Consider the following 72,089-nt stretch of genomic DNA (forward strand, 5'->3'; position numbering starts at 1 on the left):
GAAGGTGATTGAAAAATGTGTTAAAGAAAATGAGAAACTTGAAAAGATTGAATCTTTGAAGAAAAAGTTTGGAGGTATGTGTGGATATTTACTGGAGAGAGGTATGAAGCCTGAGATTGTTGAGAACCTATCCAGAGAATCAGTAGTGGACCAATACAACAAATTGAAAGGAAAAGAAAAATTGAAGAGAGTCCAAACTGAGAGCTCTACCAAACAGGCTGAAAAGGAAAAATCAGAAGAAGTGCCCACTGTTGAAACATCCATCACAAAGGAACCAAATTCTGAACCTGAAGATGAAAGAATAATTCCTTGGGAAAATGAAGAAATGATAAATATTTTGAGGAACATTATGATAAATCAAAGGGGAATGAGTGAAGCAGACTTCAATGTCTTGGAAAAGGAAGATTTAAAAGAACTTTTCTACATTCAGAAGGCAGAGTGGATGATGGCTCTAAGGAGGGGAAAACCCCAGAAGCTTTATAGATGGAAGATTTATACCTGCAGGATTGTCTGACAATCCTGGTATAGAAAAGCTGATGCTTCTTCTGAGAGACCTGGCAGGATATTGTTGAATTGGCCAACCTCCCACCTGAGATGGTAACTTCAATCTACATAAAAACTTTTAATTTGGGGCCTAGCAAACCAAAGAAGTCCTTTCCATTAAAAGAACTTTTCTACATTCAGAAGGCAGAGTGGATGATGGCTCTAAGGAGGGGAAAACCCCATAAGCTTTATAGATGGAAGATTTATACCTGCAGGATTGTCTGACAATCCTGGTATAGAAAAGCTGATGCTTCTTCTGAGAGACCTGGCAGGATATTGTTGAATTGGCCAACCTCCCACCTGAGATTGTAACTTCAATCTACATAAAAACTTTTAATTTGGGGCCTAGCAAACCAAAGAAGTCCTTTCCATTCAGGCCACCAATTTCAAGAAGGTATCCACAAGGGGGAAGAGGTGAATCTAGTATATATATGCAAGAAAGGACAACAAGACCACAGTCCAATGTGGATCTTCCAAGAGAACTCTACTTTGATTCTGTTACTGAGTCGCTGAAATTAATTATGGAAAGCCGATCGTTGAGAGACATAGTTGTGAGAGTGACTTCTATGAATACACTCAAGAATAACTAGAAAGAAGTGCCAGACTCAACTTGTATGATTACCGAAACAGAAGTAGGATGCCTGGAAGACAAATGAATAATATGTCAAAGTTCTTACTGGATGAAGCTGAGAAGGGATTCTCATTCCTAAGTCAAAAGAGAAGTTGGAAATTGATTCAGCTACACAAGTCAAAGAGGACAGAAAAATTGAAAAGAATGGACATTGCTGAGAGAGATTTTGTGATGAATGTCAGAGATAGGAATCCACTGTCAAATATGAACACATGCATAAGTCTTGAAAGAAGAATGACACGGCCCAACTACACAGTGCAAAGGAATGGTATCATTGCTAAAATAGAATACAAAGAAAATGTTGGTCACTATGTACTAAAAAATTCTGATGGAAAAGTTCTGGCTATAATCAAGAAAGATGCAGATTTGACCTACTTGCACAATGAAGACTTGATGGATATAAGAGATTTGGTGATTCCAGAAGGGCACATTCACTACCAAATTCTCAATATCTTTAGGGAAAGAGCTGCTACTGTAATGGCAATGAGAAGACAAGCTGCCTACAATGAATGGAAAAGACAAAATTCTTAGATTAGGCTTTGTGATGTAATGTCTTCGGACAGCTTTTGAATATGTAATTTGTTTATTTTATTTGAATATGTAAATTTGACTTTGAATTTGATGTGTATTTTTGACTAAGTGTAAGTAACCTTAGAAATGTTTTGGGTCAGCTGAGGTGTTCCAATCTAGGGGGAGATTGTTGAGTCAAACAATTGACCTAAGAGGGAGATTGTTGCGTCAAAGATTTGACCAAGATGAAGTACATGGAAGATTGGAATCTTCTCAACCTCCTCAGAATTCGCTAAGTATGGATCCGGGCACACCTTAGACATCCGAGCAAGCTTTTACTTAGCCGGGTACGATATTTTGTCTATGGGGCAAGGTTATCTTCAAGTAGTCTTCTTTAGTGGATATCCGAGCAAGGCTGGCAAATTAGTGCATTGCCGGGCAAGGTTCACTAATCTATGTAAATCCGAGCAAGGTTCACTTTATCAAGCAAATCTGTTCTTCATAGCTAGGTAAGGTTCTCTCCCGAGTAAGCTTTTGGCTAACCAAGTCCATGAAGCCAAGTAATTGAAAGACCGGGCAAGGTATTCATTAATAATAAGTGGTCCGAATAAGCTTGATAATCTAAAGGAATATCTCTAAGTAACATCGGGCAAGGTTCAACTCAAGCAAGGCACAGTGCTCCCGAGTACACTTTGCTAATAAGTTATTTTTATAGCAAAAAGTTGAAATGGACCATTGAAGAACAAGGTTGCTCGTAAGGGTTTGTCGGGCAAAGTCTGGCAAAGTCAAGAAGACTGAAGTCTACCCGGTGAGTATTTTACTTGGTAAAATACTCTTCAAGTAAAGTCTACCCGGAAACTGATTCCGAGCACACTTCTATGTTACCAAGTCCTGAAGGATGGCAGAGTACACAGCGTACTCGGAATGTGAAGTTTGATGCAAAGCCTACCCGGAAGACTTGTTTTACACTTAGACTATTTTCTGATTATGTAATTTGAATATGTATGTACGTTTGGGGTTTCTAGAAGGAATGACAGCTGTCCTAGGGTGGCAGACCTATAAATAGAATGTTTTAGGGCACGCCGCCAAAGAAGGAACAAGACGGACAAGGCAGACAGACACATTTATTAAGAATAGAATATTGTGTGTGTGACGGCTGTCTTAGTACGGATAAACCTTCAAGAAACCCTAAATCGATTATCCACTTTGTATGATTGATATTATATAAATGGAAATCTTTTGAGTGAATCTTGTTCTTGTTGGTTACCTTTGAATACTGATTTTGCAACCGTATGTTTGTTATTGATTCCGCCTTTAACAAACGGTCGTCTTTCTAAATATAGCAACCCGTCATTAACTCTCTTGTCGACACATTTATTTATGTGAGTTATGACATGATTAAGTAAGATCCAGTTGAAATCAAGGGACCAGACATATGGTATTGTAGGCATCGAGATCTTCACATTTCCCAGTCTAATAGGCTACAAAGTAAATCAATAAGGGAGATGAAGAGATTATCTGGGTGTGTGGTTATTGTCGGGGAGGAGCTACTATTGATAATTCTACACCCTAATTGTAGTGGTTGGGAGGACATAAAGAGTCACAACTTGGTATAGACGGGTTGCAATGCTATCGTCAGATTCCGTGGCAATTATGTGTTTCAAAGTCTTTCCATAAATTTGGGTGGGCTACATATGCGTCAAAAAATTGAAAACTTTTTTATTAGAGAAAATTACAATTTTACTTCTTTTGAAAATCACAAATTATGGACCGGGTCCTTTCTCAAAATGACTTTCTTTTTAAAGGACAAAAAGAGCGAAATTCTTTTTAAAAAAGGTCTCAGTTCATAATTTGTGATATTTAAAAGGACAAAATTGTAATTTCCTCTTTTTGTTATGATTTTTCTAAAACTAAAGGCTAAAAAGTAATTCTATATTAGTTTAACAGGATAATTTAAGCCTATTAGTCATTTTAGATCAACAATGAAAGAGATCCACTTACTTAAGACTTGGCATGCAAATCTAGAGTTTAGGGAACCATATGGACCAACCATGTAAATTACTTTAGATTTTTATATAACTAATTTTTATGGTTTAATTATTAGAAGCGTGTATAGCGGGAGTTACTTAAAAGAAACACAAGGTAATTATTAGAAGCGTGTATAGCGGGAGTTACTTAAAAGAAACACAAGGTATACATATGCTCATACTAATAGATTTCATACAATATCCAAGTATCAAACCGCTTACTTAACATATCTTGCCCATGGTTCACATAACTGCAAAGAGTGTGTGACAAATTTTAATTAAATGAATCAATTACATGAAATGAACAACGATCAGATTATGAGTTTATAAATTAAAAAATGAAATATATACCTGAAATATTATTTGGTTCAAGTTTTAGGAAAGTCTGGTTGGTTTTCAGGCAATGCATCTTGTATAGCTGGTACTTGCATATATGCTTCATGCAGCCTAGCTAGAAGCGGGTACGGTGTCTGGGCCAACCGATAAAATATACGTTCTAAATTTTGTCTAACGAGATAACAAACTATAAAAATAAATAAATTACATTTAATACCATGTCAAAGTTGAACCTTTGTATTGAACCATGGATTTGTGGTGCCAGAAACAAATCAGCCTGTAAAATTTGAGGAATTTTTTAATGCTAAAATTCACATAAACTGAAAGCATTATTTCATTTTTTACATAGATAAGATTGATAATTGATGAATAATTGGTAAAGATCAAACACGTTTAAGAGAAAATGATGAGGAAAGACAATACCAGGAAAACATCATCTCCTGTCGCGTATTTTCCGGCATGATTCTCTAGTAGTTTTTCAAGTGCTGCATTCATGTGTAAATTGAAATTTACATTTATAACTTACATATGTAAATTTTAACATTTACACATCCTTGTGTAAATAATAATAATAATAATAATAATAATAATAATAATAATAATAATAATAATAAAAACAACAATAAAACTTCTTTAACCAAAAACTAGGTTCTTGAAGACGGTAGACATAGAATAAAACTTCAATGAATATTCAGGTTTTTGAAGATAAAGATCAAGATTTTTGGCATTTGGATTTGATTTTTTATTAATATTAAGTTTGTTTTACTGAGTGTTCTTGCTTTGGGACAAGAAATAAAACAGAAATTTAAGAGGAAATTCAAAGGAGAAGAACATGAGGGTCATTTGACTTGGGTGATGGACTGAAAGTGTTTATAATTACAACAGTTTTCTTAGACCATGTGTTAGACCATGTGTTGTGGTTAGGAAATAGAGCACCACCCATACCCACCTCACCATCAAAGTTGTTACACACCGTTACGCCAAAATTAATTTCCCCCCCCCCCAAGCCATTATGCTAACGCCCAACATCACTATCATTGCAAATTTTTGAATTATTTTTATTGGTCCAGCCATCACCAACCATGATTAATAACTTTTTGACTAACTCCCTCCACTACACAAGTTTGATTGGTTAGTTAGTTAGTAGTTAATGCCCTATTGCCTACGTGTAACATCCCAATTTTTCGTTCGGTTAATAATAATAATAATAATAATAATAATAATAATAATAATAAAATATGATAGGATAAGTAGGCTTTTAGATGAAATTAATTATGGACCAAAAGGGAAAGATGGGCCTTAGGTCCATGGGCTTAAGGGAGTATAAATACCCCTTAAACCCTAATCCTTTCCATTTTTATCCTGTAAAGAAGAAGATGGTTGTAGTGAAAGTAATGTTTTTAACTTGAATGTGTAAATAATACAAAGACAACTACATCTATTTATACACAAACAAACCCTAGCTTTCAACCCATAAAAGGCCCATGGGCTTTAACCAACTACGTTGGCTAAAACCCTAATTATAACTAAATACAACTAACACTCCTCCTCAAGTTGGAGCATAGATGTTAATCATGCCCAACTTGTTACAAATAAAATCTATCTGAGCTTTCCGGAGCGGTTTAGTTAGAATGTCTGCTAGCTGAAAATTTGTCTTCACATGAACTAGTTGAATGGATGGAGGATCAGTTTGTGTGTCTACTACTCGATCTCTGATAAGGTGGCAGTCGACCTCAATATGTTTTGTCCTCTCATGAAATACTTGATTCTTGGCTATGTGAATGGCTGATTGACTATCACAGTATAACCGCATCAAGTCATTAGAAACAACCCCGAGTTCTATGAGAAGACGACGTACCCATGTCATATCTGATGTTACATCTGCCATGGCTCTATACTCCGATTCGGCACTCGACCGGGAAACCGTGTGTTGCTTCTTACTCTTCCATGGTACAAGATTTCCTCCAACAAACACACAATATCCGGTGGTAGATCGTCGAGAAATCGGACAACCTGCCCAATCTGCATCTGAGAACCCTGATATCCGACCATCTCCTTCTTCCGTGAAGGCACCCACACGACAATGACCCTGATCAGAGTATAATATACCCAAACCAGGAGAGGTCTTAAGATATCTTAAGACACGAATGGCAGCATCCCAGTGACTGGTGTATGGTGCAGCCATAAATTGGCTCAGAACACTAACAGTAAAGAAGATATCCGGTCGTGTGACGGTTAAATAATTAAGTTTACCAACCAACCGTCTGTATCGCTTAGGATCTTTCATTGGATCTCTTTCCTTTGGGAGGAGTTTCTTTGTAGGAAGCATTGGGGTATCAACAGGTTTACAACCCAGTAAGCCACATTCAGTCAACATATCAAGGACATACTTTCGTTGGGAGAGAAGTATTCCTTGTGGAGAACCGAGCCCCGGTGCGGAAGCGTGAAAATAGTCGGTATTAAACAACGGTGTGGAGCTCGGAACTAGGGTTAGGATCGAATCTCACTCGTATTCACTCTTGAAAGATGTCTGGACAGATGAGGTGTATTGGGAGAGAGCCTGATTTGATTAACAATCAACAATAAAGTATGATGAACAATTGTAATCAAAACACAAAAGATAAAAATGGTAGTATGAAATATTAGCCGAATGATTCTCATTAAGATGAAACACTCATACATACATTCATACATACAATCGATTAAGAAATATCAGCCGCCACTAGGAGAGCTCATCCTGGAGGCGGAGACTCTCTCAAAGGGATAAAACCCTAAATCTCACACATACACAATACAGTCACTCATACTAGACAAATGAATAAAAACATTTATTTATACTAGTCTAGCATGACTTGGTCTTCATGCCATCCACCCTTGGTTGAGACCAAATAATATATCTTTCACCCAAAGATTAATTCGATGCGTCGGTCTAAAATGTAAGTCCCAACAATCTCCCCCTTAGACCGATGCCATCGAATTTCTTCCATGATCACCTCATAACTCGTTGTCTTTCATTGAATTTCTCCCCCTCACGTTAAGCTTCTCCCATTGTTCATTTCGAATTATCACTCTTTATACCACTTTTGGATATAGTTGTATGGGCATATGAACGAGGCTTTGAACTTCAAAGATCAACTTCAAGTAACAAGGTCATCACAAAAAGAAATAAACTCAATGTGATCATCAAATAATCTTCCATTCTTCAAATCTTTTTCTTCTCTTGTAACTCATCTTCAAACCATTCCCTGAATCAAGATAGCATTCAAGTCAACAATAACCCGTTCTTGACTGTTCAAGTGACTATTTCATAAGAGGTTAAACTCTACTGATCACCCTTTCAACATTGTTGCTTAAGATGACTCTATCTTCTCATCCGTACTAGGAAATCTGAAAACTTACAAATGATGAAACATCTTTGACAAACTTTGGATTATTGATCTTGATAAGCTTTTCCTTATCTTAAGTCTTTTACTTGATTTGAAGCTAACCATTTGCAATGAAATTCAAAGATTTTACTCCCCCAATTTTGTTGCAATTGTCTTTAATAAACGTGTCTTCAAATCAAGTGTGGGTGAAACAATCTTGATCATCCTCATCAAGATTGTAAAAATCTAAGATAAACATATTCAAAAGTTGGTTGACACTTAATGTGATTAAATCCTTAAGCTTGGTCAACACTTGTTCTTGTAAAGCTTTTGATGAAGTCGTGAAATTGGATGAGGTTTGAATTCCATAAGCTTGTTTATGTTTGGAGAAAAATTACCAAAATACCCCTGGTATATATCTTCCGTAGAGAACAGCTTGGTCAAACGGTCAACGGTACCAAAAATCTCAAAAGTTTCTTCAAAACTTTGAAATGTTTCACAAACTCTGTTTCCTAGCACACAATGTGCTTGGGAGCACTTTCCTAGCACACAATAAAGTAGGATGAACAATTGTAATCAAAACACAAAAGATAAAAATGGTAGTATGAAATATTAGTCGAATGATTCACATTAAGATGAAACACTCATACATACATTCATACATACAATCGATTAAGAAATATCAGCCGCCACCAGGAGAGCTCATCCTGGAGGCGGAGACTCTCTCAAAGGGATAAAACCCTAAATCTCACACATACACAATACAGTCACTCATACTAGACAAATGAATAAAAACATCTATTTATACTAGTCTAGCATGACTTGGTCTTCATGCCATCCACCCTTGGTTGAGACCAAATAATATATCTTTCACCCAAAGATTAATTCGATGCGTCAGTCTAAAATATAAGTCCCAACAACTTCTATGCCCAGGAAATACCTCAATCGACCTAAGTCGCTGACCTGAGACTGAAGAAACTGCTTGAGTTCGGTGATCTTGACCTCGTCATCACCTGTGATTATAATGTCATCCACATAAACAACTACGATAATCCTCTTTCCTTTCTGGTGTCTAAAGAAGACAGAGTGATCGTAGGCACTCCGAGTCATCCCAAACTGTCCCATAACACTAGAGAATCGACCAAACCATGCCTTGGGAGACTGTTTAAGACCATATAGAGAACGACGTAGTCTGCAAATTTTCGAGGCCTCCTCCTCAACAACGAACCCTGGTGGCTGCTCCATATATACCTCCTCCTCAAGAACACCATTAAGAAAGGCGTTCTTGACATCAAGCTGGTGGAGCGGCCAATGATTAATGGCAGTAAGAGCAATACAAATACAGACAGATGGCATTTTAGCAACTGGCGAGAAGGTTTCATCATAATCAATGCCATATGCCTGAGAATACCCTTTTGCGACCAACCGAGCCTTCAAGCGGTGTAAGGAGCCGTCCGGGTGTAGTTTAACCGTAAACACCCAACGACAACCAACAATACGCTTCCCTTTAGGAAGTGTTTCAAGATCCCATGTATGATTGGACTTTAGAGCCCCAATTTCATCTTCCATAGCCTTTCGCCATCCTGGGTGAGCGAGAGCGCTCGTCATATTTTTCGCATGAGATTCAGGAGATAGGTGGGTGTAGGCAACATAGTCCTGAATTGGGTAACGAGTGCATTTCCGGGGTTCTTTGCGAAAAGAAATAGATATATCGAGTAGTGGTGCACCAGGAGGATCATAAACGGGTGTATCAGGGGTAGTTTCTGGTAAAGGTGTCGGATCGGGTAAGGATGTATCAGTGAGAGGTGTAGATTGTTCGGATGCAAACGGAGGATTTGAGGGTATTTCGGGGTTGTGGCCTGAATGTGAATAAAGTGTCTCTGATATTTGACCCTTACCTCGCCTAGCATATGTGAAAAGCGGTGGCGGAGGTTCTGTCGGTGGGTCAGAATCAGCAGCGATTGGATCGGTAGAGGGAATCGACACAGGAATGGTGGGGAGGAAGGGAGATGTGGGTATATCGAGGTCGGGAAACAGGTCAGAAACAGGAGTGGAACACTCGGGAAAGTAAGGAGACTCATGAAAAGTGACATCGGCACTAGTAAAGTATCGGTGAAGTGATGGGCTATAGCATCGATACCCTTTTTGAACCCGTGAGTAACCAAGAAAGACACAACGAATGGCTCGGGGATCAAGTTTGATGGTTTTCGGACGATGGTCATGAACATAGGCGACGCAACCAAATACTTTAGGTGCGAGAGGAAATGGATCATCGTTGGGAAATAGTACAGAAAACGGTGTTTTACCATGAAGAACGGCTGAGGGCATGCGGTTAATCAAATATGTGTCAGTGAGAACGGCATCTCCCCAAAAATGATGAGGAACACGTGATTGGATCATGATTGTGTGAGCAACATCCAATATGTGACGATTTTTGCGTTCGGACACACCATTTTGTTGAGATGTATACGCACACGATGATTCATGAATAATGTCGTTGGTTTTTAAGTATGAAGAAAAGTCGGTGGAAAAATATTCTTTAGCATTATCAGATCGTAAAGTTTTAATGGTGGTGTTAAATTGGTTTTGAACATAAGCATTAAATTCTTGAAATATGGAAAATACCTCACTACGAGATTTCAACAAATAACCCCAAGTAGTGCGAGAATAATCATCAATAAAGGTAATAAAATATTCAAAACCCAACGTAGATTTGATAGGGAAAGGACCCCATACATCAGGATGAAACCGTTCAAAACAAGAACTGACTCGATTGGGCACCCTAGGGGGATAGGGACGCCAGGTATGTTTACCAAGTTGACACGACTCACAATGAAAATTAAAAGACGAAAGTGGTAAATCTGGTCGCATTTTCCTCAGAACCGCTGTAGAGGGATGACCTAACCGACAGTGAGCCTCCCTGACAGCGGAATCACATAAGTTTGCTACAGGATGGGAAAAGGGGGATATACGATAGAGACCTCCTGATTAAAAACCAGTACCAATTACCCGGTTTGTTCCTAGTTCATGAAAAACGCAGTGAGTTGGGTAAAAGGTCATAGAACAGTTGTTTTGTTTGGTAATCTGACTCAGTGAACAAAGACTGGTAGGAAATTTAGGAACAAATAGGATAGAAGACTGTTTTAGGTTTTCCGAGTTGCTGATGGATCCTATGCCGAGAACGGGACATGAAAATCCATCGGCAAGACATACCGGTGCATGGGAAACATTTTGAAGACTAGAAAAAATACCCCGATTTTTAGTCCTGTGATGTGTGGCTCCAGAATCAATCACCCATGATAAGTCAAGGCTAGAAGGTTTACCTGAATGTGCCGAGCTGGTTTGAGGATGAGGCAACTGGGAGGTAAGAAACCGTTGAATAAGATCATGCTACTCTTTAGTAAATGTATACATGTATTTATTTTCGCACATAGTGATACACGAAACTGAAAATTGACTATGAACAGTAACAAGTGCGGGTGGAGGGCGGAAACAGATTCTGGCGTAAACAGTTACTCGTCGTGAACAGTAAATCCCGGCAGTGAACAGTGACTTCCGGCGTGAACAGTAATTTCCGTTCTGAACAGTAACTTCTGGCGTGAATAGTGATTTCCGGCGTGAACAGTAATTCCGGCGATGAACAGTACTCCGGTGAACAGTGATTCCGGCGTGAACAGTATTCCAGTGAGCAGTGATTCCGACGTGAACAGTGATTCCGACGTGAATAGTGTTCGTAGGTGAACAGTACTTTCACGGTCGAAAAAAAAAAATTTCGTGACAGGACAGAACAAGGCAGGAGCTTGTTTCATATCTGAAGGCTGCTGGTGGCGGCTGGTCAGACTCGGGCTCGGGTCAGATCGCGGCTAGGGTTTGGATCGAGAGCTGTAGCTCTGATACCATGTAAAGAAGAAGATGGTTGTAGTGAAAGTAATGTTTTTTACTTGAATGTGTAAATAATACAAAGACAACTACATCTATTTATACACAAACAAACCCTAGCTTTCAACCCATAAAAGGCCTATGGGCTTTAACCAACTACATGGGCTAAAACCCTAATTATAACTAAATACAACTAACATATCCAAATCTACATCATAGCCTACACCTTGATAAACACACACAACCACCACCCTATAAACCGAGCAAGATTCGAAGGTGGAAACCCGAACCCGTTGGTGCTAGATCGTCATGACAAACCAAAATAACACCAAGACCAACTCGTGTTCGTAGTTCGACTCGTTTAAGGTATGTTTATGACGGAAATCATTTATTTAGGTTCGGATTCATCTATAAGTCATAGATCTGTGTTAGTATGGTAAAAACGAATCCAACGAAGCTAAACTTGCTGAAATTGATTACAGGTTAATAGGTTAATTGTTAGTATGAAAAACCCGTAGGTATATGCACAAATCGCACCAAGTAAACACGAATGTTTGGATGATTAATGGGTTGGGATTTGTAGGCGCTGGTTAGACGAATCCAATGATACCAAAATCATGTTGTTTCGTTGAGAAACGAAGGTTTATTGCAGATCTGGTGCGAGTTGACTGTTTGTTGTTCTTATTGATTTTGACTTTGACTCTTGAGGTCAAAGATTCGGATAAGATTGATGTGGATTCGTTAGGATTGAACGAATCATTGGTAATTTGTTATAGTCATAACGAATGGGAGATATTCGCGTGTCTTCATAACGAATTAGCACCTCTCATTCGTTATATGCTCGTTCGCCATTATAAGATAACGAACTAGGTCATAATAACGAACAGAGTCATGATAACGAATCAGATCGCGATAACGAATTAGGCAATTCGTTACTCACCAATTCGCTAAGTTCAGATAACGAATCAGAGGACGAATCAGAGTATGATATGGTAACGAATCAGAATAACGAATTAGGATAAAAGGATAACGAATTAGGCTTAATTCGTTATAGCAAACAAGTGGTCGAATTAAATAATAATTTAAAATCGTAGTGGAAAATGTGTTACGACAGTTAATGTAAATAAATTTTTTCCAAACTAACCTGGCGGCTCGACCCCAGCCAGGGGCTCTGCCCCTTGGACCCTTCTAGGGGCTACCGCCCCTAGACCCCTCTGCCAAGGGCGCTGCCCCCGGACCCCCGTTCGTTGTGGGTTATGAATAAACTAGAAACACGATATAGATAGTGATAGTTAATTGATACGTGTAATTGTTATACAGTTAGTCGTGCACAGCTCAAGAAAGGAATAACTACTATCGGTGAACGTTACGGAATTCAGGTGAGTTTCTAGTCCCATTTCCTTGTTATGTTTTCGGGGCTGTGTGCATACTCGATGTGACAGTTAATACACTTAACTTAAATGGTAAGTGTATGCCGTGTATGATATATGTGTTAGATACGATTGATTGCTTTTCGATACGTGAACGATCTTCGGATATTGCATGTATCGTTAGGTTATAAATAAAGATACGGATATTGTGTGTAATGCAGGGATGATTGCTTGACTATACGTGAACGATCTTCGGATATTGCATGTATTGCCAAGAATACGGTGATTGTCTCCTTATATGGATATTAAATGACAACTTATATATAGAGTTCCTTCTATGGATAATATATAGAGTGTTCCTTAAATGGAAAGCATAGTGTTCCTTTAATAGAAAGCCCCGTGTTCCTTTAATGGAAAACCCAGTGTTCCTTTGATGGAAAGCATAGTGTTCCTTTAATGGAAAGCATAGTGTTCATAAGTATATAGGATGTTCCTTCTATGGAGAATATATATATATATATATAGAGTGTCATTCTATGGAGAATATAAATAGTAGGGGAATAGTAATAGTTCTTTTAATAGATATTATGTGACGTCCTCTTATGGATATTCATACAAGGTTAAGATATGTATGTATGTAAGATATGTGTATGTATTGTATGTCGCCTGATTAACTAAAACTCACTCAGCGTAGCTGACTTTTAGTATGCACGCATGTATATATGTTTATCGAGAAGGCATGAGGATGACACATGGCATGGATTGAACGGCTGACATCTGAAGGTGGAAGAAACGATGTTTCAAATATGATATTTTATGTTATGGTTTTAAAGAAGAGATTAATTGTTTTGTAATAAACGGTTAAAGTTTTATATTCCGCGAAAGTTTTAATAAATTCTGATATGTAGAACTGTGTTTATGAGTAAATCCGACGTTAAAGTGAGGCACCGGGAACGGGGCCTTACACTACGTGACAGTGGCATGACATCACTTTTGAGTAACTAACCATCATCCACAACACATAGCCTTAGGAATTCGAGCCATAATTTAGGATAAACGACAAGAACTCAAAATGTACTTACTCTTTTTTAAACATGACATTGAATATCTAAATTCTAGATTCATTAGTCCTTCATTTTATATCACATTCATTTCATTAATTAAATTGATTAATGCTGAAACATACGGCATACCTGCAAATCCTTTACCAATATGCTTTTCTACCCATGGAATCTTTGCATCAGGACCAACCTTTTCCTCAATGTACTTCTGATATGATTAAAGAAGTGATTTCTATGAGTGTTTTTTTGTAAATGAACAACAACAAAAATAAAGGAAGAAAAAATCTTACTGTAATATCTACAATTAGAAAAGGTTGTATGCTTGCAGATAAAATATTTGCCGCCTACATTACATATTTAAAAGAAGATTGCTGTTAGTTACAGAGACACGCGATACAGATCGTATGTCTTACATGTAAAACATATAACTTCACAAATGCACTCTTCTCTATGCGGGTGCGTTAAGAAGTATCAGTGTCTCGCCCTTTGACTTCTGTTTACATGAGTTAGTTTTTTGTTATTCTAACTAAAACACCTGTGTTGAGTTCTTTCATATATATATGTATCTAGTTCTAGTGTCTCGTAGCACAACAAACATAAGTATTCGAAACGTAGTACTCTCAATACAACTAACGTTCAAGTAATGTAAGAAGGCCTAAAGACATAAATTGAGGAGTTATGTCACATGTAATACATCAAGAATATATATTTACCAGATTTGATCATCAAACATAATGATGTCATCAGATATTGCATGAATGTAGAATAGGTAATTATATAAGTGATTTTACCTGGTAATTAATCGCCCTTTTCTCAAGGTCCCGAGGCAACAAAGGATGCTGAGGATACTTCTCTTCAAGGTACTGTAAACAACAACAAGATTTGACCTGGCCATCTTGACCCCAATTCCGTATATGGGTTATTTTTCAAAAACTTTGGGTTGATATGAGTGAATGTTTCTAACAAAACGGGTCAAAATGGGTAACGTGGCATCGGACGCATCACACGGTTCGTGTAACGTGTACCCGGTGTCGGCACGCGCATAACGCGTAACCAGACACGTGTAACATGGCATCGAAGGCGTCACATGGCCCGCAATATGCACGTAACATGTAACCCAGCACTGGTACGCACGTAACGCGTTATCCCACGCCTAAACGTGCATAACTAGTGCTAAAAACCAGAAACAAAGTCCAAATGCACAGTAATTTATAAAAATAATAAAAAGAATTTTTAAACCACCCCGTTTTGACCTGAAACATGTTCTGACCGAACTCGTGCTAACCCAAACCTGTCCCGACCGAACCGAAATAAGCCTTTTTTAAATCGACCCGTTGTGACCCGAACCTGTTTTGACCCGTGACCCGACCCACTTGATCTGACGCGTTAGTTGGTCCTAAACATAATAATATCATTTATGAAGAAGAAATTAATAAATCAAACTCTGAAAACTCACCATGATGATTGCAAAAGAGTCAGCAATGACTATGTCACCATCCACCAATGCAGGCACATAACCAATAGGATTGAGCTTTAAAAACTCTAAATCACAAATAAATAATATCTCATCAAATTTAAAAGATATTTCCTGAGCATACAATCCAAAAGAATTGCAATTAATATCTCATCAAATGGAAATGAATTACCAGGGCTTTTTTGTTCTCCTTTAAGCAGATGAACCGGTTTGTACTCATAATCAAGTCCTGAGGAAGTAGAGACAATTAGTCAGTCTAGTGGTTTATGAAACAAATACATTATTATAGAATAATAATGAAAACCTTTCAAGTTTAACGCGATGCGAACACGAAAAGAGCATGAGCTCATGTGAAAAGAATAGAGCTGCAACTTATTCGTCATCGTCTACACATCAAAGTATGAATTAGCTTTGTTTAAGTGTGTATGTTAGAGAGATAGAACTACCCACAATTTTGGGTTGATTCAAAGTCACTAAGCTTTTTGTCAAACGCCAAACAAAAGTCTAAACTAGCTGCTTTACTTTTTGTTTTTTCCTACCAAAAAAATAATGGTATATGATTAGGTAAGTCAAAATAGGCGACCATCAACTGTTGGTATTATTTAACTTATCTTTTCGGTTTATTATATTTATATTATGAAGACTGCTCCTTTTTCATATAAAAACGTTACCACGAAAATGTTGGGTAGTAATTGTTTTAAATCATAATATAAAACCGTTTCTTATAATTTTTAGGTCTTTTGAGAGCAAAACATAAATTAGCAAACAATTAAGTAAAAAAAATTAATAGAAAAAGCAAAATATTAAAAAATTAATAATAAAGAAAGACAAGAGAAGTATAGAACAAAAGAAGAAATTATCGATGAAGTAATATGCTTGGTCTTACAAAATACCATAACAGAACACTTAAGAAGGGATATAAAGAAATTATTTACTGAAGAATATATAGTCGAAGGCAGCGTTGGAGGGGATGGCCATCGATATGTAAATACCCGATGCCACAATCTTTTACTGATAACATGTCTTTTTCAACGAATTAAATTCTTATGGTGTAGACACATGACTAACCGAATCCATGGTTCATCTATTCGTGGGATCGGTGAAGTCAATTTGCACACAAATGGGAACAAAAACACCAACAATCCCGATCTAGACAAAAATGTACCTAGCCTTGAACAAACTTGTCTACAAGGTTTGGTAGTAAAAATGCTCCATAAGATCAATGTTCGAGAAAGAACATTCAATCTGATATTTGATATGCACAATACTCTTTTAATTTAGATAAAGAAACACAAATGGTGTAGATAATACATCATCATAATGTGGATACAACAGTTGAGCAATTATTAATAGGGTTCATACAACCTAAGTATCGATCCCCTTTAACTAACTTATCTTGCTCACCATGCCCACACCTGCAGATAGAAAGTCAATATATAAATGCATTGTCGAGTAGAACACATAAATCATACATATTTTTTAGTTTGGTTTTTGTACAGCCTGAACACGGCTTGTTTACTAAACAGTAGCTGATTAATTTTGTTTCGTGTCATGGAGTCACCCCAATGCTAAGGGGTGTTGTATGTGATTTTGAAATTAGTTCTTATAACTAAATAAATTCAGAGAAATAGATGTATAAACGGATTAGCCGAAACTGGTCATTTGACCAATAAATAATCAGATTATAAAAGTTCCAATAATTAAAAAACTAAATAATGTAGCCTGAAATCACAATAATCAGACTGCCAGTACAGAACTTAAAATTTGAAATACCTGAAATACTTGGTTCAAGTTTTAGGATAGTCTGGTTGGTTTTCAGGCAATGCATCTTGAATAGCAGGTAGCTGCATATATGCCTCATGCAACCGAGCCAGAAGTGGGTATGGCGTCTGAGCCAACCGACAAATTATAAGTTTACGAATTTTTCTTAACAAGATTACAAAAAATATAAATAAATAAATTATGCAAACAAATATATATACCATGTCAAGGTTGAACCTCTTTATTGCACCATGAATTTGTGGTGCCAGAAACAAATCAGCCTGCAAAAGTTGAACAGATCTGGTTGGAGCATTTCTTAATTACTAAGGTTTAAATTGATAATCATCGAAACTAGAAACAAACTTAAGAGAATTAAGTTTTAAAAAAAAATCAATACCAGGAAAACATCATCCCCTGTGGCGTATTTTCCAGCATGATTCTTTAGTAATTTCTCGAGTGCTGCATATTAGTAATCATGTAGAAATGAAATCAACACTAATAGCATATTAATGTAACTTTTACCATCTACACGTTCTTATAAAATAATAATAATAAAATAAAAAATTAAGAGGCAGCCAAGATACCGTCAGGCCCCATATTGTAGATAAAAACAGGTTATGCTGACAGGTCAATACTTTTTTCATTCATGCTATTTTGATGATTTATTGAACTAATTACAAAAACCATTTATAGAATAATGATAAAAATGTTATTTTTGAAGTTCTATCTATGTCTTAAACCAAATCAAGAACACCAAGAGTCACAAACAGAAGCTTAAATTTCATAATCTTCAAATTTAACTTGTAATAATTATTATTGAAATCAAAACTTTTCATTACTCCAAAATCATGCAAAAGCCAAACTTATCGATCGAGTAAACTGCGGTTTTCGTCCCTGTGGTTTGTCCAAATTTGCAGTTTTAGTTCAATAATTTCAAATTTGTGATTTTCATCCCTGTAGTTTCATTTCACTTGCAATTAAACCCGATTCCACTAACCCCGTTAAGTCTGGTCCTTAAACCCATCAACGTGCCCCACACGCGAGGGGCAGTTTTTTCCTATTTCTGCCCAACTAAAACCCCAATTCTAATTCGCAAGCCCCCTTCACGGAAGGGTTGGGGTGTATTTGAGGAAAAAAATGACAAAACTGCCCCACAAGTGAGGGGCACACTGATGGGTTTAACGAACTAACTTATAGCATTAGTGTGGTTGGGTTTGATTGCAAGTGAAATAAAACCACAGGAACGAAAATCGCAAATTTGAAACTATTGGACTAAACCTGCAGATTTGGACAAACCACAATGACGAAAACCGCAGTTTACTCTTATCGGTCTTAATGTCCAAGAAACCCAATTATTACACAAAAAATCCATAAGAAACTTCTTTAACCATAAACTGGGTTATGAAGACAACTGAGAGAGATTAAGGGCGCGTTTAGTTCGTCGAATTCGTAGGAATTGGTATTTAAAGCCCCATTATATGGCTTGTTAATTTGGATAGGTTATTGAATATCAAGAATCCCTTCACTTTCAAAAGGAAAGTTAAAAACAAAAGCGTTGAAATGCTCAATTTGGTTCAGGTTTCAGGTTCAGGTCGGAATAGGTCGATTCCGAAAAAGATTACATAGGTTCAGGTCGGGCAGGTTCCGGGTTGGAACAGGTTTGGACCGGAACGGGTTTCGGGAGGGATCCTTGAGTTCCAATAAACATGAGATTTCATTGGACTACTTCCAAATTCTAATTCCTTCCCTATCCAAACGAACACGCCATGCAATGGGATCCAAATTCCAATTCCTTCAAATTCCGCGAACCGAACACGCCCCAAGACATTAATGAACTTTTACGTTCTAAATATAAAGATTCTAGCATTTTGGGCTTTGGATTTGACTTCGTAAAGAGGTTTTGCTACTTAAAAAATTATGAAATTTAATTTTGCTTTACCAAGTGTTCTCGCTTTGGGTTAAGAAATAATTAAAAATTAAACTGGAAAATCAAAAGGGAAGAACATGAGGGTAATTTGGTCATTTGCTCCAGTGATGGACTGAATGTGTGCTTAACTACATAAATTGAACTCTGACTGTCACTGTAACACTTTAAACTTAGTGGCTCAAGCCGTAAACATGAACAAATCATGCAGACTCAACATGTAACTTACTCCTATTTTAATCATAATTACAGAAACTAAATTCTAGTTACTTTAGTAGTACATTTTCATTTCATTTATTATATTGATACCTGCAAATCCTTTACCAATATGCTTTTCTACCCATGGAATCTTTGCATCAGGACCAACCTTTTCCTCAATGTACTTCTGCAAGTTGGATTCATAAAACAATAAGTATAATTATGGAACTAATTTCTATGAGCGTCTCAAATAAACAAAGAGCAATTAAAATTCTTACTCACCAAAATATCCAGGTTTTGAAGCGGTTGTATGCTTGCAGAAACAATATTTGCAGCCTACATATGTAAAAGAAGATTACTGTTAGTTAAAAAAAAAATCACGATTCAAGTTATACGTCCTACATGTAAAGGTTATATCATGAGCACAGATGTAGAATGAATCCAAATGCTTTTACCTGGTAATTAATCGCCCTTTTCTCAAGGTCCCGAGGCAACAAAGGACGCTGAGGATACTTCTCTTCAAGGTACTGCAAACAGCAACATAAAGATATCATTTCCGAAGAAGAAGAAAATAATAATAATAATAATAATAATAATAATAAAATCAAAGACTAAAAAGTCACCATGATGATTGCAAAAGAGTCGGCAATGACTATGTCACCATCCACTAATGCAGGCACATATCCAATAGGATTGACCTTTAAAAACTCTAAATCAAAAAAGAAAGACATTTCCTCAGCATAATCCAATAAAATTTGGGGAAAATAAAATAATAAAACTGACCAGGGCTTTTTTGTTCTCCTTTAAGCAGATTAACAGGTTTGTATTCATAATCAAATCCTAAGAAACAATACAATTAAATGTTTTGCATGTATGTATGTATGTATGTTGTAAAAGAAAAGATAGAAGAGAAATAAAGCAGCACCTTTGAGGTTTAAAGCGATGCGAACACGAAACGAACAGGAGCTCCGGTGATAAGAATAGAGCTGCAACTGACCACTGCTCGTCATCGTCTACACAGTTTAGATTAAAGTACGAAATAAACAAGTTTAGCTTTGTTTAAGGATTAGTATGTGTTGTTTTTTATCCAAAGAGGGACAAACGCACCGCCTCCTCTCAGGACTCGGGTACCATTTGTCAAACAAACGTTTACTAACAAAAAAAACAAATACCATAAAATCTTTACTATTCAGACCCGATCCGGACCCACACTCGGACCCCTTTAGTATTATTCTCAAGGTTTGTCGGGATGGCAGTGAAACCCCGAAACCCAGCATAATTGGAACGGATAATACCCGACCCATTAGGGTTGAGACGGGTGTGGGATTTGTAATAGACCCGATTACCCAATAACATTGATCTATTTACCCGACGTATCCGACATAACTCCTCTTAACACATCTGATTTTAAATGATCAAAGGCAAAAAAAGCAAGGGAAAAAGAAAAATAAAAGTGGGGGATATTAATGAATAAGGGTAAAATTGTCACTAACTTTCCCATGCTTCATCTCAACTCTCGTTCCCTTCAATCCCGTTGTTTGTCTTTTTCTATCAGTCTTGAGTTTCACTTGCAAATCATCGTTTTGGCTACATAATCAAGTGAATCGACTGTAGTATCAAGCACATGTGCTAAGAGCTCCATCAGGTAAACAAGCGTAATAGCTGATTCACACATTTTATGATTCGATTAGGCGTATTAGATGAAATCACGCCTATTGTCCTTGTTTTTGTTTTTTTCCCTAAAATCGAAGAACAAAATAACGTAATGATTACATATAAAAGTCATGAACAACGCGTATGTGACATCAGTTCATCTATTTTAATTATTAGTCGAATATTACATATACGTAGTACATAAATGGTATGTTTTACAGTTTTATTAGTTATACTACATATGTGTAGTGTTCAATGTAGTAATGTTAATGTAATTTTATACGCTTAGGTATAATACGCATGTGTAAATGAACTCGTTTTAGTTGTTCAATTTTGGCGTGTATCTAATTATTATATGCTTAATTTATTGATTCATTTGGGATGCCCACCAACTGTTCGATGAAATGTCTAGATGAAAACGTTTTTGGTAATCACATGTTTGATCAATTACTTTGTACATAATTCTACGTCAAGCTACTTATTCTTTAGGGTAAAACATATTACATAACCTGATTATGGCTAGAGTTGTACATTTTAGTTGCTATTAATTGAATAATATCTCGTTGTAAAACTTATTCGTCACTAATTTTCTGAGAATATGCAGCAGCATGGCAATGGAGACGCTAGCAGCTCATCACCAGAATCTCAGCTCAATTAAATCATCAAAAACTGCATGTTTTCTTCTAATTCAGTTCTTTGTTTTCGTTAATTTTAAATGCTCGATAAATATGTTGTTCTCTAAGTTTGATCAACCTTATTAGTTTGATTGTATGAATACTGTCTAAATTGTGATACGTGCATTGAAATCATGTTATTTTTAGTTCGATCGTATAGTATAATGTGTTACATATATGTTACTATTGTGTCATATATAAATTCTAATTGTTTGCTTTAACTTATATTTAGGCTATGAAAAATATAAAGCAAAGATAAAAATAAACATTGATGCTACAATAAAAATATACACATTAATATTATATAACATTGTGTAGTACTAGAGTAGGCATATTACACTGAAATCGCCTTCAATAGTCCGTGTTTTTTAATGTTTAATCGAATATTACATATATGCAATACATATAATAAGCATGTTATAATGCGTATGCGCACTACATGTTTTATATTCTTATTTACGTATATGCATAGGTTAGCTATTACATGCATATGAGTCATGCTATTTACATATATGCATTGATGTTGTAAGTTGTATTACATATATGTAGTTATAAGATATAACACGCATATGAATGTTATATGTTGTATTACATACATATAAACTATCGTGTATTACATGTATGCAGTGCTAAAATATCAAATGCATATAAAATATGCCGTATTAAATTTATGCATTGCCTATTATGGGCTTTTTATGGTCATATGTTGTAGGCTTGATTCGGAATGAGCTTACTTGGTTTTGGTGTAACAATAGGTATAAAGACAAGTTACTATTGGCTATGAGTAATATAATTAGTTGGATTGCAGCCTATGATTGTAATTAGCTATTGCTATAATTACCAATTAATATGCACATTCATTACTTGACAGTGTAGAATTTGCGATATCGTGCAGTACTACAGCTAAAGGAATGATGGTAATGGGTATTTTTTGTACACGGGAACAAAATTTTACCCGTATAAAGCTCAAACAACAACCAACATACCAAATATCAATAGTATGATCATAAGTCAACTTTAAAACTATATAATACAATGTTAGAATAGTTAATAAACTGCATATATTACACATCATTTGTAAATAAGTAGATAGTACACATATGTAATACTCGGTATTATGTATCACACATCTTGTCCAATTTTCTAATCCATGTATGCAGTTGATGTATTAATACATGTATGTAGTACATGTACTACATGTATGTAATACATGTATTAAACCTCGTAAAACCTATTCCAGCAATCATGTCATAATGAGCACCCTGTTTTCCTAATTTATGGTATAAACGATAATTAATATTCATTTATCTACTAATAATGTTGTAACTCGTGTTTAATAAACTAAACTGTCAAATTAATACATGTAACGAGCAGATTATGAATCAATTTATTGATTAAAAACATAGAACTTAAAATTGAGATACCTGCAATTGACGGTTAAATGACCGAATTAATTAGTGATTAGAGTTCGGAACAATCGAGTAGTCATGATTTGTGATTTGCATGTGTTAATTTCTATAGAAGGAGGTTTTTATTGAGATTGTTGTACGAGGAGGCTGAAGAGGATGTCGAATAGGGAAGCAACGTGTTTTTCCCCTTTTTGAGCAATTTACAATTATAACCCTATAACTAGGAGTTCATTAGTTCTCTCTCAAAATAAGAGTTCTCTCTTGATCCTTCCCTCATATATATATATATATATATATATGGAATGTATAAGATGAAAACTTAATTGTGTTTTGAAATCTCTTGAAACCCAATGAGTGATTATTACTTACTAGATTGAGGCTCGTGTACTACACGAGTAGTTCTTAAAATACAATATTAATAAATAATAAGTATACAGGAAACAATAAACCCGCTAAACACTATTAATATAGTTGTACAATAGTCTTTAAAATAATTTTTAAGTAAAAGATAATTATAAATATCATATGTTTGAAAAAAATATGAAGTAAATATTAAATTAACAACTTTTGAAGTATAAATTTTAAAAATGATAACTATTATTTTACTATTATAAATTTGTTATAAAGGGTGATGTTTAATGTATGAGTGACAAGTGGCAAAACTTGTATTCCTTTATTAGAGAGTATAGATTAGTTATTAGACATGCCACATGTTCATTATTATTATTTTAATTCAATAATTGTTAGGGGCATGTTAGTCTTTTTATATCCAATGTTTCTCTCTTCTAAACCTTCATTTTCTTCATGAGATTAAAGATCTAGTTTCAAATATCTTTACTTCTTCATATATATATTTTTTTGCTTCAAAATGCAATCTCAATCATCATTCATCCTCAAATTACTTTTAAATTACTACCCTCCTGTATTCTTCTACTTTATTCAATATTTGTATAGTACATATTACTCAACATCGTCGATTTGTCCTTGTTCCGCTCAAATCATCAGACCGATCTTTGATTCTCATGTACGTTTTTCTCGCTCAATTGATTGGATCTTACCTAAATTCAGCATATATTGTTAGTGCTCAAACGTCTATTGCTTAGGTCTTAATTGTACTAGATAACAGGCAGAATATTGTTTTGTAATGTGTACATATAGCGGATACGTATTTATACGGCGCATAAGTTATGCGCCGGATAAGACTTATACACCGTATATGTTTTTTTCAGGTCTATAATAGGTGGTTAGACTTATACGCCAAGGAGAATTCATCCCAAGGTACCTAATCTGTAATAGTGTCAAATTCACATTGTACTTTGACTGTTGTGATAATAAATTAATTAATAAAAGAGTATTAAAGAAATTTGATTGTGTTTTTCATCTATACGATGGATTCCACACATAGTATTTTTATAGTCGATATCCTCATATATGTTCTTTCTCATCTACCTTCTGTCCTAAAGGATCTTTTAATTTGTATCAGAGCACTTGACACATTGTCTACTTAGAAAAACTCAATTTCATCTATTTTCTACATTGTTTTGATCATTCTAGAAAATGTAGCCATTCAAACCTTATTAAACTTTCACACATTATCACATCTTTGGTTTTGAACAGTATCCTTAAGAATCAGATCATTACATCTTCATTTTCTCCACAAAAACTTGCAAAAACTTACATGTTTAGCTTATACGACGCATATGTTTCGAGCGCATATGTACATACATGTCGTATAACATCATGTTGACAACTATCCGGCGCATAACCTCCAACATATATGTACTTATACGTTGGGTATCCTTTCCGTATAACCTTTCAACGTATAACATCTCCGCATAAGTAGTTACACGCTACATAAGTCCTTTTGGTTCAAACATACTTATACGGGCGTATATTTTATTCGTTGTATAACATCCTGTTGACAACTTATCGGCCGCATAAACTCCAACATATATGTACTTATACGTTGGGTATCCTTTCCGGATAACCTTTCAACGTATAACATCTCCGCATAAGTAGTTACACGCCACATAAGTCCTTTTGGTTCAAACATACTTATACAGCCTTATAAATTTTATTCGTCGTATACACACTTACATGTTGAAGATTGAACATACACGTCAATGTTAATTATATGTTGATGAATTAAATTTGGAAAATGGAGAAAAAGACATTGGATAAGATTGATGTGTTGGATCTAATGTGGTTGGAAAATGTGATAGGTTTGAAATAAGCACAATATTCTCAAAGTTTAGTTCATGTGTGCTTTGAAATTCATTTTGAAAAGATGGTGTGTGAGAATATATGGAATGAGTTTAGCAGTGAAAAATATTAACTGATGATTGATTCATGAAAGCATGAAAGGTGAGAGACCTAATCATAAGTCGATGGTGTACTCTGATTGCCGTATTATTTGTAAGGGATCAAAATGCATAATGTCAATGGGTCTTTTATCTTGATAATTGATTGATCTTATGAAAAAGAAGAGTTGGTAGACCGAGTCTAAGCTAAGAAATATCCAAGAGGGAGTATCTTAGTGCATCAATGTGTACTGCTTAGATAACAAGACCAAGCAACATCTAAGGGGGAGATTGTTAGTGCATTAAATGTCTATTGCTTAGGTCTTGTAGGTCTTATGTATTAGGTTTTGATAGTAGTGATTTTGAATGTAATTTGAATGTTTTGAACTCAAATATTATACGGCGTATAAGTTCAAACACTTATATGATGTATAAATCCAATACTTACACGACGTACAAGTCCAATACTTATACGACGCATAACTCCCAAGTGTACCTATATATATATAGTTGTTTGGCGTTTGAGTTCTTTGACTTTGGTCCATTTTTGTACATGTTCTTATATTGTTATATCATGATGTACTTCACTGATATCAATGAATAAAAGAAGAGTAAAAGAGATATGTTGTTTTTCACCTTGTTATGGTTTCCGCACATAACATTGTAGAGTAGATATCATCGTGGATGTTCATACACGTCAAACTTATTGGTCTTAAACGTTCTTTTAATTGGTATAATTGTTAGAAACAAAGCTCGGTTGTTCGTTCTTGGTTTTAACCAATGCGAGGGAAATGATTATAATGAGGTCTATGCACCGGTTGTTAGACTGAAGCTATCAGAATCTTTCTAGCATTTGCTTCCTGTAAAGGCTTTAAAGTGTATCAGTTAGATGTCAAGTCTACTTTTCTCAACGAGAGACTTGGTGAAGAAGTATATGTGGGACAACCGCCGGGGTTTGTGGATCCGATCCACAAAGATAAAGTGTATCTTCTTGATAATTTATTCAATTAAGTTTATAAGTAACTTTCACTAATACAAATATAAATAATTTATGAAACAAAAATATTTTATTTTAATAACTAAGAACTACGATAAATAAACAACCTATCAATATGAATCAAATACGTGCATTTTGAAATGCAACAATATTATAGGATTACGTGATCATCTTTAATAATCTGTCATCTCCGTTTTATGATCGTCAGTTAAGGTACGGATAGTCTATACCCCTTTCATTTGATACGTGTCGTTTGGCCTTCAGGCATCTGATTCCGTATTTATATATATTTATTTACTCATCAAGCTTTCGTTTTGAAAATACGTTTTTAAATACGTTTCGCACGTGTATGATTTATGAAATATGCTATTTACATGTTTATGAGTTTACGAGTTTACCCGTCGGCATGGTTTACGGGATTACATGCTCACGAGTTTACAAGTTTACACATTCACATGTTTATGAACTTACACGTTTATGAGTTTACGCGTTTTGGAACTTTACCTGTTTATTAGTTTCATATGTCTGTGAGTTACTTGTTTATGAGTTTACAAGTTTACACGTCAACATGGTTTACGGGATTACATGTTACTCACAGTTCTCCCCCCTATCCAGATACTACAGGACTTGTCACACAACCTAGCCCTAAGGTGAAAGAGTAAAAACAACACTAGGGAATTCTTAAGGAATTTCTCGAAAATAAAAGGCAATATACTTGATTTAAATAAATTAAGAAAATATTTTGAGGTTGAGGCATAGCCTCGTAGTTGAGTGTGTGCATGACAATATAATACTAAACAATAATTAAATAGTTAACTAGGAAAGCTGTAAACAAATAATTTGAACACATAAGACAAACTGATAAGCACGTATGAAGCTCTTAAGCAAGTTACTAAGGCACCACTAATAACCTATCTTAAACCTTCGGCTCTGATCCAATCTGTCACACCCCAACCTAAGACGGAAATGTCAAGGCGCGAACTGATTGTTCACAGCTATCAATGTACTATCATGCAATATTTAAAAGTGACAATATCTATTAAATTCAATTAAATAACTCAAATAATTCAAATAAAAAATCTTGAAATAAAAGCAACAATAAAAATGTAAATTTAAAGTTAAGATTAGTCTTGATTAATTCTTCTAGCATAAATCATCCCTAAGTTCTTCACAAATCTTGCAATCAATTCAATCTAAAACCTGCATATGCGTATACAATAAAAATAGATATGTCAACACAAGGTTGAGTGAGTAAAACACCAGTTAGTTCAGTACAATATAATATGAGAAAAATAGGCAAACTATCCTTATGAGATATACAATCAAGTCAAATGAGCCAGTAAATGAGTGTCGGTAAAACCATCGCCATGAGAAGTGGGTTTTAGCTACTACGACGGTCGTATGATCATACTAAATGTGAATATAATGGACCTCTCCGAATGCGTTCAAATAAACAAATTAAAATGTAGCAAGTTATGCACGTAATTGATAGCACCCAAGGTTAACAGTTACTAATGTGAATACTAATTAATAGTATGTTAGTATTGTAAGTCCGCATATGTCCCCAAAACATTTGAAAACAAGTAAAAAGGAGGAGAGTGATTACTCACATTATACACAAGAGGAATGAATATGATAAGGACGGTAAAATAAACACTCATCACGCTTGTCGAGAATATCAACGGGCAAATCCTAAGTAACATAATAACGGAGAAATAACTATGGATTAATGAATGGGGTAAAAGAGATTGAGATACGAACGGTTACTTGACAGTTTAAAATAATTTGTTTGAAGTTATCATATAAAAGTTATTATAATAATATATAAAAATATAAATCCTTTTATTTATGAGTATTATAGTTATAATAATTAATATATAAATATTTGTTTATAAAAATACTTGACCAATAATAATTTAAAATAATAAAATATATTTTTTATATTTTAATTATGTATTTAAAACTAATTTTTTTTAAATATTTATATTAATACTTTAGCAATTTTAACACTTATTTTATATATATATATATAGCGTCGAGATATTGTACAATAATGTCTTAACGTACGATAGGTGCGCGAGACGCTCAAAGACAAAAAACAAAGCAAAACCTAAAAACGCTCAACCAAAAACCTAAAACGCTCAGCCAAAACCTAAAACGCTCAAAAACATATTCGTGAAAAAAAGTAAAAAAATTGATTGATTAACGATCCAATACTGTGTTTTCGGTGAACCAATGATTAATTAGATATGTATTGATGATAACGAGATGTTGGGATGTGATTTCATGGATCAATTTCGTGAAAAAAAGGGATTCACGTACATATTGTACGATAAGCTATTATTGTATTAGATCTTTTCTCTCTCTCTCTCTCTATATATATACCTGTCTATATAGATATGTGTATAATATATGGTTTTAACAAAGGTTCGAAAAACAACTATTTGATATGTCGGTTTAATAAAAATATAAATTAATTATTACTTTTATGATATTTATAATATGATTTAATTGATTATAAGAATTATTAAAATACATAAACTTGGTTTCCAAAATAAAAATAGGCAAAATGGGCTGGGGTGACTCGAACCCGCGCCCCCAACCACTCAGAGCCTTAACACACCCACACTAGCCATCTAGGCTAGGGTGTCAATTGATTATAAACTTGAAATGGGTAAATAACAAACACACAAACGCGGACCCAATCAACACATGAACCCTAGCAGATCAATCGGGCAAATCGTTAATCGTTTGGCCGATTAATCTTGGGGTTACATTCCAGACATCAAGAAGAACTACACTGTACATTTAATTAACTTTAACAATAATAAAACAATGATTAATTCGAATGATAAAGTAGACGTCAGAGCATGAATTGGTATTTCTATTTGCAGGTTGATATAACCTAATTAACTATGGGGGTTTAATTGGCGATGCAACTAAGGATGTGCAGGTGGAAATAATTTGATTATAATGATCTATGTGTATAACACCAATTTTGTTAATGGCGGTTTGATAAAATATGTTAATACGCATCGTTGAGATCTTAATTTGCTAATTAAAAACGTCGGTGAGGCCCGAATATGGCATGTGGAGTAATAAGCACAAATATATTCCAAGATTACAACGAGAATTGTGTTTCAAGACATCACAGTAGGTCACGTGTTGCGGGTTTGGATCCAGATCACGAGTTGGGTTAATGGCTAAATGGGTTAAGGAGTTAAAATTACCAAATTTTGCTAATAGGCCCCTCAAGTTTAAAGATTGAAACAAAATGAGGTTAAACTTTAGTTTAGGGTTAATAATGTATATAAATCAAAGTTATTTATATATATTAAATAATTATAATAAAGGTTTAACCGGCGATGCAACTAAGGACGTGCAGGCGGAAATAATTTCATTATAATGATCTCTATGAGTATAATACCAATTTGCTTAATGACGGTTTGATAAATATGTTTATACGCATCGTTGAGATCTTAATTTCCTAATTAACAATGTCGGTGAGGCCGAATATGGCATGAGGAGTCATAAGCACAAATAAATTTCATGATTACGACGAGAATTGTGGATCAAGACAAAACAATGTTGCGGGTTTGGGTCCAGATCACGGGTTAGGTTAATGGGTAAATGGGTTAAGGAGTCAAAATTATCAGATTTTGCTAATAGGCCCCTCAAGTTTAGAGATGGAAACAAAATGAGGTTAAACTTTAGTTTAGGGCTAATAATGTATATAAATCAAAGTTATTTATATATACTAAATAATTATAATAAACACTTAATAATAAAATAATAATAATAACTCAATAGACACAATATTTTTGATAAAATTTTCCCAACATATAAATGGGCCGGGTAATGGATACAAAATATTAAATGGAAAATCCGAGTTGTTACAATATCTCATACCTTTAGGAACTTCGTCCTGAAATTAAAGAATATCAAAACAAAACAATTAAATTTTGAGAAAATGATTAAACATAATTTAAAACTAAACATAATACGAAATTTTGAACAGTTGAAGCAACGCTGTAAATGAAAATCCGATAAGGACACTTATATATAAGATGTACCAGCGGTGTATCCACCATGTGCATATCATCTTTACATTTATACGTTATCCCAACTACTTTCGATTCTATATTATGACACACAATTGTTCGTATTATGATTTCCATGCGAGGACTTAAATAATTAAGGTGTCGACCCGTAATTACTTAGATCGTCGGATGTTCCACATAACTGGTCCCATTGTGTGGTTTACAAATTATTTGAATGACATGATTCTGAGAAAACAAAAGTTTTAAGAAGTTTTAACTATAAAACTAGTAAACCACCAAGGTATAAAGCATTTCAAAAATTGTAGTAGACTTAAATAAAACAATAATTTCTAAAACATCTTTTAACGCAAACTTATAAGACTTGAAAATCTAAAGGAATAATTCACTAAAAGTTGAGATTATAAAAATTTGTTTGTGATGAATAAGAATATGAAAATACGATAGGATCATGCTATAATAAATGATTTACTTAAATAAGATAAACTTTATTCATGAGATAGCATATGCAAAGGATATATAATTCAAACTGAAATAATTCAATGCCATAAAAAGGCGTTACAATTCATAATTGGAAAAGGACAAAATAAATTAAGATAGAATGAGAAAATCAGAAAAATTTTCAAAGTCCTTGAGTCGCTTAATTGGTGTGACTTGAAGCACGTTGAGGAGTTTCATTTACGAGAGCTTGAGCATTCTAGGTAGATTGACTTGGAATAGCTTGAATGGGTTGAGCTTGAAGGGGTTGCACGATCGAGGCGTGATAAGAGTATGTTTGGTAAACTTGAGCTTGTGGGTGCAGAGTTTGATAGAGTTGGGTTATGTAAGGTTGATTTTGATTAACGAGATGAGCTTGGAGGACATGGGGTTGATGGGTTTGAATTTGGTGAGCACGGGTAAGTTGACTTGAATAAGTTGTGGGATGGATTGTGCATTAGGCGGGGCATGACAAGTGTTAGCAGGTGGCCATAACGATTTCATTTGCTGCACACTCGGCAAGGGGATTGAGAAGGGTGACGACGGTTACATTTTGCACATAGAGGGTGAGGTCCGACGTAGGCTCTTTTGTTCGGCGAATTTGGTTAGGTGGAGGTTGGTCATTGGGCTGGTTAACGGCATAGTTCTGGTGATTGGCCTTACGCTTGTTGTTGTGGTGATTATTGTTGTTGTAAGCGGGTTTGGGTTCAGCTTTAGCGTAAGTGGATGGGTCGGTTTCGGTCTTGTCAGGATTAGGCTTGGAATCCTTTCGGGACAAGTTCCCATCCCTAATATGATCGTCGGTGAGGGAAGTAGCTAGGTCCATTGCCTCATCGATGGTTAATAGGCCACGACTCACCATAGCATCACGGAAAACAGTTGTTAACCGCGAATTTATTTCCGAATGCCACGGTTCACGGGGGTTACAAGGTGGGGTACGATATGACTAAGCACACGAAAACGGTTGAAATAGGTAGAGTTATCCCTACCAATTTGCTTGAGCTCCCAAAATTAGCTTTCAAGCCTTTGAAGTTCATGTTTGGGGCAAAACTCATTCTACATGGCCTCCTTGAGATCATCCCAAGGCATGGCCACATCCAACTCAGCTCCTTGGTAAGCTTTGAAAGCATTCCACCTAGTGATAGATCGATCCTCGAAAATGCTCGAGGAGAACTTAGTCCGTTTGGCGTCCGAGCATTCACAATGGATAAACAAGTTCCCCAATTTCTCGAACCATTGCAGAAGTTTGGTGGCATTTTCCTCACCACGAAACGAGGTAGGTTTGGTACTCAGGAAGTTTCTAAAGTCATTGTTGTTTGGAGCAGCAGATGTCACAAAATCAGTCGAGTTTCGGCTTTGGATTTAGGTTCCCATGGTTAATTAGGTTATATCAACATGCAAGTAGCAATACCAATTCATGCTCTTCCTTCTACTTTATCGTTAAAATTAATCATCGTTTTATCATTGTTAAAGGTAATTAGATATACAATTTAGTTCGTCTTAATGTCTATAATGTTAACCCCAAGATTAATCGGCCAAACGATTAACGATTTGGCCGGTTGATATTGCTAAGGTTCATGTGTTGATTGGGTCTGCGTCTGTGTATTTATTATTTACCCATTTCATGTTTATAATCAAATGACACCCTAACCCAGATGGCTAGGGTGGGTGTGTTAAGGCTCTGAGTGGCTGGGGGCGCGGGTTTGAGTCACCCACCAGCCCGTTTTGCCTCCTTTTATTTTGGAAACCAAGTTTATGTATTTAATTAATTCCTATAATCAATCAAATCATATTTTAAATATACGATTAATTTTTAATTTATATTTTTATTAAACCGACATATCAAGTAGTTGTTTACCGAACCTTTGTTATAACCATATTATATATATATATGTATATAATAAGTGTTAAAATTGTTAATGTATTAATTTAAAGATTTTAAAAAATAAGTTTTAGTTTTAAATACAAAATTAAAATATAAAAATATATTTTTTTTATTTTAAAATTATTATTGTTTAAATATTTTTATAAACAGATATTTATAATTAATTATTATAACTATAATACTCATAAATAAAAGGATTTATATTGTTATATATTATTTTAATAACTTTTAGAAGATAAACGCTAAAAATTATTTTAACCTCTCAAATAACCGTTCGTATGTCAATATATTTTAATCCATTCATTAATCCGTAGTTATTTCTCTATTATATCTTACTTAGCATTTGTACGTTGTTATTCTCGACGAGCGTGACAAATGTTTATTTTACCGTCCTTATCATATTCATTCCTCTTGCTTATAAGGTGAGTAATCACTCTCCTTTTTTACTTGTTTTTCAATAGTTTTGGGGACATAGCATTATATGGATTACACCAAGCCTTTGGTATGAAACATTATCCCAACACCTGTTGGATAATGACTTTATTCGAGAAACTGTTGATCGTACACGTTTTACAAAGAAGTGGATGGGCATTGCTGACGTAACACCCCGGCTTAAGCGAAAACCGTAACAACTCGGATTATCGTTTATATATTTGGGAAATTTTGACAAATATCGCGTGTATCAAGTTATTATTAATTATTTATTATATACATGATACTAGAAAGGGTGGGTATCCCATCCCTTGCGGCCGCAAAAATGTGTTTTTGATTTTAGGGGGAGAAATGTAGAGAAAATCCAAAAACAATATAATTTTTTTAAAAAGCCTAGAACGTTGTATAAATTTTTGAAAAATCCAAAAACATTGAAAAATGCTTCTCAAAATAGGTTTTTGAAGCATAAAGGAAAGATGATAGTACATTGATCATCCAGTAAAAAGTAAGCGAAAAAAAAGATTGTGTGCTTAATTGTGTTAGTGCATTGGTAGCCCTTAAACAAATAAGTAAGGAAAAGTATTTGATATAAACCTAAAATTGCCAAATTGAAAGGAGTGTTAGTCTCTAGAAAAGTCTTGGTAGTGAAGGCAGAAATGTAATAGCCTGTCAAACTCAAAGTTAGTAAGATCACCAAGAATAAGTTTTATAAAATGAGGATCGATTATAATATGATTCTTGGGTAGGACTAACTTGTAAGTATGCTTGACTACTATGATCCAAATTAAATTTTTTATGCTATTGGGTAATGGTTAACACTTCAATGGCATATGGTTTTATGATCTTAAATCCTGTATTGATGGGATGCTTCGGGGTTCCGGACACCATTGGTTCTATATGTGGTTTAGCATCTGGGTATTCACAAATGTGAATATTAAATTGCTCAAAAAGCGAATATGCAATTTTTTTCCAAATAAGTCATTTAACTTGATCACAAAGTACTTTATAGTACAAATTCACTACTGACTTGATCAAACCACGTTGTTAGTGATAATACTTTATCTGATTCATCTTTTATGATCTAGTCTTTGATATGAATACGATTACGTTCAATTACGTAAAGTGTGAGTACTATGTGTGTTGAGAGAGAATCTGGACAGCATAACAGTGCTTTTACATTAAGATCAGAACTCTTATTAATTTACAATAGATACAGGGTATATATAGACGAAGAGACATTCGTGTCTCATTCATTAGACATGCCTAACGAATGTGCATCTCATTCAACTTCTATATATTAAGTCATTCGTTAACATTCCCTAACAAATGACACTATATACGTTAACCTCATTCGTTAACATTCTCTAACGAATGAGTACAAAATACGCGGGTATCATTCCTTATTATAACCTTAATGAATGAGACTTACATTAAACAAAAATACCCCTATACATTAGGTGCTTAGGTGATTGATTAACACTCAATTGTTGTTAATTGATAGTTAATTGTATTAGTTTTGATTCTAAGATGGTACAAAACAAATTTGGATCAATTACTCATCCATTTGTTTTTAATTGATATCAAAATGATTCTCGAACAGTTCGTAATCATATCCTAAAGGTTCGTTTGTGTTTAATTGTGTTAGATTGTATTAATTCAACATAATTGATAATCTGACAGTTTGGCAGTGTCACACCCCGACCAAAGGCGGCGGAACATACCGGGGTGCAACGGATTGACCAAGAACACAAGACACTATTAAAGTGACAATATTTAATCAACTCATTTAAATTCATAAAATCTTAAAGAGTCACATAACTTGTTCATACAATAACCGAATTCAAATCATAGCAAATAATACATTGTTGATTTTGCTATATCCTATTAGTCTTGATTACGTTTTTCTTCAAGTCCTCGAGTTAACCTAAAGTCAAACCTGTAACATTGCATAAAATAGAATTTGTCAACACAAAGGTTGGTGAGCAATTTCATAGTTTTGAACAATAAGTATATTATAGGAAATTCCACAACTTGTATACAAAATAATAAATAATAGCAACAATTTAGATAATAAAATCGTTAATAAGAATACATTAACGACACCTTTCTATAAGGGGATGCCAAATAGACTCAGGTTTATATGAAATCGTTAATAAGAATACATTCACGACACCTTTCTATAAGGGGATGCCAAATATACTCGGATTTATGAATCAACCTTCCAAAAGCGGTAAACACATTAGCAATTAAGCATGTAAGCATATAACACCAAATCGAGCATTTATGTAAGTAAGGTATACAATAAAGTTTGTGGTTTATGTAACGATTCCGACGAAACCAGGGATACCCTAACCGGTAGACAGTAGTTACGTTGTATTTAATGTCGGGTACATGAATTACCATAGTTATTATACGGGAATACGTGGTTCACTGTATCGATTGTACGTGAATATATAATTCATCGTATTGAATATACGATTAATCGATCGATAGTTATTGAAACCCGAAAGAATCGAGGGTTCAATTATAGACGATATCTATAATATTTAGTGATGTTTACGAAGTATTAAAGCTTCGGGATAAGTGAATTAAAGCACAGAAAAAGAATTCTCGATTTAATGTACGTCGGTACGTTAAACGAAACCTTTAATACCAAACCGAGCAAGAGACGATCGATCAAGCCGAAAAAGATGCGCAATAATTAATAATATGATGTTTTAAGTCAATAAATGTCATGGTTTAAGTTTTTAAAGTTTTTAAATCGGTTTTATATAAATTTCATTTTAAAGCCGAAAAAACGACCGTTTTAGCCTCGTTTTAAGCCGAATTAAATATTTAACCGAAAAACGAACTGAACCAGATTATCCAAAACATTATCCGGATTTCGAGAATCCAAACATGTGGCTAAGAATGAAAGAGGTGGGTCCCACCCCACCCCCTCATATTCCGATCGGCCTCCCATCCACCCCATTTACTTATTATTCTTTTTTCTAAACAACTTTGCAACAATCCTAACTTTCTCTCAAGATCATGATCCAAAACCGAGATTTTGTAGCAAGAAAACAAGGTAAAGAATCGAGTTAATCACGTTTCCATCTTCGTTTCTTGAGTTTGTTTGCAAGAAAATGAGGTTTCAAAGATGAAAACCGATTCTTGCATGATCAAGTGATGTATACGGGTTATACAAGGGATCTTGGTCCAAGAAAGGAGTTAAACGAACCGAGAACGAATTTTTACGGTTAAATCTTTGTTTTTAAAGCAATAACCGAAACTATAGTGTAAGAGGCTTGATCGTGAGTGTAACTTGCTTGGTATTGTGGTATGTTGGTTGTAGGTTCTGTGTTTAGTGGTAGATAAGGCGGAAAGACGAGTTTGTAGCTTGTAGTGGCGGAAAACGAAAGGTATTTCGGTTTATGTTCGGTTTTGGAGATTTGGACAGATTGTTGATGGTTTAGAGTTAGGTCATGAAATTTGACAGAGGTGTTAAACACATGAAAATAAGAGTTCTGTGAATATTTGGTAATTTTTAGACAAAGGATGAATATTTGGTGAATTTAATGCTCGGTTTTGGCCAAAAATAGTGAAAAATAGTTAAATATCATGAAAAATTCTGGAAAATTGCAGATAAGCTTTTCATATCATGTATAAGTCACACACAAAATTTGAGGTCTGTTGGAGAAGTCTAAGTAGGCTTTTCGGTTAAACGAGTTCTAGGGATTTCTAGCTCGGTTTTAGTAAAAAGGGCATGTAAAAGAATATTTTGGTTCTGGAAAAATTACAGGGGACTATGTAGATGGCAGGGGACATCCAGGAAAAATTTGGGATTTTTCTAAGATCGTTTGGTATTTACGACATATTTAGTGTTTAAATGGTGTTTAAAAATAGATAAATAAATTTTAAATATAGAAATTAATTCTGGAAATATTTTTATAAATTTCCCCACGGTCAAAATGTTATTTGTACAAAATTTCCAGATCCGAGGTTAAACGGATAATTATTTGTGCTAATTATCAAACTTTTAAAGTTAAAACGCGTAAACCGGTGAAGTTCGCTTAAGCGAGCTGACTGGTGTATAAAAACCCTAAAAATGGACTATTTTCATATAATTGAGTTAAACAAGTAAAAATGAATCATCCGAAAATAATTCGGATGATTTGGGTATTTTTAACCGGTTTAACAGTTTCCGGTACGCCAAAGACGGAAACGGGTCCCGCGGTCAATCGGGGCGTCTAAACCGAGTACTAATTTCACCACTTTAATTAAATTATCAGTCAACAACTATTTTCGGGTCGTGTGTGACCAAACTCATTTTGAAGCATAAATTTGGATAACCGTGCTAGGCACGCAAAACGGGGAAAACAAGCTATTAGAAGATTTGACTGTTGAACTCTAAACGACATCACAATCTGAGTCCGGAAAAGTGTTTCTGGGTTAACCTTGCCCCCAGGAAGGGTACAGTGCTGGGTTAACAGTGTCCCCAGATGTACCGGTTAACCTGGTTAAAGTTATATTAATAATGAGTGTATAGTAACGATCGTAGGGATCATATTACAGATTGGACGTGTTAACTGATAATGATTGTTGCTACCTGCTTGCATGTGCTAAGGTGAGTTTCATGAGCCCCTTTTTCTGAATTGTTTTCAAAAATTTTCCCGGGGCGGAAAGCATGTTACTATTGAAATGTTTAAATACATACTGAACGCATGGATTTGCATGTATTTATAAATATTTGATTGTACGGGAATCGTACGGAATGGGTACAGGACTGGGTTAACAGTGTCCCCAGATGTCTTTGGAAGTGTTTCCAGGTTAACATTGCCCCCGGAGTGAGTACAGTACTGGGTTAACAGTGTCCCCAGGGGTCCCTAGAAGTGTTTCCGGGTTAACATTGCCCCCGGAGTGAGTACAGTACTGGGTTAACAGTGTCCCCAGATAGTATTATATTATGATATGGATTTATCATGGTTTACTAAAATTGTGAAACTCACCAACTATTCGTAGTTGACCCGTTTTCTCACATGCTTTTCAGGTACAATTAAGATGAAATGATTGCTTACGTGCTAAGTGCTTGATATGTGTAAGATTTGCGTGCAGGATGTTAGGATACATTATAACAAATAGAGTTATGTATCGTATAGTATGATGTGTGTATCACCTAGACGGTAATGAAATACGAGATAATGTAATTTTGAAGTATATTAATGCATTCAGTTTTCTTTATAAACAATGTGGTTGATATCAGAGGTGTCTGTCGCATTCCGTTTACGTTTCCGCTGCGGTTGCGGGGTGTTACAGAACTTGGTATCAGAGCCATTGGTTATAAAAGAATTAGGATGTCTTTAAAAGATACCTAAAATATAACCAGTAGCTCAAGTATTATAGGATCTGAATATCAACTAATAATATATAGTGACGAGAGCTGGATGAACTTGGATGGACAAGTGAGTTATTATGGTCCGGAACATAATAACAGACTTGTCCGCACGAGGGAATTCAGGGGAAGTCACGGGGTATGTTAATAGGTAAAAATGGAAACATATGTGTAAAGTATATAATATTATTTATACGTGCTAATGTGTATATATATATATATATGTACATATCGTGTGGGTACATGTATTGAGAAATGGGACCCGGATAAGGAACCGGGGAAGGAAATAATAAAAAGTACCGAGGATGCTGAAATTTCTAGAGCATTGGTTGATGATAAGTCTGACTTATTGGGCCATAGTTATGATAGTACCAAGTTAGATCTCCCGTTTGACATTAACCAGAAATATCTAGTAACCATCCCTCCCAACTGAAATTGATAAATCCCCAACCCTACCAATACCGGTACCGTATATTCTAATAACCCCAGATGTTCACCTGAACCGTCGACCCTCACGTACGGACGGACCGGTACCTGAACCCATCCTTGTTCCATTAAAATAAAAATAAAATAATAATAATAAAATGGATAATAAATGAGCTGATAAAAATAATATATAGAAATATATATATGTATTGCTCACTCTCCAACATATGAGACATACCACCTCCAGATCGAGAATTACTGATTTTAGCAAACCTAGAACGCCTGAGGACATTGGCTGAGCAAGTGATAGAGTTTCCCATAATAGTAATTAATAATATTTGAAGGCAACCCATGTAGCGCGATTACCTTGAACCTTGCAACTCCCTATGTTAACTTTACATCCGTTAGATGCCTATACCCATGTATACTCGAATAGAATGATTACCCATACACAAAGAAGTGTTGGAATCATTATTGCATAGTTGGTTGTTCGTTCGTAGGTGGTATACTGTGTACGCCGGATATACGAATAAACACGGATATTATAACTCCGTGGTAGGTAATCGTTTGGTGCTCACGGTGAGCATGTATCGGTTATGATGACATGCAGAAGGATATTGAAATCATGAATATTAAACATTGATTTTTGTTGAGAAAGATCTATATGTCAGATGGTGACAAGGGTTATGAACCACATTTAGACGTTAACCGACGTCAGGCTAAGTCCATATGTTATTATATTTGTGGGACATATATACTAGATGCCGGTATGTGTAATACATATGATAATATTTGGTGTGTATGTGTATCTGTTGTTATGATTGGGCTGGTAACGAGTTATATGGTGAGATTAGTATTGATTACTGCGTACGGGATGAGTACGGCAGATTGACATAAAAAGAGTAACTCCAATGATGGAGATTGATATGATTCAGTTGATTGCTCAAGGATAGCAGATGATGATACCGAATGTTGTATCACAGATCACTGCTAGTGTTGATGCAAATGTGATCGCAGGATTATAGATCGAGCAATCACATGATTATGAATATTTCAATTCTTAGTGGTATTACTAAGAGTGATAATGTCCCACCGAATGCTATTATGACTACAAGTATTAGTTATAAACTAAACATGAATAGTAGTCGTAATGAATTAGATCCGGTATGAGGGGTATGTTTGTTGGTTGTGTTAAGGAAATTATTAATAGTTGACTGATGGTAAAGGGAGGAATGGATTAGCGAGTGGATAGAAAAGATCGAAATGGTTAAGGATGTTGGTAAGAGTCTAGAACATTGTGTAGTAAAATATGCTACAGATATGTTGGTAGATTATGATGTATCGTGATGGAACACGATGGTACAAAATTATAATTAGAAAATTATTACTCAGATGATATGGTCAGAATTTAATATTCTTGTGCTAGAGTACTTTATTTCGAGTAATTAAGTTCAGAGATTGGAGACTGAGCTATGGAAGATAGAAATGTTGTGTGCTGATCACTTAGAACACGCTAATCGTTTGAAGGAATTGTCGTGCCTGGTAACATGGCTAATTACTCCTGAAACTAAGCGAAGTGAGCGCCATATTGGGGACTAACTCCATCGATAAGGAGTATAGTCAACCCTGTAAAATATACAACTTTTGAAAGGGTTGTGTCACAAGCCAACCTTGATATATTTGACTCTATGGGAAGCGGAATGGAAGGACGTTAGGTGAAACGTCGAGTGTTAAAGAAGAGAAATGATAAAGGAAGAAGAATGTCGAGTGATAGTAGGCCACAGGTGTGGTAAAGATGGACGTAATGCCACAATTGTAGAACCAAGTGAAGCCATGTGAACCGACAACCCCAACCCATTCGGGTACAACCACTCCGAACCCAACAACTTCAATAACAATCCATCCAAAGAAATCAAATTATGCCAAACAGTTGTACTTGCTATGAATGTGGCAGTACAGAACGTTTCAAGAGAAATTGACCAAAGTGAACCAAGGTGTCGTTGGAAGATGAACCTCATGACAAGCATCAACCTCTGATCAAGCAAGGAGCCGTGCTTTTGCGAGTAATCCGAATAAAGCACGTCATGATCCAAAGGTGGTACTAAGTATGTGGTAGTTTTAAATCAATAGGCTTCGGTGATATTTTTACGGTCGTCGATAGAAGTTAGTTCTTGTTAACCTCCCATCATTTGGAAAGATACCGATTAGTGAAACTATAGAACCCTATACTGTAGAATCGCTAACGGTAAATCCCTAATGGTTAACTAAATTGTTCGGAATTGTCCTATTATTATTCTGAACGATTAACCTTTCCGTATTGACCTACGACCAGTAAAGTAAAGAAGTTTTGACGTAATAGTTAGCATGGATTGGCTAACTCAACATGAAGCTGAAATCAAATAAGAAAAGAAGATGATTAGAAGATCTCCTTCGGACGATGAAGCGATTTGATACAGAGAAAAGTGTACGGTATTATGTTACCACTCTAATCTCATCTTGAGATGTTATAACATTTACGACAAGAAGACGTGGTGTATTTAACAAACGCGATTGCCAAAGTAATTAAAAGAAAACATATAGAAGATATCCCGATGGTACGCGAATTTCCGCAAGTTTTCCCAGAAGAACTTCCTGGAATACCGCCAACCCGACAGGTCGAATTCAGAATCGATTTAATACCTCAAGCTGGCCCTGTTGCTAAAGCATCTTACCGACTTGCACCAACTGAAATGCAAGAATTATTGGATAAGGTTTCATACGACCTAGTTAGTCACCATGGGGTGCACCAGTGTTGTTTGGGAAATGAAGGACGGAAGTGTTAGGATATGTATTGATTAGGGAGAATTGAATAAAGTGACGATCAGGAATAGGTATTCACTTCTTCGAAGTAAATGATCTATTTAACCAATTGCAAGGGGCGATTTATTTTTAGAAAATTGATCTTAGATATAGTTATCACCAAATGAAAAATCCAAGAGGAGGACGTTGCAACAACAGCGTTTCGGGCTCGTTACGGCCATTATGAATTCTTAGTTATGCCTCTCGGGCTAACAAATGCGCCGGCAGTGTTCATGGACCTCATGAACCGAGTCTATAAACTTTATTTTGACGAATTTGTCATAGCATTCATTGATGATATTTTGATATATTTGCAACGTAAAGAAGAGCACGAACGACGGTTAAGAAAATTGTGGAAGTGTTAAAGCAAGAGGAGCTATACGTGAAGTTTTCGAAATGTGATTTTGAATAAAGAAGGCATAATCCCTTGGTCATGTTGTAAAGCAACAAAGATTTCACAAAGATCCAAATAAGATAGAAACAATTAAAATTGTGCCAAGCGCCGATTTTAAGTCTCCCTGATGGAGACGATGGTTTTGTTGCATATTGTGACGCATCGCGTAAAGGGTTAGGATGCGTGTTGACGCAGTATAATAAGGTTATAACCTATGCTTCCCGACAGTTAAAAGTACACGAGAAAAATTACACTACTCACGACTTAGAACTGGGAGCGGTTATCTTCGCACTTAAAATGTGGAGACATTATCTCTACGATACGAAGTGCACCATCTTCACCGATCATAAAAGTTTGCAGCACATATTCGATCAGAAAGAAATGAATATGAGGCAATGAAGACGGGACGAGTTGTTAAGCGATTATGACTGTGACATCCGTTATCACCCCGGCAAGGCTAACGTCGTAGTCGATGCTTTGAGTAGGAAAGATCGGGTTAAGCCATTGCGAGTGCGAGTGCGAGCGCTAGGGTTGATTGTCCAGTCGAACTTTTCGGACCTGATTCGAGTCGCTCAACGTGAGGCGTTGAAAGAGGAACAGCGAAAAGGAGGAACTTTACGGCAATGAGAAAAGTTCGAACAGCGCGTGGACGAAATTCTATATTTCAAAAATCGGGTTTGGATCCCGACCCTCCATGACCTTCGGGAATTAATCATGGACGAAGCGCATAGATCGAAATATTTCATACATCCGGGATCGGATTAGACTATTGATGATATGAATATCTGAAAGGATTTTATCAATAACCGAGTGTGGAGAAAGATATGGCTACGTATGTTGGTGAAAATTTAAGTTATGCAAGAGATAAGGCTGCATACCGAAAACCCTAGGGAATGCCACAACGACAGAACATTCGCCAATGATAGTGGGAATAAATTACAATGGATTTCGGGACGCAAATTCCCAAGATATATCAAAGGCATGAGGTAAATTGGGTAATCGCGGATCGATTAACCAATCCTCGCATTTCATTCCAATCTATGACGATTACCACAATGAATTCTCGCCCAAATTCCTGATGGGGAAATGGTATCTCGTCGTGGAGTACCATTTTCAATGATCTCAGATCGAAATAGTCATCCTACTTCCATTATTGGAAGGAGGGGAAGGAAGCATCGAGAGCTTGAAACTTTCTATGGGTGAAGTAGTTATCACCAATTTGTTAAATTGAAAATGGGTGTCGATCAAGCCATAAGATTTGAATTGATTCGAGAAACAACCAATCGGATTTATAATATTTAAGATAAGTTGAAAGCAGCGCGAGATTGGCAAAGGATTTATGCCAACCTTCAAAGGAAACCATTGTCACTGGAAAGAGGTGACAAGGCATTTTTTTAAGGCATCACCTTCGAGAGGTGATATGAGGTTTGGCAAAACCGAAAATAGCTCCTTAATATATTGGGTCTCATGAGACTATCTTCATGATTGGTCATTTAGTTTATTGATTAAAGTACGGCAGGGGCTAAGTACTATACATGATATTTTGCCATGTATACGGATTGAAAAGTGCCTAAGCGATGAGGCAACGAAAGTACTAGTAATAGAGGTACTCATAGAAGACATGCTTGATATCATAACTAATTCCGTAGAGATAGTAGACGGGAAAACTAAACAGTTTGGACATACCAAGCTTTATTAATTAAGATTAAGTGGAATTCACAGCGAGGACCAGATTATACTTGGTAACGCGAGGGTGAATTCTGAAGGAAAAACCCCCCACCTTTCTCTCGAAAGGAGATAGTGGGCGTGTAAAATTTCGAGGAAGAAATTTCTTAACGGGGGGAGAATGTAACGATTCCGACGAAACCAGGTATACCCTAACCGGTAGACGTTGATTACGTCATATGTAATGTCGGGTGCATGAGTTACCATAGTAACTATACGAGAATACAGGGTTCACTGTATTGATTGTGCGTGAATAAATAATTCATCGTATTGAATATGCGATTAATCGATTGATAGTTATTGAAACCCGAACGAATCGAGGGTTCAATTATAGACGAGATATATGATATTTAGTGATTTTACGAAGCATTAATGCTTCGGGATAAGTAAAGTACGGCACAGAAAAAGAATTTCGATTTAATGGTACGACGGTACATTAAACGAAACCTTTAATACCAAACCGAGCAAGAGACAATCGATCAAGCCGAAAAAGATGCGCGATAATTAATAATATGATGTTTTGAGTTAATAAATGTCATGGTTTAAGTTTTTAAAGTTTTTAAATCGGTTTTATATAAATTTCATTTTTTAGCCGAAAAACAACCGTTTTGCCTCGTTTTAAGCCGAATTAAACGTTTAACCGAGAAACGAACTGAACCAGATTATCCAAAACATTATCCGGATTGCGGATATCCAAATGAGTGGCCAAAAATGAACTTGTGGGTCCCACCCCACCTCCTAAGAGTGCCGATCGGAAATGGGTATCCCCATTCTCCCATTTTTTTTCTTTTTTTCATCAAACACATCAACAATCTTCAAGTCTCTCCACTTTCAGGAACTCAAAACCGATATTTGGAGCAAGAAAAACCGAGGTAAAAACCGAGTTAATCACGTGTTCATCTTCGTTTCTTGAGTTTGTTTGCAAGAAAATGAGGTTTCAAAGATGAAAACCGATTCTTGCATGATCAAGTGATGTATACGGGTTATACAAGGGATCTTGGTCCAAGAAAGGAGTTAAACGAACCAAAAACGAATTTTTACGGTTTAAATCTTTGTTTGTGAATCATAACCGAAACTATAGTGTAAGAGGCTTGATCGTGAGTGTAACTTGCTTGGTATTGTGGTATGTTGTTTGTAGGCTCTGTATTTAGTGGTAGATAAGGCGGAAAGACGATTTGTAGCTTGTAGTGGCGGAAAACGAAAGGTATATTCGGTTTATGTCGGTGTATGTGTTTTTGGACAGATTGTTGGTCGTTTAGAGTTAGGTCATGAAATTTTACAGGGATGTTCTACACATGAAAATAAGAGTTCTGTGAATTTTTGGTAATTGTTGGACAAAGGATGAATATTTGGTGAATTTAATGCTCGGTTTTGGCCAAAAATGGTGAAAAATAGTTAAATATCATGAAAAATTCTGGAAAATTGCAGATAAGCTTTTCATATCATGTATAAGTCACACACAAAATTTTAGGTCTGTTGGAGAAGTCTAAGTAGGCTTTTCGGTTAAACGAGTTCTAGGGATTTCTAGCTCGGTTTTAGTAAAAAGGGCATGTAAAAGAATATTTTGGTTCTGGAAAAATTACAGGGGACTATGTGGATGGCAGGGGACATCCAGGAAAAATTTGGGATTTTTCTAAGATCGTTTGGTATTTACGACATATTTAGTGTTTAAATGGTGTTTAAAAATAGATAAATAAATTTTAAATAAAGAAATTAATTTGGAAATATTTTTATAAATTTCCCCACGGTCAAAATGTTATTTGTACAAAATTTCCAGATCCGAGGTTAAACGGATAATTATTTGTGCTAATTATCAAACTTTTAAAGTTAAAACGCGTAAACCGGTGAAGTTCGCTTAAGCGAGCTGACTGGTGTATAAAAACCCTAAAAATGGACTATTTTCATATAATTGAGTTAAACAAGTAAAAATGAATCATCCGAAAATAATTCGGATGATTTGGGTATTTTTAACCGGTTTAACAGTTTCCGGTACGCCAAAGACGGAAACGGGTCCCGCGGTCAATCGGGGCGTCTAAACCGAGCTCAAATTTCACAACTTTAATTAAATTATCAGCCAACCACTACTTTCGGGTCGTGTGTGACCAAACTCATTTTTGAAACGTAAAATGGGATAACCGTGCTAGGCACGCAAAACGAGAAAAACGACTAATAGTAGTTGTGACCATGGAACTCTAAACGATATCACAATCTGAGTCCGGAGAAGTGTTTCTGGGTTAACATTGCCCCCAGAACGGGTACAGTGCTGGGTTAACAGTGTCCCCAGATGTACCGGTTAACTTGGTTAAAGTTATATTAATAATGAGTGTATAGTAACGATCGTAGGGATCATATTACAGGTTGGACGTGTTAACTGATAATGATTGTTGTTACCTGCTTGCATGTGCTAAGGTGAGTTTCACGAGCCCCCCTTTTTCTGAATTATTTTCAAATATTTTCCCGGGGCGGAAAGCATGTTACTATTGAAATGTTTAAGTACATACTGAATGCATGGATTTGCGTGGATTTATATATATTTTATTGTACAGGAATCGTACGGAAATGTACTAAGATGGTAATTGTCTGAGTTGCTAACATTCTAAGGCCCCGGAACACGAGTGATTAACTGAAAGCCGGTAGAGTGTGGATAGTACTATTGGTCTGACAAACCCAACTGGTCCGGCATGGATTTGCTGATGTTTCCCAGCCAGTTGCACATGTCTATTTTGTTGTTATTTATTTTGCTATGTAATGTTAGACATAGCGGTTTGGGGCAGGTCCGTGGGCGGGGGATATGCCACGGGGGTTGTGTGTGTTAGTCAGAGGTTTCACTTGTGGGCTCAGCATAATTACATCGATAATATTATATTTTGATAATGATTTATCATGGTTTACCCGAATTGTGAAACTCACCAACTATTCGTAGTTGACCCGTTTTCTCACATGCTTTTCAGGTACAACTAAGATGAAGTGATTGCTTACATGCTAAGTGCTTGATGTGTGTAAGATTTGCGTGCGGAATGTTAGGATACATTATAATAAATAGAATTATGTATCGTATTGTATGATGTGTGTATCACCTAGACGTTAATGAAATACGAGATAATGTAATTTGAAGTATATTAATGTATTCAGTTTTCTTTATAAACAATGTGGTTGATATCAGAAGTGTCTGTTGCATCCCGTTTACGTTTCCGCTGCGGTTGCGGGGTGTTACAGTTTAAGACTCAAGTATAAAACATTTAGTTTGAATAGGTATGCAATATCACCCCCAAATCGAAAGATGGAAAACGGGGGATGAAAGTACTCATGTTCAAGTAATAACTTGATTGGTAAAAAGATGAGTAACCGAAAGGATGAGGTTTAATGGGCAAAGCCTAGATGAAAGGAAGTTTTGCATTAGAAAGGTTGTCTAGGAAGTCTTTAAATGAAATAAATGATAAGAAGTGCAAACAATTTAAAGTTTAAGGTTTAAAACATAAATATTTAAGAAATTATAATAATAGTCCTTTAAAATATAAGTTTGTGTGAGTACCCGTTACGGATCTAGCCGCTAATACGATACATCGATTATATACAAGATCTAAACGTTAAATTATTACTTTTTTGATAAATATGGATGAATACATTATGGTGGATGGAAATAACTTATGGAGAGCATAATTTAGATCTAGATCTCTCTCTAAATATGTACATACTAATTATGAGCATGGAACCACCTATTTATAGGCCACATGCTCCATTTACAATAAATAAACAATCTAGACTATGTATAACTTATTCGAATGCTACGGACAACCATTTCGTGCACTAACAGACACCCCCTTTTCCGTAGCTATCGAATACTTTAATCTTGAATACTTTAACTGCAAATCACCAGTCACAAACCGTGCACTAACAGACACCCCCTTGACTGATGATTTTCGGGCTTGTGCAAACGGACAATCTTTAAATCTTTTCAGCAAACCAACAACCTGTAGCTTCTCATATCATATCACCCCCTCATTGTGAGCAACTCTTGGAGATCATCCTGATCATCTATTGGCATATGATATGGTTCAATCTTTCAACAATCAGCAGCAAGTCATCAGCTATCCATCAACACCGGTAAAAGAAAAACATATCTTTACGTTTAACCTCGTCACACATCTTCATGAACTACCCGATCATTCAACATCTTTCACTTCGATTTTCCCTCTCTTGATAACGTGTATCCAAATATACTCTTTGAAGCTCTTCCACATCTCGTTCGCAAAGATGCACTAATGTTTGGGCATCATAAGATTCAGAGTTCCAACCTCCATTAATAAACCTCAAATGATCAAATTCTTCACTCCAATGACAAGACTCGTATATTCTTCAATAAGATCAACTCGTTCGAGAATCGTCCCCCTCAACAGAAGTAATCCGCCATTTACTCGTAGCCAACATAGTCAGGATCAAGTCCCTCAGAAAGAAGTAAACGAACAGACACTCGTATCCCACATAGTCAGGTTTCAATCTTTTAACAAATCAATCACCAATCGAAGAACACTTGCAGTCTTGAACTCAGTCAAACGTAGCTTTGTAAGCATGAATTACCACCCGAATTGCAGTAATTTTTCAAGAAACCTTTAATGTAGGAAGATACAAGCCAAATAATCTCAAATGAAAGTTTTATCTCCCCCTTTTCTTGACAAATTCGGCAAGGTCTTAAATAATCTTCAAGATTCTCAAACTAACACACTCCTCCTTAAATTACACGAGATCTCCCCCTCGGCCAGTCGAAACGCATAAACAGTCAGCCGAAAAATATATTACCAAAATTTGCACGAAGAGTCTCCAATACATTAGGAACATCCCAGAAAAATTTCGATAAAGAAAATTTTTCCCGATTTTCCTGCCAAAAATTCACCGAAAATTTTCGAAAAATAAATTTTTAACGCCAAAATTTTTAAGAATGAAAACTCACTCACGAGGAGTATTCTGGAAAAAATTCATGCAAGAAAATTTTTCCCGCCATTTTTTTTAACGAATTGTCTCTCTAATTCGTTATAAATAATTCTCCCATTCGTTAACTTAGTTCGTCATCTCCATTCGTTAACTTAATCACCATTCGTCAACCAGTCACTCATTCGTTATACACTTAACGAATCAACTCAATTCGTTATAACTTACCAACTCCAATTCGTTATAACAGTTACACGAATGGCCTCCCATTCGTTAAGATTTCACTTCGTTATAACAGTTAACGAATCACCTTAATTCGTTAAATATACCTTAACGAATTAACTTAACGAATTGCCTTAATTCGTTATGTTTACCTTAGCGAATCTCCTTAACGAACTAACTTAATTCGTTACCATTTCCATAACGAATTGCTATAGTAGATTCGTTAAGCTTTCTTAACGAATTAGCTACAGTAACTAACGAATCAGTTGGTTGGATCTGAACAGCTCGCCGGAAAAACGAATTTCGCCGGAAAAATCTGTTATCTCGCCGGAAAACTCAGATCTGGCCGGAATCTGGATTTTTTAAACTTCATCCATGGTGAAATCATCAAAACAGCATAAATAACCATGAAAATCTACCCGAACACTCGGATTTTCACCACGATTCCAAATATATCAACCATTAAACTTAACAACCATTAATTTAACATCAATTAACTTAACCCATATCATGCTCTTCCATGGTGAAACCTTCAATTCACCATAATTAACCACCAAATTCCACAGAAACATGCGGATTTCAATTCTAAACACAAATCCATCATCCAATTAACTTAATACTCACTAAATCATCATAACCCGAATCAAACCATAACCATGCTCTTCCATGGCATATCCTTCAATACACCATAACTTAACACCAAATTACACAGGAAGCTTCATCTTCCATCAATAAACACGAATTCACAAACAAATCCACCAATAACACACTAATTTACTCCAGATCTGACCAAAACCCGAAGAACACGAAGAACACGAAAAATTCAGATTCATACCTTAATCGAAGCACCGAGAGCAGCTCCTGCTCTGATACCAATTGTAAAAATTCTGAGCAATGCATCAAGTTTCCTTTACTGTGAGTGAGTATGCACGAGTCCATCTGTCGGCTTACATACATTGTATCCCCTGGGGTCCGTTTCTTAATGGTATTAAGACGCACGCTAGGGAGGAACAATTGTATGACTAACAGCGGATTTTGATCAAGTCAGTAATTTAAATTGTACTAAGTATAGCGGTGATCAAGTTTAATGACTTTGGGTTTGCTCTAGAAGGCGGGTGAAATATTCATGCTTATGAATACCCAGATGGTTAAGCCACATAAAGACTCACAGTGTCCAGAATCTTAACGCTTGTTATTTGCTTTATTTGATTTTTGGGTGATCAACAAATATAAGGCTTGAGTATGACTGGTTATTACATTTCTGCCATCCTCACCGAGACTTTTGCTAGAGACTAACACCCCTTTCAATTTGGCGTTTCTTTATGTTTATATCACATACTTTACTCTACTGGGTTGTTTTAAGACCTACCAATGCACCAATGCAATTAAGCACACGGTCTTTTAAGCTTACTTTTTGCTGAATTTGGGGTCAAGATAGTCAATGTACTATCATGTTCTCTTTTTACTTCAATAACTCAAAATTTTGAGGAGCATAAAATAAAGAAAAGATAAATTTAATCGCCCCAGTTAAATTAAGTTAATAAATAAATGGCTAACCATTAATTCACAAGTGAATCATAGGACCAAGACATGCAAGCATGCTTCACAAACTTAAATAACCGACGTAATTTTCAGCGAGAAAATAATCTAAAAAAATATCTGCAAAAATCTTTTTGGTTTTTTTTTCTGTACAAATTTTAAAAAACACAATATTTTTGTCTTTTTCAATTTTGTTATAAACAACCTTTTTGAAACATAAATCACATTCTTTTTGGGTTTTCAAATATTTAAAATGTTTTTGGTTTTTCTAAATATTTAAAATGTTTTTGGTTTTTCTAAATATTTAAAAGAAAAACATTAAAGAACAGAAATCTCAATATATGTTTTTAATGTTTTTGGATTTTATCTATACAAACGAAAACACATTCTTTTTGTATTTTCTAGAATTCTCCCTCTAAAACCTAAAAACATAAAAAAATTAAGCTAAATCAATAAAGCATTTTAAAGATAATTATCGCAATTTTAGGATCTCAACAAGGATCTTCAATCCATTTAAGCCAAGCAAAAAGTTAAAACGTGTTTTATCAAACGCTTTGGTAAATAGATCGGCTTTTTGAAAATCTGTGTGCACTTTCTCAAGATCAATTAATTTCTTTTCATAGCAATCCCGTATAAAATGATATCGAATTTCGATATGTTTCGTTTTAGAATGTTGTACGGGATTCTTGGTGATACTAATAGCAGCAGAATTATCAATCAAGATGGGAGTAGTAAGAAACTTCAAACCGTAGTCGCGAAGATGTTGTTGTATCCACAAAACCTTGGAACAGCAACTCGAGGCTGCAACATACTCAGCTTCGGCGGTTGAAGTGGAGACCGTTGTCTGCTTCTTACACTGCCAGGAAACAAGCCGGTTTCCTAAAAATTGACATCATGCAGCCGTTGATTTGAAGTTGATCTTGCATCCTCCATAATCTGAGTCTGAGTAGGCAGTAAGAACGAAAGTATCTTCCTTGGGGTACCACAACCCGATGTCTGGATTTCCCCTCAAATACTGAAGAATTCTCTTGACTGCAGCTAGGTGAGTCACTCGTGGACTTGCTTGATACCTAGCATAAAGACAAACAGCAAACATAATATCAGGGCGAGAAGCCGTTAAATACATTAGAGAACCAATCATGGCACGATAGAGGGTAGGATCAACGGAATCATCCAATTCATCCGGTGATAAATTGTGCCCTACTGGAAGAGGAGTTGAAGGGATTTTTCCGGCAGAAATCTTGAATCGGCTCAAGACGTCGTTCACATATTTAGTCTGGTGAATAAAGATTCCCTTATCAGACTGGTGAACCTGCAGCCCTAAAAAGAAATTCATCTCTCCCATCGAGCTCATCTCGAACTTTGTTTGCATGGACTTCTCGAACCCCTTACACAATGTGTCGTTTGTAGACCCAAAAATAAAATCCGTATCCATAAATAACGGATCAACTTCCATTTCTTCTTCATTGATCACTTCGACATCGGGCTCAGTCTCTAAAGCAGTCAACTGATCGTCATTCAGCCCAAGCAGAATCGAAATCTGCTCCCGTGTCAAAGATCTAACAATAAACTCACCGACCTCTATCTCATCTCTGTTCACCACACTTCTAACCACCCCTGATCCATCCATAAATATCACCGTGTTAGCCTCAATCATTTCTATTGGCTTGGCAACTGTTGGATCTTGATAGGTAATTATCTGCTTGCTCGAATCATCAGCGCCACTAACACCGGCACCAGACGATGAACCATGCGATTGTTTAGGCTCACCTCCTGCATCAGATTCGTCAGGATCATCATCGTCATTTTTAATTTTCTTGAGGGCATCATCTTTACAAGTTAATTGTAAAATCAACTATTCTTGTTCCTTTAATTTCACCCCCTGAGTCTCAACAATCGTACATAACGACTTAGTATCCTTCTGACAGAAAGAAATATAACTCATCATTCGACGTTGATTCTTCATGAGTCTTTCTTGAGTTTGATGGTCAGCTGCCATTTGATTTTCATATAGATGTAGCAGATTTAGCAGCATTTCAGTTTGACAACCTGGTGGCAAATTGTATACAGATGGATGAGCTGGTCCTTGAGGTCGAGTAATCCTCATAAAAGAGACATCACTAGGCGGAGGTGGAGGAAGAGTAGTTGTTGGCAGAGGAGGAGGTCTCATTGATGTGGTGGAAGTACTGTAGACAACACAGTAGGAGGCCTCGGTATCTCGGTCAACGCCATTTGAGGGATTAGACCGAGCCTCTCATGTGACACCATCGTCGTCGTCAAGGTAAGCACCAGAGTGCTAGTAGTTAGCGACACCGCCGAGCTTTGAGTAGTTGATTGACGTGGTGGTGGAGTCCCAATAATTACCCCAGCCCCGGCAGACACACGGGGCTTCTTTGATGGTTCACCAGTAGCTATAGCTTTCCTCTTTCGTTTTCTTTCTAGCTGAGCTTTCATGGTGGCAGCTAGAGCAGTATCGACTGCATCTTGTTGTTCTTTAAGAGCTCGTTCACCAGCTCCACCATCACCATCATCATTGTCACCATCATCATCTCCACCATCATTGTTCCCACCTTCTCCCCCTTCACGCTCGGAATCCGAATCATCATGGATCCAGCGCTCATTAGGAGGACATACGTAATCCGGATTGATTATATGACCAATCATCCGTTTATCCTGTGGCTTGTCTTTTCTATAGATTAACATACGATGCACCGTTTCAGCTTTCATATGTTCCATATCAAGAACATCGTTCACTAACGACCGATCAATCACCAAATTCGGTATCAAATCCTGAATAATTAGCTGTAAAAAGCGAGAATACATCAAGAACTTCTTTGACGGTAGAGTTTGCTGAACTTGCTCTTTCAGATGATCAAAGATGAGTTCAGAATAGTTGAAGGGCTTATTCAGGATTAGAGCAACAAATGCCGATTGCAAACTTAGTCTACACTCATCAAAACCACCGCGACGTCCACTCATACAATGAAGTAAAACATGCAGCAGATACTTGTATGGTGGACACAACCCATTCTTGTTCATCATAGACTTACGAATATCACCCCCATAATTCAAACGTGTGAATAAACCCCTAACCAATGTCCTGTCAAATTCACTCGGGTTATCATCATTATCGTCGAATTGAAGTACCCGACGAATGACCGCAACATCAATCGTAATAGGGATCTGATTAATTGTAGCTCGAACCCAATTATTTTCCTCAACATATTCCACCGTGTTCCAAAACTGCCTGATTATACTAAGATACACTTTAGGTTTAGCAGTGATTGCATAGTGTATCTTTGAACGGCGTCAGAAAGTCAACATAGCTCCAAACGTTCTCAAATCAGTCACATCTTGATCAACATAAGCACACATGTTGTTCTTCTTATCGAACGACAATAAGATCATTTTAGCTTGTTGATCTTGTTGTTGTGGTTGTCCTTGTGGAGGTTGGTCCTGTGGCGGTTGATTTTGTTGTTCTTGATCAGCATTGTTTTACTGTATAAATAAAACCGAATATGAGAATAGATATCAGAATATATAATCAAAAATATGTGTAATTAACCTATTTACATATTTTAGACGATTTAAATCGTATATATATTAAAATAAATGAATATTGAAATTAATTAATTTTTTTTTGTTTTTTCAAAATGTCATTCGTTATGAATCACACTGATTCGTTACACTAAGATAACGAATCAGGCGATTCGCTATCAAGTAAATATTTTAACGAACTGAACCTAGCGAATCACTATTTAATTTTAACGAATTAAATTCCAGTTCGTTATATTTAAAACGAATCCAAATCTGATTCGTATAACATCTTATTCGCTAAGCTAGTTGGTGTAAAATCTTAACGAATTGGACACAAAACAGTTCCAATTCGCTAAGACTAACGAATGGTCATAATTAAGACTTGTTCTTTGACTTCACACAGTCAAGGTCAAAATTAGGATGAACACAGATAGTCAACAAGATGAACCCAGAAACAATTAGGCCATAACATTCGTCGAATCATCACACTAATGAGCTCGTTGTACTCGGAATTACATTCGTAATCGAAGATGAATGAGATTAAGACTCAAAATCTCTAAGTACATAGGTTAGACGAACCCACAATAAACACCAATATCACAAAACAATAATTAACCCGGCAAACAACAATCAATTCATGATTGAAGCCCACCAAGGGTATCGGAATATGATTCCGATCATAATAACATCAAAAACATACATGTATTAACATAAATTATACACAAATGGGTTTCAAAACTTCAGAAACTCTTAAACTCCTAAAATTTCATAATTTAACTATCAACACATAGCCATTTTTGACGAAAAAGATATCGCCATAATCAGCTATACCTTAGAAACTCAAATATGTCCTTGAAATATTCAAACAAGAAAGTCGAAATTTCAGAGAGAATTTGAACAGGTTTCTTAAAAATAAAGAAAGAAGGCGAACAGTGGAAGACTGTTCATTTTCTTGTCTTATATAACAGTGCACATAACCCTAAGTACAACTTGTACGAATCAGACGATTCGTGTAATTTAAAGTTAACGAATTAGCCCATTCGCTAACTCAATTCGTTACCTTATGTTGGCGAATCGCTACGTGATTCGTTAAATTAAAGGTAGCGAATCAAGACATGATTCGTGTCTTGATTCATTAAATATGCATAAAAAATGGATGATTCGTTACAGAGTGCGAAAGCGAATTAGGTTAGCGAACCAGAAGCTAGTTCGCTAAAGAATCACCTAGTTCGTTATCAATAAATAACGAATTGGATTTTAGCGAAATAAACTCTTTTATTTAATTTTAAATTAAAAAATTAAATGAATAAATTAATGAATTAATTAAAGAATTAAATAAATAAATCAAATTATCGAGAAACCCTTTTATCCCGACAAACAGATACGTTAAAAATGTTTCAGATTTCCGAAACATAACTTAAAATTATTTAAGTATTTGTACAAAGAAGACGAAAATATTTTTGGTATTTTATAAGAATTTAAGGAATGTATTTACAAAAGAATATCCGGTCCGTTAAACAATATAGACAATCTTTTTGTGTTTTTCAATGATTTTATCAAAAGCAGTACATATTTTTGTATTTTTGTTGAGTTTGAGCAGAGAATCATATTGACCAAATTGCCCTTCCATCACAGTTTTATATTTCAGCAATATTATGACTGACGATAAGTTGGTCATTGGTATTGTTGTCCATATAAATCTAATAACACACATTCAAGTATTTTTGTGATATGATTAAATAGTTCAATTAAAGCACAGAATATCAGAAACTATCAGCCTCTAATCACGGTTTAAGCTTAAATTGATTTTTGCCAAATCACCCCAACTTGACTTAAACCATTATATTGTTGATCAAAGCTTTGATACCAATTGTGAGTACCCGTTACGGATCTAGCCGCTAATACGATACATCGATTATATACAAGATCTAAACGTTAACTTATTACTTTATTGATAAATATGGATGAATACATTATGGTGGATGGAAATAACTTATGGAGAGCATAATTTAGATCTAGATCTCTCTCTAAATATGTACATACTAATTATGAGCATGGAACCACCTATTTATAGGCCACATGCTCCATTTACAATAAATAAACAATCTAGACTATGTATAACTTATTCGAATGCTACGGACAACCATTTCGTGCACTAACAGTTTGCTCGAAATTGGGTTAAAGTATCTAGCCCTTAAAATTTACTCAACCTATATTAAGTAATAAGGTGGGTAAAAATGCAAGAATGCAAGTCCCTTTATAATAGATACTAAAATGGGTTTTAACGAGTATTCGGGCTGTTGGTTCGGATCTTAGTAATTGGTCAAACCCAAAGTCAACTTTCCAAAATAATGAATGTTATGAGATAACTCAATAAAATTTAAGAACACTTAAACCAAGTATGTAGTTCTATTGTTTTAGAACTAACAACGTTCGTTAAGCGAGTGTTTGGTTTCGTCGGTCCAAACTTTGTTATAAGATCAAGTTGGATTCAACATTCCAAGTACTTTAAGAAAATAATTAAAATCAGTTTATAAATTATTTTTAAAGAAATATACAAGTCTTGATGGCTAGATACACACTTGTGTGTCTTAAGCGAGTGTCATCGGTTTAGTTCGGTTTCCAATTCGGAATAAGATTAAGAATGGTTACCACATGCCCAAACATCAAAGAAATTGTATAATAATTTATAAATGATGATACTTAAGTTTTACATTCAAAAAGTCAACAATAAAGTCTTAAAACAAAAGTTCGGTTTTCGGTTCGGATGTTGTTTCGAGTTAAGACCGAGGTTAGATTCTACAAACCCATAACCATGGAACTCATAAAAATGATTTTAGAAACTTAAATCTAACATAAAGCATGTTTACACAATTATTTAACAAAACTAGTAAACAAGGTTCGGTTTACGGTTTGGAGCTACGTACGGTTAAACCGAGGCTAGTATCTACAAACCCATAACCATAGAACTCAACAAATATGAAATACAAACTAAAATGAGCAGAAGTTAAGCATGGTTAGTAAGCGTAAACAAGTTATATATATATATATATATATATCAAGGACCACGTGAGTCCTCCATGAAGCCTTGCCTTACGAGGCCCGACACTCTACCGACCGAGACCGGAGAAGTGACCACCAAAGGTAACAAGGGGTGTATATTATATATATGTTGTATAATAAGCTTCAAGTATTAATAAGTGATGTGTGTCTAATGATGGTCTTTCTAAGTAACTCACAACTAAGCTTTAAATTTATAAAACAAGACTCCTAAAGAAACCACACAAAACTGACAAGTGTACCGATCACTAATAGTATAGAACTAAGGAAGTCCGAGTATCGAACACAAGGACACGTGCCTAACCAAGACTCACCTAAGAATATTTAAATGATTTTTAATAATTAACTACTTAACCTAACTTACTTTAACTAAATTAATTAACTGGACTTAATTTAACTTAACTTAACTTAACTAAACACTTGATAAAACTTAGAGACTTAACTGCAATCGGAGAAAACGTCTACCTAGGTAAGAATCATATTGAAGGTATAATAAACTAATGGATTGAAGAATCTCATGGCACCGTTTTCTAAGGATGACAACTAAGGTTCACTCAAGAAAGCTAGATCACCTCTAGGTCTCACCAACAAACTCTAACTTAAACTTAATTAATTTTAAGAACAAACCGGGAAACGAATTGTTAAAGTGTTCTAATGCCGACTCTCCTCTCAGACTCACCGACACACTACCCTAATGGAGACGAATACTACGCAACCAAGGATAGAGGAACAATTTAGTTTAACTTAAACTAGATCAACTAATCGCTCACAAACCAAACCCGACAAGAACCGAACACGCTCTCGCGCGATCCTAATCCTAACAAGCAAAAGCTATGAGACGAGTTTACTTCTTATCCCCTCTAGGTCTCTAAGAAGGTGCCTACCCGCTGAATCTAATCAATTAACACACCAACTTAAACCCTACGGTTGATCACCCCGCAAACAATCTCTAAACACAAAGTAAAGAGTTCAAACAAGCTAAAATTAATCAAAACTAATTAAATCAATCAAAGCAAGAGGTATATGAGTATAATTAATAAAAACACAGCCACTAAACACAACCTAATTCAATGTTAAACCAAAATTTTCATTAACAAAACAAGTCATGATGATCGACAATCCATATTACTCACTAAAACCTAACAATAAACATCTAACCTAGGTAGAACTAACAAGTTTAGCCTAACATATTATTTGGACAGCAGGAAACACTTAAAATAACAACCATACTACTCAACCAAATCATAATTAAACTCAATCCACAATCAAGTATAATCAAACACAACTCAATCTTCAATTCAAGTGCAAAACAATTCACTTTCAAGATCAAAAACAATATAGTTATGAACATAAACAAGAAAGCAAAGTAATGAGTGTTACACTATTAATTGTGGCTGAGTTGGTTGCTGAAAAATACCCCCGAGCTGCTGTCCACCGTCCTCCTTGGCTACCTTCTTTTCTTTTGATCTCAAAAACCTTGAAAAAACAATTCTCTCCTTTGCATATGCTATTCCAATCGGAAAAATCAAAGGGTTTAAGAATTTATTTATTCTTCTTTTCTTGATTCTATTTGTGAGCTGCTTGATGTGTGAACAATTCCCAACCACAAAATAATTAACTTTGTCTCCTTAAAACCCACAATCTTGCCGACCACCAAACAAAGAAACAAACTCCCTTTTCTTTCTTTTTTACTAATTCCGATCGGGATTTTGAGAGCTGCCAACTAGCTTGCTTAGGGTTTTTTTTTCTTGTTAATTATCTGAATATATTATCATGTAAGGCTTTAATCTTGTGGGCTTGGGTCGGGCCTTGAGTTTTGTTTTCAAACTTGATCGTAAAAGCCCCTTATGTCTTTCTAACTCGAACCTTTTCTCCTTTAAAACTCGTAACCTACATAAATTATTAAACTTTGTAAGATCAAGTTAAAACAAGCCATAACTCTTATTTATTATACTATTAAGCATTTAAAACATGGTAAAAATGTACGGAAAGTAAGTGTATTTTACAACACATCAAACATCCCACACTTAAGACTTTTTCTTCTCTGAAAAAGAAATCTACACAGGATCATAACCAAGTGAAAAACAACAAACTCCATGATTATTTATCATTATTAAAGCACAAGAAACAACTCGACATATTGACCGCGATTGTCGATATTGTTGTCCACTTAAACCCAGCCACCAGCCAATCAAGCCCCCTTTTGCATTAAACGTTTAAAGTCCAAAAATCAAGGCTACACCTACCCCATCTTAGACAAAGAGAGCTAGAAGAACTAGAGTCGAAGCAAACTGGTTCGACAAATCACCATAAGCCAATGACTCGTTGATGGTACTAATTCGATGCACTCAGTGAAATTTTGATGGATGAATGGTCATACGGAGGTCGTACGAGCTATTCCTAAGTATTATTGAACTTTGTCTTATAAATTCCAAATTTGATATTTATTGACTAAGAACCTTCGAGCCCCAATAGTGTATCCTCAGAGTCACCATCCCCAAGGTAACACGTAAACTCTAAGTCCCGTCTAGTATGTGCATCTTTGGCCTCTTTTACTAACTTTAAAGAATGCTTCTTTGGCATTTTACAATACATAACTTTCTTCACAAGCATTTGCTTTTCTTGAACAATTTTTGATAGTACACATAACTTTCAATGCATATTTTTTTTTTCAATCTTTTATATCACCCTAAAATACATAACTATTTCTATTTGGATGTCCCTCGAACTTAAGTAGCCGACATAATTTTCAGCGAAAGAACAAAACAATTTTTTATTATTATTTTTATTTTTATTTTTTTTCTACAACTAAGTAAAACAATTTTTTTTCTACAACTAAGTAAAATAAATTCCCATCTCCACACTTAGAACGAAATCGTCCTCGATGAGAACAAGGAAAAGAAATAAAATAAAATAAAAATAAAACTTAAAATTTTAAAGAATCAAACAAAGAACGGGTTACTCCCCTGGTTTATATGCAAAAAATCTTCACCAGCTGTGTATCAATTGAACGACCGTATAGCATTTCATTCGCGACCGCAACCTCAGGAGACCAGTTCCAAAATGCCATCCAGAGCTAGTATGTGAAAAATTATAACCTGTACTGAGAAAAATCCCTCGCATATAGCGGCGTACAAAACTGAAACACAAGTAAGTAATAAACATATTTTTGTATTTTTATGATTTTTTTTTGAATTTTTATATAATAAAGAATACTCCCTAAAATCGGCCGACACGAATGGAGATTGAGTACGAGTGGCATTTAGTAAGGAGATATTATAAACAGAGAATAAAATAAAAGAAACAAAACTCTAAAGCTCGGGCTGCCTCTAGAGAGCGCTTAGTTTAACGGGTCCTCAGCCTGACCCCAAATCTCAATTTTAATCAGGTGGCTTCTCCTTTATCCGTTTCCCACTCGACCCGTTTCATTTTATTCGCTTACTATTAGTTGGAAAAACTCACCAGAAAAATTTAAAGAGATTTTGAAAAACTGAAACGGGTCGGACCACTATGACTTATACTTACCTGGACCAAACTTAATACGAGTCGTGTAATGAAGGAGGATGTCATCTTTGCTGTGTGTCAACTTTTTATGTTGTTTCGTATGTCGTATCCTCACCTTCAAGTTCGTTTGATCCAAATATACATGTGCCCTCTTTTGTGGTGTCTTTTTGAGAATTAATCTTTCTATTCCTTCAATGTCACCACCCGGGTCAAATTGCATATCATCTACTTCCATAGAGGTACCCTCCACAAGCTCTTCATGAAAACCCTCAATATCCAAGACAACCACATTCGCCTCTTTAATCAGTTCAGACTTCTGATGTTCTCCTTCTAAATCCTGAATCATATCATTCTCACAAGACAAGTGTGATGCATCAAGTGGATCGAAATAGCCATTATAATTAGAAGCACTTGAAGGGTTAGAGATCTCATATTCATCATCATATTTAATTGAGCTAGTAAAAGAGTACTTACCTGTTTCATGGCCGGATGGATCCTCACCTTCTTCATCCAATAAGGACAAATGCTCCTCTGTCTCTTCCCATACCTTTGAATCCTCAATCTCACTTAGGGGTTCGATAAGCGTTTGACTCGGAGGTGGAACATATACCGAGTCATTCACAATTTCATGCAGTACATAGTCCATTATTGCTTCTAAATATGGGGCGGGCTCTAATATATTTCCCAGTGAATCTGTATACCCTAAGAAGTTCCCCATCAGATCATATGCGAAACGGTATGAAGGTTCTACCCAAAGTGATTCGAAGTCAGCCTTTCGTGCCTCGGTTTCTATCCTCCTTCACTCATAAGCACCATGTACCCAGTGATCTCCGCCTCACACTTTGCACCATGGCGTTCCAACCTATCGTCCGGACATATTTCCCGTAAAGAACACTCAAAACAAAAAGATCACGAGCACCAGATAAAAATAAAATAAAAATACAAAAAATAAAATGAAACAACACTAAACTAATTAAAATAACTAATCTAATCTAAATATACGAAAATACAATAGGTAAATCCCAACTCGGGTCGTTCTCAATATGCCTCAAACCATGTCCCCGGCTGTGACACCCGGTAAATTCCCAATCCCTTAAACTAAGTAATCAACCTAATAATTAGGTGATTGTAAATATTAAGCGCGTGCATTTGTTATGTGCGCCCTGCGCGAGCGCGCCATGTTAGTCAGCGCGTGCATTTGTTATGTGCGCCCTGCGCGAGCGCGCCATGTTAGTCAGCGCGTGCATTTGTTATGTGCGCCCTGCGCGAGCGCGCCATGTTAGTCAGCGCGTGCATTTGTTATGTGCGCCCTGCGCGAGCGCACCATGTTAAGAACCAGCGTGAGCATATGTTATATGCGCCATGCGTGAATGTTTTGGCTTTATGTTTTCATGTAACTTAAACGTTATGTTGTCTATGGGTTGACCATCCCGTATGATGCTAAGGCGGGTGCATCCTACATCGTTTATGCGCGTGCGGAAGGGAACTAACCTCCCCGCATGGCGGGAACATTGAGAGCTAGTTTGTCTGAAGCTCCAAGATGGAATTGACTTCAACATGACTGATCACTATGTTGAAATACCAAGACCACCTGGAGAATCTACAAATGAAACTCAATGTCCCTAACTGCGAGAAGGTTACGCACCTACCCGCAGCAAAGAAATGTCCTTCACGCAGAAAGCTATGCGGACAAAGTGATGCGCACAGAACACTTAGTCTATTCTCCAGGCATAAGGAGATTACTCCCGCCCAAAAGGAAACAGTAGCGTGTTTCAGAGATTTTCCACTTTTTACTGTACACTGATAAAAGTACCTGAAAAAGCACACTGTAACATGAAAAGTCAACTGTCAGCCACCCTATTCTCACCAACCCCAGACCTGCATGTCCTGTCCAAATCAAATCAAGATCTTTTGTTCACTCCTCCACTTTTAAGTAAACAATAAACAATAATAATTTCCATACTTTATCATCATTACACCTAGATATGAAAAGATTTCAATCCCCTAAAGCAAGGGATTGTGTTCCCTTGAGTTTGCCTATAAATTTGTAACCTAAATTATCACCCAAAACACACTTCAAAGAACTGCAAACTTGCACTAATCATCTCCCGAGCATCCGTTATTTTCGATTCCGTTCCAGTTACTAGGTAAGCCGAGGTTATAAACTTGAGATCTACTTTCCAAACCTCATATTCTCCTATTTCTTGATCTTAATATATATACTTCTTGTTATTTAATCGTATTCTAGACCTTCGATTCCGAGGCCAACACCAAGAAAACCCGAATCTCGATTAATCCCTTAACAAGAACCACAGGTGAGTCTCACAGCCCCTATTTTCACTGTTTTCACTATTTTTAAACTGTTTTCGGGGCGAGGGACACGTACTTAAATAATGTTTTATCGTGGTATACTTACAAGCTATGCAAGCGATTATGTGTTTAAGTTATGTTTCATGATGAGTAATGCAAACGGTTATCTAAGGTTTTCGATGTATGTGCGCTAGAACTCGAGTAAGTGATCACTTTACCATTGGAACTCTAAGGGTAGGGACTGCTGGTTTGATCCACCCACTCGTAGGGGTCGCACCTCTTTGCATGGACGAGTGCCTAGTATGGTCATGGGGCAGTACTATGGGTTTGAGCCCGCTCGTAGGGGTCGCGCCTCTTTGCATGGACGAGCGCCTTGTTTTCCGGCACAACGTCCGCGCGTAACCCGCGGGACAGAATTATTATTTTAGCTCGTAGTGGCAGCGCCACTTTGCATGGACGAGCACATGTTCCTGAAACGTTCGCGCGTAACCCGCGGGACGGTATTACTTATTTTAGCTCGTAGTGGCAGCGCCACTTTGCATAGACGAGCACAGTTCCCAGAAATGTTCGCGCGTAACCCGCGGAACGATTTTATCAGAATATGTTGATATAACTATGTCTTACCAAGCATGTGTTTTAATGATGCTATCAGAATTATGTTTCAGAATGATTTGTATCAAGATTATGATGCAATACGATTTATCAAGTTACTAAGACTTGTGAACTCACTCAGTTTATACTGATTCAAATGTTTTTACGTGTCTTTCAGGAGATAACTAGGTAGCGCATGGAGTCACACTTAGAGCACCTCACGCTGAACATCTAAACTAGCTTTTTGGAAGATTTTAGTTCTATCCCTTCGATGCGCGTGGTTGTTCCCGCCGCGCATGGGGATATGGCGTGGAAATCTTCAACAATTTTTATACTTAGATGTTTTATGTAATTTTTAAACAATGTAATGTATTTGTATTAAACTATTCATGCGCAATGAAAATCTTACTTTGAATGTTTGCACTGGCCCGTGCTTAAGTATCAATTCCCACTCGCGCGCGCCCGGCTGTTTCCGCCGCTCAGGGCCGGGTGTGACAGATTGGTATCAGAGCACTGGTTATAGCGAACTAGGAAAAGAAGTTTTAACCTAGACTATAACCGTTGGGGAATCGCATGAAATATTTTTCAAAGAAAATATTTTCAAAAGAAACTATACACACACTTAGGAACACGGGTCACACTGTCTAGTAAATAATGATAACATTATGTGCTCAGAGTACATGCGCTAAGTCTGATATTTTCACTCTTTTAAAGCGAGAATGCCTCCAACTAGAGCCAAAGGAATTACCATGACACCCGAGGAACTCGCGGAAATAATCGCGCAAGCGATTGCGACACATGAGGCCAGCAAGGCCGAATCAAGTCAGGGTCGTCAGAATGAGACCCCAGAACCCGAATCAGGAGCCTTGGACAAAGGATGCTCCTATAAGACATTCATGGCCTGTAAGCCTTGGCCATTCAAGGGAACCGAAGGGGCCATTGGGCTCTACAACTGGATTGACAAGATGGAGACAGTTCTCTCCATTAGCGGATGTAGTGAGAACCAGAAGGTCCTTTACGCGACCTGCATGTTCCAAGAGGCAGCTTCGTCTTGGTGGAAGCTTCAAACGAAAACATTGGGGCGAGAAGTTGCTCTCCACAAGACCTGGGAGGAACTGAAGGAGATGATGATGAGAAAGTTCTGCTCTCGCGCAGAAATCCAGAATCTACAACAGGAATTCTGGAACCACACCATGGTAGGAACGGATATCGACGCCTACAACAACCGGTTCAACGAACTTTGCCAGTTGGTGCCAGACATGGCAAACACGGAGGAAAAGAAGATCGAGAGGTATATTTTTGGGTTACCTCCTGTTGTTAGGGTTCCGCTCAACGCCGCAGCGCCTCCAACCTTTGATGAGGCGGTAGCGCGGGCCATTACCCTTACAAGGGATACGATCCGTGCGGGTATGTTGACTACGCGCGGAATCGAGCAGCGAACCTCTGATCCCAAGAGGAAATGGAACTCTCACCACCGAGGGTCCGACTCCAAGCAGCCACCGTTCAAGAAACAGGAAAGCGCAAGGGTTTACGCGATTCAGGCCGCGGAGCCACCACGAAAAGGATACAGCGGGCCTCGCCCATGGTGCAACAAATGCAAGTATCATCACGAGGGTGAATGCGCAAGAATCGAATGTGCCAAATGTGGCAGACCAGGGCACAAGACGATGAATTGCCGTGTCAGAGACGCTGGAGCAAGCGACAACTGCTACGCATGCGGGAAGCCAGGGCATTTTAGTCGGGATTGCCCGCAAAAGGGGAACCAAGCTCGCGGGAGAGCTTTTGTGATCGGCGCAGGCGAAGCTAAAGAAGAGCCGAATGTGGTAACCGGTACGTTTTTGCTTAACGGACATTTTGCATCTGTCTTATTTGATACTGGCGCTGACCTAAGTTTTATATCCGCTGAGTTTAAAGACTCCCTAGGCCTAGCAACCAGTAGGCTAGACACGCCTTATACTATAGAACTAGCCAATGGTAGGCAGTTATGCGCGAACGAAAGAACTGAACAATGTGTTATAGTCATGGGAGGTCGCGGGTTCAATATTAACTTGTTGCCAATAGACTTGGGAAGTTTTGACATTGTGGTAGGTATGGATTGGTTAGTTGAGAACCGCGCGGAAGTTATTTGCCATGAGAAGCAGGTTCGGATCCCACTGTTGAACGGAGAAACCTTGGTAATTCAAGGGGAAAGAAGGGGAGTTGCGACGAAACTGATTTCGTGCCTAAAGGCGCGAAAGTGCCTAAGGAAAGGGTGCTACGCCTTCCTGGCGCATGTCGTAGAAAAGAAAGGAGATGAGCGAAGAATTGAAGACTTACCAGTAGTGCGCGAATTTCCAGAAGTTTTTCCTGAAGATTTGCCCGGATTACCGCCGCCGCGACAAGTCGAGTTTCGTATTGATTTAGTCCCAGGAGCTGCGCCAGTAGCTCGAGCGCCTTATCGATTAGCTCCATCTGAGATGCAAGAGCTATCCAATCAGTTACAGGAACTATTGGATAAGGGTTTCATACGCCCAAGCTTTTCACCCTGGGGAGCTCCAGTACTGTTTGTTAAGAAGAAGGATGGTTCGTTCAGAATGTGTATTGACTACAGGGAACTGAACAAGCTGACAGTCAAAAATCGGTACCCCTTACCGAGGATTGACGACTTATTTGACCAGTTGCAGGGATCCAGTTATTATTCGAAGATAGATCTACGGTCAGGATACCACCAACTTAGGGTCCATGAGGAAGATGTGCCGAAAACAGCCTTCCGAACTAGATACGGCCATTATGAGTTCTTAGTAATGCCTTTCGGGCTAACTAATGCGCCGGCTGTGTTCATGGATCTGATGAACCGCGTGTGCAAACCATACTTGGACAAGTTTGTGATTGTGTTTATAGATGATATTCTGATTTACTCACGGACCAAGGCCGAGCATGAGCAACACCTGAGATTGATTTTGGAATTGTTGAGGAAAGAAAAGTTGTATGCGAAGTTTTCCAAGTGCGAGTTTTGGCTTAGAGAAGTTCACTTTCTCGGTCACGTTGTAAACGAGAAAGGAATTCACGTTGATCCTTCCAAAGTCAAGGCCATCGAAAACTGGGAAGCGCCAAAAACCCCAACTGAGGTGAGGCAATTCCTAGGACTAGCTGGCTACTATCGACGCTTCATTGAGAACTTCTCCAAAATAGCTCTACCTCTGACCGCGCTAACTCAGAAAGACAAGAAGTTTGTTTGGGGCGAAAATCAGGAAACAGCATTTCAAATGTTGAAACAGAAGTTATGTAGTGCGCCAATTTTGTCCTTGCCCGAGGGGATGGATGACATTGTTGTTTACTGCGACGCTTCACATCAGGGACTTGGATGTGTCCTTATGCAACGAGACAAAGTCATAGCGTATGCCTCACGCCAACTCAAGACCAATGAAAAGAACTACACAACGCATGATTTAGAACTTGGAGCGGTTGTCTTCGCGCTAAAGATTTGGCGCCATTACCTCTATGGTACAAAGTGTATAATCTTTACGGATCACAAGAGCCTTCAACATATATTTGATCAAAAGGATTTAAACATGAGGCAACGAAGATGGGTGGAGTTGTTGAACGATTATGATTGCGAGATTAAGTACCACCCTGGAAAGGAGAATGTGGTAGCAGACGCGCTAAGTAGGAAGGAGCGAATAAAAACGCTACGAGTCAAGGCTCTAAGGTTGACCATTCACGCAGATCTCTCTACCCGCATCCGAGACGCTCAGCAAGAAGCTTTGAAACCAGAGTTTGTTAAAAACGAATGCCTTGGGGGTATGGTTAAGAATTTGGAACTTAAAGAGAACGGCAATCTATATTTCGCTAACCGCATATGGATCCCTCTCAAGGGAAGATTGCGCGAGCAGGTATTGAACGAAGCTCACAAGACGCGGTATTCCGTACATCCTGGCGCAGACAAGATGTACCAAGATGTTAAAACGCTGTATTGGTGGCCCAATCTTAAAGGCGCCATCGCAACGTATGTCAGTAAGTGCCTGACGTGTTCGAAGGTGAAGGCTGAATACCAGAAACCATCAGGGTTGCTTCAACAGCCAGAAATTCCCATGTGGAAGTGGGAACAAATCTCTATGGACTTCATCACCAAACTGCCAAGGACACCTGGGGGTTATGACACAATATGGGTTATTGTGGATCGGCTAACTAAGTCAGCGCACTTCCTGCCGATCAAGGAAACCGATAAGATGGAAAAGTTAGCCCGACTGTATATTCGAGAAGTAGTTTCAAAACATGGAGTCCCAGTGTCCATCATTTCTGATAGAGATAGTCGGTTCACATCAAGGTTTTGGAGATCGTTACAAGGGGCTTTAGGTACTCGTCTTGACATGAGTACGGCATATCATCCTCAAACGGATGGGCAAAGCGAGCGAACAATCCAGACATTGGAAGATATGCTACGCGCGTGCGCAATCGATTTCGAAGGTAGCTGGGATACTCATCTCCCATTGGTTGAATTTTCTTACAACAACAGCTATCACACAAGCATTAAGGCTGCGCCGTTCGAAGCTTTGTATGGGCGCAAGTGTAGATCCCCACTGTGCTGGGCTGAAGTAGGTGACAAGCAAATGACTGGTCCAGAATTGATCCAAGAAACAACAGACAAGATTTTTCAGATAAGGGATCGCCTTAAGACAGCGCGCGACAGACAGAAGAGCTACGCGGAAACCATTGGAGTTTCAAGTAGGGGATAGAGTACTGTTGAAAGTCTCTCCATGGAAAGGAGTCCCCCGTTTCGGCAAGCGAGGAAAGTTGAATCCGCGCTTCATTGGACCATTCGAGATCCTGGAAAGGATCGGTCCGGTTGCTTATAAACTCCGTTTACCCGCCGAACTCAGTGGAGTTCATGATACGTTTCATGTGTCCAACCTCAAAAAGTGCTTATCTGACGAAACGTTGATTTTGCCGATGGAAGAGATTCACATCGACAAACAGCTGCACTTCATAGAAGAACCTATAGCAGTAACCGATTGGAAAGAACAAAAGTTACGCAGGAGCAAAATCAAGTTAGTAAAGGTTCAATGGAACTCGAGGCGTGGGCCTGAATTCACTTGGGAAAGAGAAGACCAAATGCGCAAGAAATACCCACACCTCTTTCAGAACATGGCTTCTGCCAGCAACGTCTCCTAAATTTCGGGACGAAATTCGTTTAACGAGGGGAGAATGTGACACCCGGTAAATTCCCAATCCCTTAAACTAAGTAATCAACCTAATAATTAGGTGATTGTAAATATTAAGCGCGTGCATTTGTTATGTGCGCCCTGCGCGAGCGCGCCATGTTAGTCAGCGCGTGCATTTGTTATGTGCGCCCTGCGCGAGCGCGCCATGTTAGTCAGCGCGTGCATTTGTTATGTGCGCCCTGCGCGAGCGCACCATGTTAAGAACCAGCGTGAGCATATGTTATATGCGCCATGCGTGAATGTTTTGGCTTTATGTTTTCATGTAACTTAAACGTTATGTTGTCTATGGGTTGACCATCCCGTATGATGCTAAGGCGGGTGCATCCTACATCGTTTATGCGCGTGCGGAAGGGAACTAACCTCCCCGCATGGCGGGAACATTGAGAGCTAGTTTGTCTGAAGCTCCAAGATGGAATTGACTTCAACATGACTGATCACTATGTTGAAATACCAAGACCACCTGGAGAATCTACAAATGAAACTCAATGTCCCTAACTGCGAGAAGGTTACGCACCTACCCGCAGCAAAGAAATTTCCTTCACGCAGAAAGCTATGCGCACAAAGTGATGCGCACAGAACACTTAGTCTATTCTCCAGGCATAAGGAGATTACTCCCGCCCAAAAGGAAACAGTAGCGTGTTTCAGAGATTTTCCACTTTTTACTGTACACTGATAAAAGTACCTGAAAAAGCACACTGTAACATGAAAAGTCAACTGTCAGCCACCCTATTCTCACCAACCCCAGACCTGCATGTCCTGTCCAAATCAAATCAAGATCTTTTGTTCACTCCTCCACTTTTAAGTAAACAATAAACAATAATAATTTCCATACTTTATCATCATTACACCTAGATATGAAAAGATTTCAATCCCCTAAAGCAAGGGATTGTGTTCCCTTGAGTTTGCCTATAAATTTGTAACCTAAATTATCACCCAAAACACACTTCAAAGAACTGCAAACTTGCACTAATCATCTCCCGAGCATCCGTTATTTTCGATTCCGTTCCAGTTACTAGGTAAGCCGAGGTTATAAACTTGAGATCTACTTTCCAAACCTCATATTCTCCTATTTCTTGATCTTAATATATATACTTCTTGTTATTTAATCGTATTCTAGACCTTCGATTCCGAGGCCAACACCAAGAAAACCCGAATCTCGATTAATCCCTTAACAAGAACCACAGGTGAGTCTCACAGCCCCTATTTTCACTGTTTTCACTATTTTTAAACTGTTTTCGGGGCGAGGGACACGTACTTAAATAATGTTTTATCGTGGTATACTTACAAGCTATGCAAGCGATTATGTGTTTAAGTTATGTTTCATGATGAGTAATGCAAACGGTTATCTAAGGTTTTCGATGTATGTGCGCTAGAACTCGAGTAAGTGATCACTTTACCATTGGAACTCTAAGGGTAGGGACTGCTGGTTTGATCCACCCACTCGTAGGGGTCGCACCTCTTTGCATGGACGAGTGCCTAGTATGGTCATGGGGCAGTACTATGGGTTTGAGCCCGCTCGTAGGGGTCGCGCCTCTTTGCATGGACGAGCGCCTTGTTTTCCGGCACAACGTCCGCGCGTAACCCGCGGGACGGAATTATTATTTTAGCTCGTAGTGGCAGCGCCACTTTGCATGGACGAGCACATGTTCCTGAAACGTTCGCGCGTAACCCGCGGGACGGTATTACTTATTTTAGCTCGTAGTGGCAGCGCCACTTTGCATAGACGAGCACAGTTCCCAGAAATGTTCGCGCGTAACCCGCGGAACGATTTTATCAGAATATGTTGATATAACTATGTCTTACCAAGCATGTGTTTTAATGATGCTATCAGAATTATGTTTCAGAATGATTTGTATCAAGATTATGATGCAATACGATTTATCAAGTTACTAAGACTTGTGAACTCACTCAGTTTATACTGATTCAAATGTTTTTACGTGTCTTTCAGGAGATAACTAGGTAGCGCATGGAGTCACACTTAGAGCACCTCACGCTGAACATCTAAACTAGCTTTTTGGAAGATTTTAGTTCTATCCCTTCGATGCGCGTGGTTGTTCCCGCCGCGCATGGGGATATGGCGTGGAAATCTTCAACAATTTTTATACTTAGATGTTTTATGTAATTTTTAAACAATGTAATGTATTTGTATTAAACTATTCATGCGCAATGAAAATCTTACTTTGAATGTTTGCACTGGCCCGTGCTTAAGTATCAATTCCCACTCGCGCGCGCCCGGCTGTTTCCGCCGCTCAGGGCCGGGTGTGACACCGGCAGCGCCGCCAAAAACTTGATGTGTCTAATGATGCTCTTTCTAAGTAACTCACAACTAAGCTTTAAATTTATAAAACAAGACTCCTAAAGAAACCACACAAAATCGGCAAGTGTACCGATCACTAATAGTATAGAACTAAGGAAGTTCGAGTATCGAACACAAGGACACGTGTCTAACCAAGACTCACCTAAGAATATTTAAATAATTTTTAATAATTAACAACTTAACCTAACTTAATTTAGCTAAATTAATTAAATGGACTTAACTTAACTTAACTAAACACTTGATAAAACTTAGAGACTTAACTGAAATCGTAGAAAACATCTACCTAGGTAAGAATCATATTGAAGGTATAATAAGCTAATGGGTGGAAGAATCTCATGACACCGGTTTCTAAGGATGACACAACTAAGGTTCACTCAAGAAAGCTATATCACCTCTAGGTCTCACCAACAAACCCTAACTTAAACTTAATTGATTTTAGGAACAAACCGGGAAACAAATTGTTAAAGTGTTCTAATGCCGACTCTCCTCTCGGACTCACCGACACACTACCCTAATGGAGACGAATACTACGCAACCAAGGATACAGGAAGAATTTAGTTTAACTTAAACTAGATCAACTAATCGCTCACAAACCAAACCCGATAAGAACCGAACCCGCTCTCGCGCGATCCTAATCTTAACAAGCAAAATCTATGAGACGAGTTTACTTCTTATCACCTCTCGGTCTCTAGGAAGGTGCCTACTTGCTGAATCTAATCAATTAACACACCCACTTAAACCCTACGGTTGATCACCCTGCAAACAATCTCTAAACACAAAGTAAAGAGTTCAAACAAGCTAAAATCAATCAAAACTAATTCAATCAATCAAAGCAAGAGGTATATGAGTATAATTAATAAAAAACACAGCCACTAAACACAACCTAATTCAATGTTAAACCAAAATTTTCATTAACAAATCAAGTCATGATGATCAACAATCCATATTACTCACTAAAACCTAACAATAAACATCTAACCTAGGTAGAACTAACAAGTTTTGCCTATGCTATTCCAATCGGAAGAATCAAAGGGTTTAAGAATTTATTTATTCTTCTTTTCTTGATTCTATTTGTGAGCTGCTTGATGTTTGAACAATTCCCAACTACACAATAATTAACTTTGTCTCCTTAAAACCCACAATCTTGCCGACCACCAAACAAAG

General features: G+C 36.8%; 2 protein-coding genes across 2 annotated transcripts; both read right to left on the reverse strand.

Moving 5' to 3' along the window:
• Positions 1-3,890: 3,890 nt before the first annotated feature.
• LOC143631933 (glutathione S-transferase zeta class-like) lies at positions 3,891-15,653 on the reverse strand. Its single transcript, XM_077100548.1, has 10 exons — positions 15,501-15,653; positions 15,369-15,425; positions 15,179-15,264; positions 14,514-14,585; positions 14,013-14,066; positions 13,855-13,930; positions 4,471-4,532; positions 4,265-4,324; positions 4,063-4,181; positions 3,891-3,962 (listed from the first exon to the last, which is right to left on the reverse strand). The coding sequence occupies exons 1-9, from the start codon at positions 15,577-15,579 to the stop codon at positions 4,080-4,082; spliced, it is 648 nt and encodes a 215-aa protein (XP_076956663.1). The 5' UTR covers positions 15,580-15,653; the 3' UTR covers positions 3,891-3,962; positions 4,063-4,079.
• A 764-nt stretch (positions 15,654-16,417) lies between these two features.
• On the reverse strand, positions 16,418-20,192 carry LOC143631932 (glutathione S-transferase zeta class-like). The gene is made up of 10 exons (XM_077100547.1): positions 20,005-20,192; positions 19,863-19,919; positions 19,703-19,788; positions 19,535-19,606; positions 19,362-19,415; positions 19,191-19,266; positions 17,355-17,416; positions 17,179-17,238; positions 16,970-17,085; positions 16,418-16,611 (listed from the first exon to the last, which is right to left on the reverse strand). Exons 1-9 carry the CDS (start codon positions 20,087-20,089, stop codon positions 16,984-16,986), a joined length of 654 nt encoding a protein of 217 aa, XP_076956662.1. The 5' UTR covers positions 20,090-20,192; the 3' UTR covers positions 16,418-16,611; positions 16,970-16,983.
• Between the last annotated feature and the right edge of the window lie 51,897 nt (positions 20,193-72,089).

Source organism: Bidens hawaiensis, unplaced genomic scaffold (assembly GCF_021521415.1).
Source record: "Bidens hawaiensis isolate Kalapana, Puna unplaced genomic scaffold, B.hawaiensis_p1.1 tig00006270_1, whole genome shotgun sequence".
Taxonomy (NCBI): domain Eukaryota; kingdom Viridiplantae; phylum Streptophyta; class Magnoliopsida; order Asterales; family Asteraceae; genus Bidens; species Bidens hawaiensis.

Coding starts and splice junctions, on each gene's coding strand:
- LOC143631933 (XM_077100548.1), bottom strand. CDS start 15,579: ATGACGAATAAGTTGCAGCTCTATTCTTTTCACATGAGCTCATGCTCT. Junction 14,586..15,178: donor ACTCTTTTGCAATCATCATG/GTGAGTTTTCAG, acceptor TGTTGTTTACAG/TACCTTGAAGAGAAGTATCC. Junction 13,931..14,012: donor TTCTAATTGTAGATATTACA/GTAAGATTTTTT, acceptor TAATCATATCAG/AAGTACATTGAGGAAAAGGT.
- LOC143631932 (XM_077100547.1), bottom strand. CDS start 20,089: ATGACGAGCAGTGGTCAGTTGCAGCTCTATTCTTATCACCGGAGCTCC. Junction 19,920..20,004: donor CATCGCTTTAAACCTCAAAG/GTGCTGCTTTAT, acceptor ATTGTTTCTTAG/GATTTGATTATGAATACAAA. Junction 17,417..19,190: donor TATTGGTAAAGGATTTGCAG/GTATCAATATAA, acceptor ACTAATATGCAG/CACTCGAGAAATTACTAAAG.